We start from the raw sequence: 70,574 nt of genomic DNA, 5'->3' as shown, positions 1-70,574 counted from the left end.
ACTAGTTCCTTATATGCAGAGAATCCAATCATGTCATTTGAATATAATATAATAGAATACAATATTTTGTATTATATTCAGTATTACAAATTTGAATATAATATTTTCCCTACCTTTATATCCTTTAATTTCAAATACTATATTTTTCAATTTTATAATTGTCATTTAAAGGAGTGTGTGTGTGTTTCAACCCTGGTGAAATTCTCCCTTTTTTAATCTGTCTTCTCCATTTTTTCCTCTATCTGATTAAATATATTCATGATATATATTCTTGGGACACTGTTCTGGGCAGGTCCCAAACTCTAATCTTTATATAGTGAGTTTTATATTGCCTTTCACAGCCTTGACAGATATCATAAAATGTCCTGAGGACAAAATCAGCTATGTGCTTGAGATCAAACTTCCTGCCAAGTCTATTCCTAAAGTTTATTAGTCTTCCCAGAGTATAAGCTTTTAGTTTTGTTGTACATCTTTACTATATTTTTAAAAATTGTTTTACTAACCTCTACAATCTTTATTACTTTCTTAGCTTTCTAACTTTTTGAGTTGTACAACATGTTCACTAATTATTTTACATCTTCCTTTCTGAGATTAGTATCTGTGGAATAAATTTACTTGAACTGCTGCTTTAGTAGGGCTTCCTCGGTGGCTCAGCAGTAAAGAATCCACCTGCCAATGTGTGTTCAATCCCTGGGTCAGGAAGATCCCCTGAAGAGGGCGTGACAACCCACTCCAGTACTCTTGCCTGGGAAATCCCAAGGACAGAAGAGCCTAGCGGGCTATAGTCCATGGAGTCACAAAGAGTCAGACACAACTGAGCAACTAACACAACTGCTTTAGCTGTATCCTCCTGGTTTGTGATATGTAGTGCTTTCACTTTCAGTTTTGTGCATTGGATAATTTCCATTATGATTTCTTCCTTTTGGCCAGTGAGTCATTTAAAACTGTTTTTCATTTCCATTGTGTGTTTTAGAGTTGTTTTTATTATTCTTTCCCATGATGTCAGTAGGATATTGATACTTTGGTGTGTTCTGAGACTTGCAATTACCTATTGCAGCATCAATTTTTAAATAATTATTCCCTATGTACTTGATATAAATGTGCATTTTTAATTGTTATGTGCAACATTTGTAAATGTCTTTTAGAAAAGCTACACTTTTTGCTCCATTTCTGTATAATTACTAAATTATAAAATTCTAGTTTTGAAGTCTTCTTTAGATATATATATATATATATATATATATATATATGTATATATCATCATGTCACCTCTGTTGACCACAAAATATGTAATTTATTTAAGTTTCTAAATATTTTTCTTTCAATGCGTGCATGAGATTATTAAATACACTGGCCAAATTGTCTTTTAACTATCTATGCTTTTGTATTATTTCTTATAATAACACACTAAGGTAGGGAGAGCATAACATTTATCTTTCCATCATAACATTTTCTCTTGGACTCTCTGGTATTTCCATACCACATTTTGAATCTTCACAGCATTGCTAAAGCCTTTTGCTCTCTCCTCCCATTATAAGAATATTAAACAAAGCTAGAACATGAAGTGAAAATTTAGTGAAATAGAAACCTCCAGAGCATCTCCTGGGTCTTATTAAAATAAGATAGCAGGTGCTGTTGCTTTAGCGCTCAAAGGCCATGCTGCCTTAAATTGCAGCTCTGTTACATGAGGCTCAAGTGTCTATAGACCCCTGGTTTAACCGTTACTGCATTGTATGGAACATATATTATCAAATCAGGGTGTCCTAGAAATGTGAATATGAAGGAGTCTTGGCTGAATACCCTTATTTGGCTTACTTGAAAGGCCTTAAAAATGAGTTGGTGTTCTCGGACCCAATTTAATTTGTAATGAGTCAAAGAAACTAAAGAATCATTACCATGGGGCCCCAGAATGAAATCAATCTTTTTTTATTATTACATTTTGCCTCTGTCTTTGATGTGATGCTTTTAAAGTGAAACAGAGACTATTAACCGGATGCAAGCAAATGGAGACTATCACATTTCAAAATCTAAAAATTTCCCAGCTGCCACCAATTGACATTTAAGTCCTAAATAATTCCACATATTGCTTGGAAATTTAGAGCGTTTGCAGGGAGGGGTTGTTTCCCCTGGAGAGATGCTCAGTGTGTATAATAACAGTGCTGGCTTCTAGTTTTTAGAGAGTTGGTGAGTATTATGACTTGCTCTGTGGTAGTCAGAATTTGGGGCATTAGTTCCTGAAGCAAGAATCTTGGTCTTCCTTTTACATCACAGAAAGAGAATCATTATTTTCTGATATTTGAATATAGACAAAGAAGTGATGTTTTAAGTCATTTGAGGAGATGCTGAAGGGTAAGAATATGTAAGCCTTCCTTAGGAAAAGACCTCAGGAAGATAATTTCAGATTCCAGCTTGCATAAACCAGAATCTAAAATCTCATAATTGACCATTCAGGCAACCTTTACATTTATAAAAGGGATCCATTCCTACATTTTCTAAGTGGCATGTTTGGAATTTGGCATTTAGCTTCTCATACAAACGATGGTATAATATTTGATTAGACATCAAGGTAGGCCTACAAAACCCCAGTGCAACACAGAGTGTGACTGAAATATGGTTACATTTATGATTTTTTTCTTTTAAGCTTTACAAAGTATATTTAAACATACAAGATATCTTTAAAAGATACTGAACACTTAGGATGCTAACCAGCCTGGCCCATATTTAGGAACTCAGCTGGGGCTTCGTACATTGCTCAGTCCCCCAAATGCACCGCTAGGAAATAATGAGGTTCCGTGAACCTTAAAGTGCAATGAAACTCTTAATGCTTCAGTTTCTACTTTTCCCCATCTCAGGAGTCAAAATGCGTGTCCCATGAAGAGGAAGGAAAATACTGAGGTGGATACTGGCAGCACATCGATGAGCTCCAGATATCAGCTAACCACCTAAACAACCAGATGGAGCCTTAGCTGGGAGCAGCTGGAAGCAGGGGAGCTGGCTTTTCCATCAGTCATGCTGGAGTGTGGACTGAGGAAAGCTCCTACAGAGCTCCTGCAGCTGCATGCCGGCCCCAGCAAGAGGGGAGGAAAGTGAGAAAAGCAAAGGTCAGTTCATTAAGATACCGACTGATTGGCATACCACCAGCAAAATCCAGACTGGGAAATGCTATTAGTCAAAGTGCCTGTGTGTTTCAACAGATAAATGATAAGGAAAAGCGAGGGATGGAGGAGAAGCTGTAGATTAAAAGAGAGTTAAAAATAGATCTAATTTTTAAAATAGGCAAGATGAAAATATAGGGATGCACATTAAGATAGTAAAACTTTTTTTAAGACAAGGAACTATAAAAGTCATAGTTAAATATTATAGGAAAGGAGGAGGCTTGTGATCTGGACAGTGCACATGGAGTGGCTTCTTGGGTAGCCAATAAAAATCTACATAGTTCTTAATCTGATAATGGTTATAAAAATGTTGAATTCATTAAGCCACACATCTGTGTAGTTTCCTTATATGTTTTGCTTTATAATAAAAATCATTAAAAAAAATTAAAACAAGGGCATAAGGGCATACCCATGGAGTCAAAGTGCAACTGTCGGGGGTGTGGCATTGTTCTAACCACTGAATTGTATTTTTAAGCTACAATTATATTAAGGAAGAAATTTCCCACATCAACTCTATGGTTATCCTGAAGTACAGTTCTTATAGGAAAGCTTAGGACAAGTACCTGGCTCTTGCCTTTTACTTATCAATTTTCAGAATGATTTGGTGTCCTAGGAAGCTCCAATGGTGACTAATGTGTTTTTATTATCTCATTATGAATTCATGGACTTTTATATATTTGATATGCTTCAATAAATCACAGTGACTTTTCCCTTGAATACCCAAATTGTTCCATATTAGGCCAATGGGAGCCCCATTAAAGTTGACTTCTGAGGCCTTCTGACATGACCACAGTAGCTACTGATAACGTACTTGTTTTCTAGCACAAGCAGACAGACATGCCAAGTGCATCTAGTGCAGCTCCTGCCCGGGACCTGGAGGGAGTCACTTCTCTAAGGAGTCCTGGTTTTATTTAGTGGGAAATGATTTTCAGAGATTACAATTTGTGTTGTGTGTTGTTTAGTCACTAGGTCATATCTGACTCTTGCGACACCATGGACTGTGGCCCACCAAGCTCCTCTGTGCATGGGATTTCCCAGTCAAGAATACTGGAGTGGGTTGCCATTTCCTTCTCCAGAAATTTGTCAGGTTGCTTATTGCTATTTGATGAACATTGCTTCTAGGTCTTTTCAGTAGTCAGGCTAGAATAAAACTACGCTATGATCCGGCAATCCCACTACTGGGCAGGTACCCTGAGAAAACCATAATTCAAAAAGACACATAAGCCCCAATGTTCATAGCAGCACTACTTACAATAGCCAGGACATGGAAGCAACCTAGATGTCCGTCAACAGATGAATGGATAAAGAAGTTGTGGTACATGTATATGATGGAATATTACTCAGTCATAAAAAATGCATCTGAGTCAGTTCTAATGAGGTGGATGAACCTAGAGCCTGTTATACAGAGTGAAGTAAGTCAGAAAGAGAAAAACAAATATCATATACTGACGCATATGAAATCTAGAAGGATGGTACCTAACTACAGGGCAGGGATAGAGACACAGACATAGAGAGCAGACTCTGGACACAGCAGATAGGAGAGGGTGGGATGAATTGAGAGTAGCACTGAAACATATACATTACCATATGTAAAATGGATAGCCAGTGGGAATTTGCTGTATGACACCAGGAACTCAAATCTGCTGCTCTGTGACTACCTAGAGGGATGGGATAGGGTGGGAGGTGGGGGGCAATTTCAAGAGGGAGGGGATATATGTATACTTATGATTGATTCACACTGTTATATGGCAGAAGCAAAGAGAATATTATAAAGTAATTATCTTCCAATTAAAAATAAAATTTAAAAAATGAGTTATAGTGATATTTCCAATTCAAATTTAAGATAACAGGATTTTTACTTAACTTCTTTGAATTTATACTTCTATCTCCTTTCTCTTATTTTGAGCATTTTGGTCCTTAGAATTGACATCAGTTCAGATCAATTCAGTCGCTTAGTCATGTCCAACTCTTTGCAACCCCATGAATCGCGGCACGCCAGGCCTCCCTGTCCATCACCAACTCATGGAGTTCACTCAGACTCACATCCATCGAGTCGGTGATGCCATCCAGCCATCTCATCTTCTGTTGTCCCCTTCTCCTTCTGCCCCCAATCCCTCCCAGCATCAGGGTTTTTTCCAATGAGTCAGCTCTTCACATGAGGTAGCCAAAGGATTGGAGTTTCAGCTTCAGCATCAGTCCTTCCAATGAACACCCAGGACTGATCTCCTTTAGGATGGACTGGTTGGACCTCCTTGCAGTCCAAGGGACTCTCGACTATGGAATGAAGCAGGGCAAAAGCTAATAGAGTTTTGCCAAGAGAACACACTGGTCATAGCAAACAGCCTCTTCCAATAACACAAGAGAAGACTCTATACATGGACATCACCAGATGGTCAACACCAAAATCAGACTGATTATATTCTTTGCAGCCAAAGATGGAGAAGCTCTATACAGTCAGCAATAACAAGACTGGGAGCTGACTGTGGCTAAGATCATGAATGCCTTATTGTCAAATTCAGACTGAAATTGAAGAAAGTAGGGAAAACCACTAGACCATTCAGGTATGACCTAAATCAAATCCCTTATGACTATATAGTGGAAGTGAGAAATAGATTTAAGGGACTAGATCTGATAGAGTGCCTGATGAACTGTGGACAGAGGTTCGTGACATTGTACAGGAGACATGGATCAAGACCATCCCCATGGAAAAGAAATGCAAAAAAGCAAAATGGCTGTCTGAGGAGGCCTTACAAATAGCTGAGAAAACAACAGAAGTGAAAAGCAAAGAAGAAAAGGAAAGATATAAGCATCTGAATGCAGAGTTCCAAAGAATAGCAAGGAGAGATAAGAAAGCCTTCCTCAGCAATCAATGCAAAGAAATAGAGGAAAACAATAGAATGGGAAAGACTAGAGATCTCTTCAAGAAAATTAGAGATACCAAGGGAACATTTCATGCAAAGATGGGCTCAATAAAGGACAGAAATGGTATGGACCTAACAGAAGCAGAAGATATTAAGACGAGGTGGCAAGAATACACAGAAGAACTGTACAAAAAAGAGCTTCAGGACCCAGATAATCACGATGGTGTGATCACTCACCTAGAGCCAGATATCCTGGAATGTGAAGTCAAGTGGGCCTTAGAAAGCATCACTACGAACAAAGTTAGTAGAGGTGATGGAATTCCAGTTGAGCTATTTCAAATCCTGAACGATGATGCTGTGAAAGTGCTGCACTCAATATGCCAGAAAATTTGGAAAACTCAGCAGTGGCCACAGGACTGGAAGAGGTCAGTTTTCATTCCAACCCCAAAGAAAGGCAATGCCAAAGAATGCTCAAACTACCACACAATTGCACTCATCTCACACGCTAGTAAAGTAATGCTCAAAATTCTCCAAGCCAGGCTTCAGCGATACATGAACCATGAACTTCCTGATGTTCAAGCTGGTTTTAGAAAAGGCAGAGGAACCAGAGATCAAATTGCCAACATCCACTGGATCATGGAAAAAGCAAGAGAGTTCCAGAAAAACATCTATTTCTGCTTTATTGACTATGCCAAAGCCTTTGACTGTGTGGATCACAATCAACTGTGGAAAATTCTGAAAGAGATAGGAATACCAGACCACCTGAACTGCCCCTTGAGAAACCTATATGCAGGTCAGGAACCAACAGTTAGAACTGGACATGGAACAACAGACTGGTTCCAACTAGGAAAAGGAGTATGTCAAGGCTGTGTATTGTCACCATGCTTATTTAACTTCTATGCAGAGTACATCATGAGAAACGCTGGGCTGGAAGAAGCACAAGCTGGAATCAAGATTGCCGGGAGAAATATCAATAACCTCAGATATGCAGATGACACCACCGTTATGCCAGAAAGTGAAGAGGGACTACAGAGCCTCTTGATGAAAGTGAAAGAGGAGAGTGAAAAAGTTGGCTTAAAGCTCAACATTCAGAAAACGAAGATCATGGCATCTGGTCCCATCACTCATGGCAAATAGACGGGGAAACAGTGGAAACCGTTTTTGACTATTTTTTTGGGCTCCAAAATCACTGCATATGGTGATTGTAGCCATGAAATTAAAAGACGCTTACTCCTTGGAAGGAAAGTTATGACCAACCTAGACAGCATATTAAAAAGCAGAGATATTACTTTGTCCACAAAGGTCTGTCTAGTCAAGGCTATGGTTTTTCCAGTGGTCATGTGTGGATGTGAGAGTTGGACTGTGAAGAAAGCTGAGCACCAAAGAATTGATGTTTTTGAACTGTGGTGTTGGAGAAGACTCTTGTGAATTGTTCTAAAATAATATACTAGTATTACTTTTAACAATAAAACTACTAAATGCTGTTTCAGATCAGTTCAGTCACTCATTCGTGTCCGACTCTTTGCGACCCCATGAATCACAGCACGCCAGGCCTCCTGTCCATCACTAACTCCCGGAGTTCACTCAAACTCACGTCCATCGAGTTGGTGATGCCATCCCGCTATCTCATCCTCTGTTGTCCCGTTCTCCTCCTGCCCCCAATGCTGTTTGCCCCCAGAGGAAATGCTGTTTAGAATTTGCTTATATTTCTCTATGTCCTGAGAATATATCCAAGTAGGGGTGTGCAGTCAAAATTCTGTATTTCAAAGTCAAGTTGAAATAATTCTTTTCTCTGTATGGGTTTGTCACCAATGTAGTATAAAGTTAAGGTTGTTTCAGTTTGCTTTCTACTTTTAAGGTTTTCTCCTTTTTTGTTAATTTTATTTCAAAGTCAAATATATAACAAGGGTATATTAAGGAAGTCTCAAGACCACCCTTCTCTTCTAACCTGGCCCTCCCTCCCGCTATTGATAAACATCTTTATTAGTTATTGTTCTACTCCAACCTTTGTTTCTCTTTGAAAGTATAAGTGGCTGTATATATGTGTGTTTCCCATTAGTGTTGGCTACTCAAAACGTAGCATACAAGCATTGTTTACTCCTGCTTTTCTCAAAATAAGAGATGGTAGAGATCAATCCTATCATTATATAGAAGTCTCCCTCATTCTTGTATTTTCTTAAATAGCCATATGATGCCCATTGTGTGGTTGTACCATAGTTTATTCAAGCAGTCCCTAATTTGTGCACATTTGGTTTCTTTCCAGTCCTTTGCTAGTACAAATAACGCTGCATTGAATCCATATGCTGTTTTCTATTGTCAGTGTGTCTTGTCAGTGACAACATGGATATAATTTTTAATGTGAGTTCCAGTTGAACAAGACTAGTTCCATATGCTAGTGACTGGTCAATAGTAAAAGCTCCTTGCTTAATCTAGTGTTGATGTATGCTGTGAAAGGAGAAATCCTGAACAGAGCAGATATATTCACGAGTCATTTCTAATTCATTGCCCCTCAGCTTTCCCCAAACACATCATACCACTCCAGTCTCTGGACCTTTGCTCTTCCACAGACCACTAGCCCCAGAATACTAGCCCCAGAATACTTCATGAATTCTAATTTGAACATTTCCTATCTTTAGGCCTGTTTTCTCTCATCTCTGAAAGTATTTTAAAACTTTTAAGTTTTTAGTTTGAATATTCAAGAGGTCTTTGAAAGGATGCTTATCTTCTTCCTGCAGTTAAGGTGTACTAATTGCTAGATGTGGATCTTCCCTGGTGGCTCAGTGGTCAAGAATCCATCCGCCTGCCAATACAGGAGACTCAGGAGATGCGGGTTCGGTTCCTGGGTTGGGAAGATCCCCTGGAGGAGGAAATGGCTACCCACTCCAGTATTCTTGCCTGGGAAATTCCTTGGACAGAGGAGCCTGGCAGGCTGCAGTCCATGGGGTCACAAAGTGTCGGACACGACTGAGCATGCAAGCATGCACTGCTAGATGGCAGAAGTATCTTGGTTTTGTTCACATGCTCCCAAACCCCAAAGCCTGGGCAACTTGGGTGAGTTTCTCTGAGCCAGTTTCCTGATTTGCAAATTGAAAGGAATGGGTTCGGTAATTTCTAAAGTTTCTGTCTCTAACTAGGATGAGTTTAAATAATTTCCTAAATGTTTCAGTTTGCTCTGACCACCTCTTTTATTTCCTCTTGGCAAGAGAGAAAAATGAGATCCAGGCCTTTCCTAGACTAAGGGCATAATACTCAGGAATTACCACTAACTGAACAGGAAAATTAAAAAGAAAATTTTCCATGTTGTTTTCACCAAAGAGTGAAAATCCTCCTCTTATTTATCAATCTTCTCCCCCTCCCCACTAGCTGCTGGCTAGGCATTACTTGAATCTATGTTTATGCCATTTGATATTTTTTTTACTTATTCAACCAACATTTATGTAAAGTCTTCTATGTGCCAGGCACTACTTGGTCATTATTGGTTTTGCTATTTTGGTTGTTGTTTTGTTTTTAGCAGTAGCTTGAGCTCAAAATCTGTTTTCTTTATTTGGAGCTTCTAATTATAAATGCAAACAATTCCCAGAATAGCAACTTCTGAATAACCAATTGAAGCAATTTTCTTGACTAAACTATAAACCAGATTAATCATCTCTTTAAGTAGGTGGTAAGGGTGGTTCTCATAAGTTGTGAGTTAATGGGCCAGCAAAATTAAAAGAAAACAACTAAATGGCCTAGAGCTGCCACTTTTTTGTTTTGCTAAGTGAAGGTGTTACAGAGAGACAACTGCCACCATAAAATAAGGAGCTTTTTGGGTTCCGAGGGAAAAAAAAAGCTAGAACAGAAATATTCATGAAAAATTTGTAGTAAAGGAAATTCTTTTAAACTGCATATAAATTTAAAGTCACAAAACTTTCTTTGGGTTTTTTTTTTAAAACATCTTGCCTTATGGAAACATTGTCACAGACTAATCAAAGTCTGTGGACCAGTGTTTGCGAATCACCATTTTAGGATGGGAATTTTATTCTGTATTTTATTCTGACTTGTGTTCCCATTGTGCTGGACTCCAAGAAATAATCATCAGATTCAGCTGAAGTCTACCCTTAGAGTTAATACATTTTAACAAAAGCATTATTTTTGTGACTGAGGAAGTGGTGTGATGCTGTGAATGACACTGATGAAGTAAAAATGGCTTTGTACACGGTTAAATATTTGTAGCTCAGATTTTACTGATGATGAAAGAGACACAGAAAAGTTAAGTGAGCTAGCGCCCTCAACTCAGTGAGTCAGTAAATAGACAAGAATAGAACAAGACTCTGGACTTTTGGGACCATATAACCACTCTACTACAATAAAAAAGTAGAACAGATTAACTATGTGGTTTTCAATAGCTTTGGCTGACTCATTATCCTAATGATACAGCATGACTCTTCTAACAAATATGAATAAGTTTATACCTTACTCCCAGACTCAAATTAGCTTTATTCCTGTTACACTTGGCTGTGGAATAAATTCACCTTTTGCTCTAGCTAGTGAGAAGACCATGAACTTTAGTAGTGGTTGTCCAATGTCCCACTTAATAAAATTCTGTGAAGACGCCTAGACAAATAGGATCTTGACAATCGATGATTTTCCCCAGCATTCTCACAGTTCACTAATGCAAACAGGACTAATCTTCAGCTGAGAGATCCTAGAATTCTATGATTTTTCTACCTCTTCTGATATACAGGCCAATACTGAGTCAACTAGATCAGGGATTGTCCATTTTAGCAAGATTTTCTAAAGATTTTGTATATAGTGTGTGTCCAAAGCCATTTTTTCAACAGTGGAGTCATAGGGAAAAATTTTTTCTTTGTTTAAATTTAATTTTCTATTTTGATATAAAAATAATGAGAGTTTGCATGGAACCACATTAGACTCCATTACATATTATTATTAGTAATCTCATATTATTCTTTCTAATCCTAATCTACTCATCCTCTGGATTAAATTTTATCCCCCTTTTTGAAAGAAAAAAAGCTGAGGCATAGAAACAAAATCCAAGTGGTCCTGGACAACTGTAGGGCTGTCAACAGATGCAGTTGTTAAACAGTGACTAACACGGTGTGATCCCAGCCTAGTCATCACAGAAGACCGGCCCTTTAAGGCTAGGAGAGGCCACAAGGGAAGACCTGAGCCAAAAACCTGGCCAAGATCTACAGATTTTGTTAACACAGCCTAACTTCTGAGGAGAACTCCTCGAGGCTATTGTGTGTGACTAGGCTCCTGCCTTGCCATGGTTTCCACTTCCCTGTCTCCTCTCTGTGTCTGCTACAGCCCTGATTCCAAATTTCCTGCACCAGCCTGCTTTATTAAGGAATTTGGTTTACTAATCTGTCTCACCCTCCCCCCCCATCAAAGCACATTTACCTTAATTTACCTGACTGAAGTCTGAATCAGTTGCACCTAGCAGTCACCAGCCACAGCTGATATTTGCTTTTGTCAGCCTAAGAATCTTCTGTTACCATTCTTACCTTGAATCTACGTATTCACTCTCACCTCTTCAAGCTGTGTTCCCTTTATCCTAGTCCTGCTACTGCTGCTGCTGCTAAGTCACTTCAGTTGTGTCCGACTCTGTGCGACCCCATAGACGGCAGCCCACCAGGCTCCCCCATCCCTGGGATTCTCCAGGCAAGAATACTAGAGTGGGTTGCCATTTCCTTCTCCAATGCATGAAAGTGAAAAGTGAAAGTGAAGTCTATCAGTCGTGTCCGACTCTTAGCGACCCCACGGACTGCGCCTACCAGGCTCCTCCATCCATAGGATTTTCCAGGCAAGAGTACTGGAGTGGGGTGCCATTGCCTTCTCCTTATCCTAGTCCTAGGCCTTATCTAATTTCCAGTAGATTTGGGATTATAATTGATTATATGACTTGTCTATTCTTTGACATTTATTCACTCACATCCAATGCATTCAAAATATAATCATTGAGTGTCTACTACTAGTCACTGTGATAGATACTAAGGATAAAGCAGTGAACAAGACAGACATGGTCTCTGCTTCTGTGGAGTTTAAAATTTAGCAAGAGAGATAGTCATTAATAATCACAGTAATGAATGTGCTCAGTAGCTCAGTTGTGTACATCTCTTTCCAGCCCCATGGACTGTAGCCCACCAGGCTCCTCTGTCTATGGGATTCTCCAGGCAAGAATACTGGAGTGGATACCCATTCTTTTCTCCAGGGGATCTTCCCTACCCAGGGATTGAACCCGGGTTTCCTGCATTGGTGGGCAGGTTCTTTACCATCTGAGCCACCAGGGAAGCACCCATGACTGAGTACAGCAGGCGTACTAAGGCAGACATGTGGACTCCTTTGTTGGACAACTTTGGCTCAAGGTCTTGCAGAAGTTTCCTTAGACTGCCTGGTAGTCTCAACTGCTTCTATCCAACCTTTTCTCTTCTTTCCCTCCTTACCGGTCAGGCTTCACTCACAGCTCCTTCTCTATTTTCTTTCACACAATCATTTCTCCTAATAAAATCTTGCCGTGTTTAATCTTGTTTTGACAAGATCTTCTTGGAGGTGTAGAATAACATAAGCAGAGTGGGTATTTGAGATTCAGGGAACAGTGTTTACTTCCTAGGCCTAGATCTGAGTCACATGACTTGATAAGAAAACCCAAAGCTGTGAGGCTTCAAGAAAACTTAGTGGTTGGTAGCTGTATATGCATGACCAGGCTATCAGGAATAATAAAGTCAAGAGGGGTGAGGAGGAAGATGCTGGGGCACTGGCTGCAAGCCCTGCTGTTGCCTTGTGCCATCCAAAAGCTGGGGAAAGATCTCTGAGTGTCTTGGGGATGCTAGTATTTTCATTCGGCACCATCTTACATGGCTGGCTCTGGTTTGTCTGCCTGGCTTCAGATGTCACCCTTTTCCCCCACGATTACCAAGTGGTTGCTGCATCATCAAGTGAGGAAATACTGGGTAACACAGTAGATAATTTGGAATCCAGGCTTTACTTCTTTCCTAAAGATGATCTCATTTGGTCAAGGTCTGTCTTCCAACTTCCAAAAATCTCATTTTTCTTGGTTTGGGCTTTTCCACAAGTTCTTTGCTATGCCTTTTGTCTTTGTAAACATGAAATGTTTTATTTTCTTCACTCAATTAAAATGCCCTTGTGGGGACTTCCATGGTGATCCAGTGGTTAAGACTTCACCTTCCATTGCAGGGAATATAGGTTAGATCCCTGGTCAGGGAGCTAAGATCCCACATGCCTTGTAGCCAAAAAAACATAAAACAGAAGCAATATTTTAACAAATAAAGACTTTAAAAATGGTCCACATTTAAAAAAAAAAACTTAAAAAAATGATCATATGTTTTCAGCTCTCTTCCTTTTTTTTGAATTCTTTTTTTTTTTTTTTTTGGTGGAGGGAAGTACAGTTGCTTTATAATGTTGTGTTAGTTTCTGCTGTACAACAAAGTGAATCAGCTGTATAGCTCTCTTCTTTCCTTAATATTTATTTATTTTTTTGTTTGCCCTGAGTCTTAGCCATGGCACACAGGATCTTCAATTTTTGTTGTGACATGTGGGATCTAATTCCCTGAATGGGGATTGAACCCAGCCCCCTGCATTGGGAGCGATGTGTCTTAGCCACTGGACCACCCAGGAAGTCCCACAGCTCTCTTCTTGAAGAGGCAGGTGTGTGTTCTGAAAAGAATGGGAACAGAGATGGAATCTCGACTCTACCACTTCCTACGTGTGAGACTTCGTGGAAGTTAATTTTATGAGCTTTGATTTTCTTGTTTATAAAATGGAGATAACACCACCTACCTCCCAGGATAGTTGTGAGGATTAAATGAGTTATGGTATAGAAAAAGACCTGGTACATAGTAGGTACAGAAAATATTAGCTCCCTTTTAGCTCCCATACCAGTGAAAGTCTTGGGAGAGCTAGTTCCATTTTGGTGTTCCCACATTTCATTTATCTGAGGACAAATAAGTCCTTTTTCTTGTGCATTACCTTTTATTATTCAAATCTTCAATGCATTCGAAACTCATATGGCAAATAATTGGCCCATCATAAAGACAAGGAGCTTACAGGGCTATAGAATGAAAACCTGAAAACTGCTAATTAGACTCCATTCATTCATTCCCCTATTTATTCACCTAATATTTCTCCTATTATGTCTCCCCTGTGTGAGGCTAAGTGTCCCCAAGGCTTACATTTTCAGGATAGATCATAGCATGGAATTGGGAGCTATGTAAAATTTGTCAATCATATATCAGGATCCCAAGAGATTCTGGGCCACATCCCAATAGAGGAAATAGTTCAGTTCAGTTCAGTCACTCAGTCGTGTCCCACTCTTTGCGACCCCATAGACTGTAGCACGCCAGGCTTCCATGTCCATCACCAACTCCTAGAGTTTGCTCAAACTCATGTCCATCACCAACTTGATGGACATGAGAGGGAATATCATACTAGTAATTCAGTCTCTCTGGAGGCCCTGGTGACCCTCCATGCTGTGCGAGTCAGCTTTTCCTCTCCAGCTTTTCCACTAACTAGCTATAGAAGACTGGGCAAGTTACTTGGCCTCGAAGACTTTGTTTTTTCATTTGCAAAATGAAGTGAATATAAATATTTTCCCTCAAAAGTTGTTATGACAATTAAATGAACTATCCTGTATAAAGTGCTTACCACAATGCAAGGCCCATAATAAGTACCCACTATCTATCACCTTTCACCACCATTATCACCGTCATTATTATTCAGGTTGTGTTAAGTCACTTCAGTCGTGTCCGACTCTGCAGCCCTTTGGACTGTAGTCCGCCAGGCTCCTCTGTCCATGAGATTCTCCAGGCAAGAATACTGGAGTGGATTGCTATACCCTCCTCCAGGGGATTATTCAGGTTAAGTGACTCTAATAGTTTGTAGGCCCAGATTTTAAATATTCACATCATTTTCCCTTTTCATCTGGAGGAGGATGGGGATGACAAATGTGAATGCCAACGCTACCACTTAGTAGCTCTGAGACCTTCAGTAAGTCATTTAATATTGCTAAACCACAATTTTCAGATCTTTAAAACAAGAGACTAATGGTCCCTATTTCATAAGACTGTTGGGAATATTCCATGAGATAATGGGGAAAGGCACTTAGCCCAGTGCCTAGAAGAACACTTATTAGAAGTCAGCTATCAGAATCACAAAGTTAGTTTTCTATCATCTCTGACCTCTCTTCTTGTCCTCCTTTCCATCTCCTTTTTCTGGGGTGGGGCTCTGTTCAGAGGAGGGAAAACATAATTGTGCAAGGGAACAATCTCTTTATCTCTAGAAAGACCTACTTTTACTTTATAATATAGGCAGTGAGACCTCCTTTGGCTAAATCTCTCCATTTCAGCCTATGCCCTGGGCTTTATCTTTTATCCCCAAAGTGTCCATAATCGTGTTTTACTGAAGAGAAAAATAGCATCCCACCACACATATACACACACACTCCCCAGTTAAATTCTGCTATCTTCTCCCTCGTATGGCTCCTATCAGTTTTAAACATCAACTTTCCCTTCATGTAATACAATGGGTCACTAAATAAAAGATTTCAGGCATCAGCCTCAGACTAAGAAGTCTCATTGACTATACTGTGTGTGCTCACCACCTCCACCAATTTCAATCTAGAAACATCTCCCAGCCATTAATGTCAAATGCAATGTGCTCAGCCTCCTACAATCTCCACCAGTCTGTCTGAGGATGCTTTGGCACATAGGTGCATAAATGCCACTCTGATCTGCAGAAACCTTCAAATCAGCCCTGTGGGGAGAGAGGAGAAAACAATGTATGTAGTGGGGGATGGGGTGGAGTGGGGGAAGAGCAGAAATCCACTGAATTACAAAGCACTTACTTACCAGGTTATAAGAAACATTAAACTAAACAGCTTGAACAGTCCATTTGCTGAAAAGACATTTAATTATTTCAGTGAGAACTAGTTAGAGATGAGAGCCCATAAAATAAACAAAGAGATATAGCGTTTGATTTTAATGTCTTTCTATTTTGCTACAGGCCACAATTTAATTAAAATTCTGAATAGAAATTTTAAGACGACACATTCTCCTCCGTAGCAGCCAGACAATAGAGATAAAATATCCCCAATATCTTCCTGGAATTTGAGACATTTTAGCTAAATGCCCACAGCTAGATGATCTTTGCCAAGTGTCCCCCCACCAGCCCGCCCCTTCCGCTGATGAGAGATGCTTGCTATCGTTAAGCTCCATGTTTTAAATCTGGGCCAAGTGCCCATGGGTCATAGAAACTTTGCTATTTATTTTAGAGAAAAATGCACAACTGATTATTGGAAAAACTAATCAAACGAGGTAGAGATGAGTATGGCTGTTGTGGGAGAGACGTGGGGTAGTTTTATTGATTGATTTTCATTGGCCGAGCAAGCACTGAATCAGAATTATGATTGTGGATTCTAGTCCTGGCTCTAAAAAATGTATTTTAAACTTCTCAACACTTCAACTTTGCCATCTGTGAAATGGGAAAGGATAGATTGGTGATTCTTTAAGGTTCCTCTGGCTCTAATGTTCCATGTCTTTAATATAGTAAGCTAAATATGGCCTAGACTAGACATGGCAACAAATCCAAATAACATGGAAATGGCAGCGGTTCTTCTAACTGTGTTGATCAGGTTCCAGAAGGAATTACACAAATTGACACGTCTATTTCTTGTCCATGTCCAGTGTAAAGAATACACAGAAGAACTGTACAAAAGAGATCTTCACGACGCAGATAATCACGATGGTGTGATCACTCACACTTACCTAGAGCCAGACATCCTGGAACGTGAAGTCAAGTGGGCCTTAGGAAGCATCACTATGAACAAAGCTAGTGGAAGTGATGGAATTCCAGTTGAGCTATTTCAAATCCTGAAAGATGATGCTGTGAACATGCTGCACTCAATATGTTAGCAAATTTGGAGAACTCAGCAGTGGCCACAGGACTGGAAAAGGCCAATTTTCATTCCAGTGCAAAGAAAGGCAATGCCAAAGTATGATGAAACTACCACACAATTGTACTCATTTCACATGCTAGTAAAGTAATGCTCAAAATTCTCTAAGCCAGGCTTCAGCAATACGTGAACCATGAACTTCCAGATGTTCAAGCTGGTTTTAGAAAAGGCAGGGGAACCAGAGATCAAATTGCCAACATCCGCTGGATCATGGAAAAAGCAAGAGAGTTCCAGAAAAACATCTATTTCTGCTTTACTGACTATGCCAAAGCCTTTGACTGTGTGGATCACAATCAACTGTGGAAAATTCTGAAAGAGATGGGAATCCCAGACCACCTGACCTGCCTCTTGAGAAACCTGTATGCAGGTCAGGAAGCAACTGTTAGAACTGGACATGGAACAACAGACTGGTTCCAAATAGGAAAAGGAGTATGTCGAGGATGTATATTGTCACCGTGCTTATTTAACTTATATGCAGAGTACATCATGAGAAACTCTGGGCTGGAAGAAGCACAAGCTGGAATCAAGATTGCCAGGAGAAATATCAGTAATCTCAGATATGCAGATGATACCACCCTTATGGCAAAAAGTGAAGAGAAAGCCTCTTGATGAAAGTGAAAGAGGAGAGTGAAAAAGTTGGCTTAAAGCTCAACATTCAGAAAACGAAGATCATGGCATCCAGTCCCATCACTTCATGGGAAATAGACGGGGAAACAGTGGAAACAGTGTCAGACTTTATTTTTTGGAGCTCCAAAATCCCTGCAGATAGTGAGTACAGCCATGAAATTAAAAGACGCTTACTCCTTGGAAGGAAAGTTATGACCAACCTAGATAGCAGTGAGTACAGCCATGAAATTAAAAGACGCTTACTCCTTGGAAGGAAAGTTATGACCAACCTAGATAGCATATTAAAAAGCAGAGATATTACTTTTCCAACAAAGGTCCATCTAATCAAGGCTATGGTTTTTCCAGTGGTCATGTATGGATGTGAGAGTTGGACTGTGAACAAAGCTGAGCACCAAAGAATTGATGCTTTTGAACTGTGGTGTTGGAGAAGACTCTTGAGAGTCCCTTGGACTGCAAGGAGATCCAACCAGTCCATTCTGAAGGAGATCAGTCCTGGTTGTTCATTGGAAGGAATGATGCTGAAGCTGAAACTCCAGTACTTTGGCCACCTCATGCAAAGAGTTGACTCACTGGAAAAGACTCTGATGCTGGGAGGGATTGGGGGCAGGAGGAGAAGGGGATGGCAGAGACTGAGATGGCTGGATGGCATCACTGACTCGCTGGACATGAGTTTGAGTGAACTCCGGGAGTTGGTGATGGACAGGGAGGCCTGGTGTGCTGCGATTCATGGGGTGGCCAAGAGTCGAACTGAACTGAATCCTCTTGTGAGGATTAAATGATTTAATATATGCAAGGAGCTGAGAACAGTTCTTGGCATATAGGAAGTGCTACAGAAGCATTCAGTTCAGTCCCTCAGTCATGTCCGACTCTTTGTGACCCCATGGACTGCAGCCTGCCAGGCTTCCCTGTCCATCACCAACTCCCAGAGCTTGCTCAAACTCATGTCCATTGAGTCAGTGATGCCATCCAACCATCTCATCCTCTGTCGTCCCCTTCTCCTCCTGCTTTCAATCTTTCCTAGCATCAGGGTCTTTTCCAATGAGTCAGCCCTTGGCATCAGGTGTCCAAAGTATAGGAGCTTCAGCTTCAGTATCAGTCCTTCCAATGAATATTCAGGACTGATTTCCTTTAGGATTGACTGGTTTGTTCTCCTTGCTGTCTGAGGGACTCTCAAGAGTTTTCTCCAACACCACAGTTCAAAAGCATCAATTCTTCAGTGCTTATCTTTCTTTATGGTCCCAGTCTCACATCCATATGTGACTACTGGAAAAATCGTAGCTTTGATAGATGGACCTTTGTCGGCAAATAATGTCTCTGCTTTTTAATATGCTGTCTAGGTTGGTCATAACTTTTCTTCCAAGGAGCAAGCATCTTAATTTCATGGCTACAGTCACCATCTTCAGTGATTTTGGAGCCCAAGAAAATAAAAGTCTGTCACTGTTTCCATTGTTTCCCCATCTATTTGTCATGAAGTGATGGGACCAGATGCCATGATCTTTGTTTTTTGAATATTGAGTTTTAAGCCAGCTTTTTCACTCTCCTCTTTCATTTTCATCAAGAGGCTCTTTAGTTCCTCTTCACTTTTATTAATATTATTATTATGAGCATTATTGTAATATGATGTATCTTTTGGTGAGAACTGTGTTGGATACCTGTGCCAGTGGTCTCAGGGAGCATCTCAGGTAGGGTGAAAAATGATGCCTTTGGACAGATGCATAGATTGTGCAGAAAACCCAGCCAATGTCTCCATATTCACCTTAGGACTCTTGAATATCAGTTCTGCCAAGAGTAAGTGCATCTGAGCAATTACAGGTTCAGTTTACCTGGGCCACAGACAACAGTAGCTCCTTTTAGGAGCCATTGATTCCCTCCCCGTGAACAACATGTAATTATAATCTGCATAGACATGATAGAGCAGTGCTCCTCTGGACCCCAAATGGCCAAATATTTGCAACCTTCATGCGTAAAGATGTATATTTACTTTTCTGAAATTGTCATGACAACCGATGTTCATTCACTTCCTGGGGGAAGCGGGCCTCCCTTTTGTAACAGGCTCTGGTAGGGTAGGTGTGATCACTAACAGACGTGGAAAGTAAGTAAGAGAAGTTCAGCCTTCATTGTCAGAGAGCACCTGAAACTTGCAAAACTCCAGCCTCTTCCGTGGCTGTGTCAGGAAACCCAGCTCCCACTGATCTCTCTGCCTCTGATCTCCTGCTAGCACTGACTGCCACTCAGTTTGGCACTTAAGTAGATCCCACCTAAAGGGAAATCTCCCCTTGCCAATTATAGGCCCACTCCAAGAGTGCCCCTGTTCTCCAGTCAAAAGCAGCAGGAGACAGTTGATATTTGAGAGAGCCCCAGCTATTAAGTTAGCCATTTATTCCCCAGGATCCTCTAAGCCACATCCCTGTACCCAGATCACCAGATTAGCTACATAACTGGATAATTGCATGCGTGCATGTGTGCTAAGTTGCTTCACTCATGTCTGACTCTTTGCAACCCCATGGACTATAGCCCACCAGGCTCCTCTGTCCATGGGATTTCCTAGGCAAGAATACAGCAGTGGATTGCCGTTTCCTCCTCCAGGGGATCTTCCTAACCCAGGGATAGAACCTGTGTCTCTTGCATCTCCTGCACTGGCAGGTGGATTCTTTAACATTAGTGCCAGCTGGGAAGCCCGAATAACTGCATAAGGACATATATAGTAATAACTCCCATGTGGCGTTTGATCCCTGGGTCAGGAAGATCCCCTGGAGGAGGACATAGCAAGCCAGTAAAGTATTCTTACCTGGAGAATCCCGTGGACAGGGGAGCCTGGTGGGCTACAGTCCACAGGGTTGCAAAGAGTTGGACACGACTTAGCATGCATGTAACTGTAGATAGGCTCTATAAGGAGCCATATTGCTTTTGTCTCCTCCCCATCCCCTTAAAATTGCCATTATAAAATTGTGTTTCATCACAAATGTTAATTTGTGTTTTAATTTTCCTGTTGTTGTATCATGTTTTTAAGTGAATGTTCTCCCAAATCCATGATGGAAGGAGGAAACACATACATAAATCCTGTTTAGAGTGGACACAACCATCCCCATAATTTGAATTCCATAGTATGTGCTAATGAAGATGAAGACCTGGCAGTGTTTGTTTACTGGGTGGGCTGGGAGCAGGCAGGGAGAGAGTTGTAGGGAAATAAGGGACTTTTGGATACCTGTGGCTTCTGAAGTGTCAAAAAGTATAAAGGAGTTGTCAGCAGAGAAGCTGTGAATGTGGCAGGGTACTGGCTGCCTGAAAAAGGGGAGCCCTCCAGCTCAGCAACCCTAAATTAGCCTGCTGCGCTCTCTCTACTGGCTCCAGGACACCTCCTCCAGATACATTGGCTGCAGTTTCCTGGGGACTCTGGTGTATGTTTGCCTGCTTACACGTTGTCGACTACGCTGGCATGTGAGTGTCCGAAGCCATTTCGAATGCCACCTATGGCACAGGTGCCTGGCATCTTATCTCCTGGATTAGAATATCTACTTTTATCTGGTATGTGATCTGTAATCTGTCTATTGGAATTAGGCCTAAAAATATCTTTGTGGCCAGCTCTGGACCACAGGATGGAAGCCTATTTTGATACGTCATAGAGTGGGATTCTGATCTGCAAGGCCCTTCCAAACTCTCTGGCACTATGAGTCCATGACTAGAAACTGAGACAGATCTTTGAGCTGATTATAGCTACATTATGGCAACATTCTGGCATAATCTATCCGTCATGATCTTGTGCTTCTGGGAATCAGTAGAAAATATGTTACCATTTTTTTCTCCTAAAGTAAAAGCAAAATGTGGACAGCAGATTTCACAAATATTTTAATGGGTAGTTATTTGCTCTACAAAATGACTCAGAAATTCCTTTAAATAGCCAGTTCCTCTGGTGTGCTTAAAATATGGGTCAATTTCTTTTTTTTAAAAAAAGCCTTTTCACGTGCAGCACATTTAGAAATGAGTCTGTTATATAAAGAAAGATACATATGCATGATGGTTTGCGGTTTGGTTTTGAATTGAACAGACTTCACTTGTCCAAATGAATTCACTTCTATCTTTGTCCAGGAAAGTCTTATTTTGACTTTGGGAGCTGAAGGTAATTGGATTAGGATTGTTTTGAAAAAAAAAAAAAGTCAACAGAGAAGTACCATTCATCCTGTTTCCTGTGGTGGTCTCAGACAACCAGATTCTTGTTACAGAGGAGTCAATGGTCTCAATGGTCCTTTCTATGGACTTCTTCCCTGGGGGGGTGTTAGCAGAAAGTGTGGTATTTTTAATTTTTAGCTGGGATATGTAGACTTTCAAAAGAAGTCAGAAAATTCTGGTAGTATGTGAATCATATGGAAAAGATCTGTGATTTTTTAGACAAAAGCTGATCTTGAGCATCCCAGAAAGATTTGTATATAGCCTTAGATTCTTTTTGGAGTCAATGTCGAGACCTTTTGGAGTGTAAGTAGCTCTGAAAGTCAAGAGACGATCCTTACTTTACTGTCTTGTTCTGCCTTTCGAGTGAAACCTGTAAGTATTCAGCTGTGAGGCTTGCTGAGACTTGGCAGGAATGGGGAGAAGGCCAGCACTGAGCTGAACCAGGGTAAAGGCTCTCATCCGAGGGGGTGGCCAGCTATCCAAGTCCCAGCATCCGAGAACAAGGGGCCAGTTTCATCTTGCATTAGGCAGTTATGTCCAGAGGGTCTCATCTCATGGTTTGTGCCCAGTAGCACAGGTAGAGCTAAGAGCTAGGCACGTGGTGATAGAGAAGTGGGAAGGAGTGTCTGTCCAGCTTCAGGATGACTTCGGCTAGTTGCTAGGGAGAGAGGGACGGCTCTAATACAAGAGGAAAAGGAGTGACCAGGCTGGATTCCGGGTCCAACAGAAGACATCAGGGAAGATTCAGGAGCTATTGAAGAAGCACGGTCATGCAGTTATACTTAGAGCTGCTTTTTAGTAATCACTTACTGTATGTCACAGATTATTTAATCCTTGCAACAACTCTATGCGGTTTTCTCCTTTGACATCAAATATGTTGTATCTTTTCCAACACCAACCATTCCTCTAATCCTTTGACAGCAACTGGGTATCCCACAGTTGGATTCAGTTCTGATACTCACTACCCAGAGTCAGCCTGGATTTTCCTGGTTCTGGGCTCAGTCCCACAAGATTGCCCTCACTTCAGAAGCCAGTCGCAAATGGGGTCCATAGGTGATCGGCACTTCTGCACAGCTGACTATCTGATTCAGGTATTCCCCCAACTTCCCCCTTCAGGTTCGATAGTTCACTACTTCAGGTTTTGATAGGTCATAAAGAAAGCTGAACACCAAAGAATTGATACTTTTGAACTGTGGTGTTGGAGAAGACTCTTGAGAGTCCCTTGGACTGCAAGGAGATCCAACCTGTCAATCCTAAAGGAAATCAGTCCTGAATATTCATTGGAAGGACTAATGTTGAAGCTGAAGCTCCAATACTTTGGCCACCTGATGTGAAGAACTGGCTCATTGGAAAAGATTCTGATGCTGGGATAGATTGAAGGCAGGAGGAGAAGGGGCAACAGAGGATGAGATGGTTGGATGGCATCACCGACTCGATGGAGGTGAGTTTGAGCAAGCTCTGGCAGTTGGTGATGGACAGGGAGGCCTGGTGTGCTGAAGTCCATGTGGGCGCAAAGAGTCGGACACGACTGAGCAACTGAACTGAACTGAACAATGACTCACAGAACTCTTGCCTTACCTTAAGCGCTTTACTTTACATAAGCACTTTACTTATGGTTACTAATTTATTATAATGGATGGAACTCGGGAATAGCCAAATGGAAGAGATGCATAGGACAAGGGACCGAGCTGAGGAGCACAGAGCATCTGTGTCCTCTCTGGGTGTGCCATTTCCAAGCCCATCGATGTGTTCACCAATGTGTATGCTCTGTTTCCTTTTCCAAGAGATGTTTTTTTAATGGGAAAAAACCAACACTTTAAAAAAATGTATTGAAATATAGTTGATTTACAGTGTTAGTTTCAGATGTACAACAGTCATTCAGTTATATATATATATATATATACACACACACACACATATATATATATACACATATATATATATATTTTTTATATTCTCTTTCATTATAGGTTATTGTAAGATAATGAGTATAGTTCCCTGTGCTATACAGCAGGTCCTTGTTGGTTATTCCAAGAGTTTTTTTACAGAACTGGACCTTCAGTCCCTCCTTCCTTCCCCAGAATCCAGGCAGTAGGCCTGGAAGTTCCAACCCTCCAATCACTTTGGTTTTTCTGGTGACCAGTCTCCATTCTGCAATTATTCAGGGGCCCCTACCTGAAGTCAGTCATTTGCATAAACTCTGGTATTGAAAAGCACTCATTAGGAATAACAAAAGTCACTCCTGTTCCTCACAAAATTCCTAGGGTTTTAGGAGCTTTACAACAAGAATCAGGGACAAAATCCAAATTTGTTTTTATTATACTACTGCTAGGTATTTTTATTCTTATCTTCAGTTCAGTTCAATTCAGTTGCTCAGTCATGTCTGACTCTTTGCGACTCCATGGACTGCAGCACACCAGGCCTCCCTGTCCATCACCAACTCCGGGAGCTTACTCAAACTCATGTTCATCGAGTCAGTGATGCCATCCAACCATCTCATCCTCTGTTGCCCCTTCTCCTCCCGCCTACAATCTTTCCCAGCATCAGGGTCTTTTCTAGTGAGTCAGTTCTTTGCATCAGGTGGCCAAAGTATTGGAGTTTCAGCTTCAGCATTAGTCCTTCCAATGAATATTCAGGACTGATTTCCTTTAGGATGGACTGGTTGGATCTCCTTGCAGTCCCAGGGACTCTTAAGAGTCTTCTCCAACACCACAGTTCAAAAGCATCAATTCTTTGGCGCTCAGCTTTCTTTATAGTCCAAGTCTCACATCCATACATGACTACTGGAAAGACCATAGCCTTGACTAGATGGACCTTTGTTGGCAAAGTAACGTCTCTGCTTTTTAATATGCTGTCTAGGCTGGTCATAACTTTTCTCCCAAGGAGTAAGTGTCTTTTTATTTCATGGCTGCAGTCATCATCTGCAGTGATTTTGGAGTCCCAAAAAATAAAGTCCGCCACAGTTTCCACTGTTTCCCCATCTATTTCCCATGAAGTGAATGGGACTGGATGCCATGATCTTAGTTTTCTGAATGTTGAGCTTTAAGCCAACTTTTTCACTCTCCTCTTTTACTTTCATCAAGAGGGGCTTTAGTTCTTCTTCACTTTCTGCCATAAGGGTAGTGTCATCTGCATATCTGAGGTTATTGATACTTCTCCTGGCAATCTTGATTCCAGCTTGTGCTTCCTCTAGCCCCACATTTCTCATGATGTACTCTGCATATAAGTTAAATATTTTATAGATAAGGAATCTTAGGCGCAAAGAGGTGAAGTAACTTGCTTAAAGTCACAGAGCTGGGAATTAAGGGGTAGACCTAGAAATTGAACCATGTCTTAGCTGCTGTTGAAACCCTGTACTTAAGTAGCATCCTACTTATAAACCACATAGTGGAAGTCAGGGCACAGGCTAGAGACAAGGATTGCTGAAGCTCAAATGGCTCCCTGCATATACACTGCTGAGGACAGACAAGCCCTTAGGTATCAGACAATAGAGAAAATAAAATTCCCAAGCAAACAAAACAAAAATTAAAGCTCAGCTTTGCAAAAAAAACCACGACATAACAAAAAAGGTAGTAATGCTGAGGAACATTTTTACTATTATTTTTTGAAATTTAGGGATAACTCTAATCCGTATGACCCCAGTCACATGTCGGCAGGAAACTGGGTTTGGGGGAGGAGTTTCAAGAAGCAACGGGAAGCTGCATTCATCACACCTTTCTGAAGTGCATGTCTGCTATTTGCCAGACACTCTGTTAACAATCCCCTTCCGCCTTTGGTAGCTCAGTCGGTAAAAGAATCTGCCTGCAATGCAGGAGACCCAGGTTCAATCCCTGGCTCAGGAAGATCCCACTCCAGTATAAAAAGACATTAGTCCGGAGTTCATCAGGTCAAAATATGTCAACTCCTTAAGAGCAAAACAAGTCTCTTGGGAGCTCTGTCACCAGCCACCAGTCTTCAGCTTGTGGAATCAGCCTTGCCTGGTCTAATCTTATCTCCCCAGCTCCTACAGTTGTGTAAGTGATAGCAAGGTCCTGAGAATTGAGTCAGGTAGGATTGGGAGAAGGCAATGGCAACCCACTCCAGTACTCTTGCCTGGAAAATCCCATGGATGGAGGAGCCTGGTGGGCTACAGTCCATGGGGTCGCTAAGAGTCAGACACGACTCAGTGACTTCCCTTTCACTTTTCACTTTCATGCATTGGAGGAGTAAATGGCAACCCACTCCAGTGTTCTTGCCTGGAGAATCCCAGGGACGGCAGGGCCTGGTGGGCTGCCGTCTATGGGGCCGCACAGAGTCGGACACGACTGAAGCGACTTAGCAGATTGGTTGGGATTCCCTGGTGGCTCAGACAGTAAAGAATCTGCCTGCAATTCAGGAAGACAGGATTTGATTTGATTTGATTTGGGTCGGGAAGATACCCTGGAGAAGGGAATGACAACCCACTCCAGTATTCTTGCCTGGAGAATTCCATAGATAGAGGAGCCTGCCAGACACCAGTCTATGGGGTCACAAAGAGTCAGACACGACTGAGTGACTAACACATACAGATTGGTTGTTATCCAGGGAGGCATGCGGCTCCATTTCCACTGTGGAGACACAAACTTATAGCTCTTTCTTTGGTCCTTTGTTGTTGTGGTTGTTTAGTCACTAAGTTGTGTCCGACTCTTTGAGACGCCATGGACTGTAACCTGCACTTCTTACATCTTCTGTTTTGACAAGCAGGTTCTTTACATCTAGCGCCACCTGGGAAGCCCATTTGGTCCCTTACTCTGCAGTAATTCACTGAATACTGAATGAGGGCCAGATACTGTGCTTGGTACATTCAGAGAGAAAATATAGGTTATTATCAAGAAGAAAATAATATTGTGTAGACATAAAGGTGTTGGAGGGTACAGAATGGGAGAAAGAAGTCAATATAGTTCAGAGTTGAATAGGGTATGGTCCTGTTATAAATGAGTCAAGCAGTTAAAAATGTAGCCTTTTAAGGAGGGCATGGCTGCTTAAAAGAGCCAACTCAAATTGTCAGACCAGCCATAGTAAGCTTTTTTAACACTCGAGCTCAATAGAGTCTCTTCAAGTGTAATGATAGTACCCCCAAGGTGTGTGGGGAAGAGCACTGGAGCACAGGAGCCAGAAGATTGGGATGCTAATTCAAGCTCTACCACTAACTTTTTGTATGATTTGGAGCAAATCACATAACCTCTCTGTCTTAGAGTCCTTCTCTGTAATTGGAAAAAAAAAAAAAAAAACAGGCTTGATTTTTCTTTTCAAACATCCAGTCCAAACATGCAAGTAAAGCAGGACTTTAAACTGATTCTTGACTTCTGCTTTGCTCTTCCCCCACCTGCTCTCTGGACAAAGAATTTCAACACTCTTCTGGCCCACATGACAATCTTAAGTTGGAAAACCCTAAGGTCCCTTCCAGCTCTAAAATTTCATGATTTATTTTTGTGGCGGTGTAAATGTGGGCTTTGGATACGTTAATTTGATCCTGTAAAGATTGATTGGCAGTCAGCCAGAAGATATGTTCTGGTCAGATATGGGAGTTAGTGCTGGCCAAGTAAAAAACTCTGCAGAGAAAACTGGAATGACAGAGAGGGCTGATTGTATTGAAGTTGATGGAAACACAGCAAGTGTGAGGATCTCATTTGCCCCATAGGAGAAAGATAAATGGAGAAAACTCGTCATGATTATTACTATTGTTATCTTTAAAATTTTGTTTTATTTTAAAATTTTAGTTATTTTTTTTTTATTTTTGACTGAGCTGGGTCTTCATTGCTGTGCAGACTTTCTCTAGTTGCGGCGAGCGGGGGTACTCTCTAGTGGCTGTGCGTGTGCTTCTCAATGCAGTGGCTTTTGTTGTTACAGAGCGTGGGCTCTAGGGTGCGAGGGTTCAGTTTTCCCGTGGCATGTGGGGTCTTCCTGCACCAGGGATTGAACCTGTGTCCCTGCATTGCAAGGTGGATTCTTAACCGCTGGGCCACTGGGGAAGTTCTAAATTTTTTTTTATTGAAGTATAATTGATTTACAATGTTGTGTTCGTCTATGTGTATAGCAAAGTAATTGTTATACATATATGTATGTATATATGTACATATGGATTCTTTTTCAGATTATTTTCTATTATAGGTTATTACAAGATATTGCATATAGTTCCCTGTGCTATACAGTAGGTCCTTGTTGTTTATCTATTTTTCACCATTTTATAATCACCCGCTGTGTGGCAGGCACTGAACCAAATTCTCTGTGTAAGTTCCACCTTTCACTCTCACAATAAAACAATGAGATATTGTTGTTTTCTGGTCTCCATTTTTTTTTTCAGAGTAGGAAATTGAAGCTTAGAGAGCATGTAGACTTTTCCCACACAGCAGAGGAAAGGAGGCTTCTTAAGGTGCTGGCAGCTCCCAGAGCCATGTTAGATAGGGTTTGAGTAGTCAAGAAAGTATATCTTGGGTTTGAAAAAAAGGATAGAATCTAGAACCCTCAAAGGAGGGACTGAGTGTCTCCAGTGACTGGGTTAAGTGATAGTTGGTTAAGTTGGAGGAGAAACAATAAGAATTTGATGTTGAATCAGATATGTGAACGAAGGTATCACATTTGTTTGGTTTGGTCTTGTTTGGAGGCCCCGTCATTTTCTTCAAAGATTATTTTTTGTTTTCATTGTGAATTCTTCGTTAGTAATAGAATACATAAACTGGATGTCTAGGGCTTGCCTGTAGAGAGGAATGCTCTATTTCTGTACAGACACGTCTGCCCACGGAGATAAAGTGTCGAGTCTGATGATAATTCCCCTTTAGGGAGGCACTGTACTAAATTTATGGGCTGATTTGATGTTCACTTCAGTTGGCACCATTTAAATTCATTGATCTTTAAAGCTTGGTAGCCTATATCAGGGAAGCAATCAATAATTTTGTACTTGGTAAGAATTTAACTGTAACCAAAAGATGGAGTGCTTTTTTTGTCATGGCTCTTTATTGTAAACAGAATTTATGCTTTTTGGGTGGTAATCAGAATAAATGAAAAATGAGAGTTTTCTGTATTCCTACTATGCTCTCAGACAAGTCACAGTCACACTCATTCATAGTCAGGTTAAGAGGCATAGAATTCAAATTGTCATAAATATGAGATTCATGGTTTCTACTTAAGTATGATGGAAATGATTTATGAATATAGTACTCATCATGCTATTGTGTTTGAAAAGATCTTTTTAAAATCTTTTATTAAATATCAGTAAGAGAAAATTATATCTGTCTTGATAAGAATTTAATTCGAATCACTGTCCACGAGTATAAGTTAATACTGCTGTGTGTTTTGTTTTGCATACATTTCCTACAGAAACATATCTATTTTCTTAGATCTGTAATGGTTGCTAATTGGATGCTAACTATTAGTTTGATCACGTATTGATTGTAATGCAGCCTATATCCTACTTGTATAAAGCAATCCTCAGAATTTTCAACAAGATTATACAATCCTGTTGATCAGTTCAGCCTTGGTTACTCTGGAGTATTTTAAGAACTCCATTTGGGCCCACCTCTTCTTTTGGTCGCTCCTATTGACCCTCTCTTCTTGATCTGTTCTTAGGTTTCCACCATTAAAGTAACTCTGAAAGGCCATGCGAAAATATTCAGACCTGATCACCATGCTCTGTTTCAAGATGATTTATCAGATTAGTTAATTGTTACCTTGAAAGACAAATCTTAACCCTGAAAATATTGTTTGTGTAGTGAATAGTGGTTGGGAAGTCAAGAGATATAGGGGCCTAGGCTCTGCCCTGGGATAGGTCACTACCCCTTTCTGGGCCCCGAACTCCTCATCTGTTGCATTAGGCTGAATAATGCTACCCTCCCCAATATGTCCATGTTGCAAGCTTGGAATGTTACCTTATATGGCAAAGGGGACTTTGCAGATGTGACTAGGTTAAGGATCTTTTTTTAAATTGTGTGTGTGTGTGTGTGTGTGTGTGTGTGATCTCAGTTCCCCAACCAGGGACTGATAAGCAGCTCTAGTAGTTTTATGGTGGTGAATGGATAAGGAAGATGTCTTATATATATATATATATACACACACACATACATATGTATACACACAGACACAATGAAATACGACTCAGCTATAACAAAGAATGAAAATTAGTCATTTGCAGTAACATGGAAGGACTTGGAGGGTATTATGCTTAGTGAAATAAGTCAGAGAAAGACAAATATTGTATATCACTTATATGCGGAATATAAAAAATAAAACAAGCTAGTGAATATAGGGAAAAAAACAGACTCACAGATATAGAAAACAAACTAGTGGTTATCAATGGGGAGAGAGAAGGGATGAGGGGCAAAATAGGGGTTAGGAATTAAGAGGTACAAACTGCTATGTATACAATAGATAGCTTACAAGGATATATTGTACAGCACAAGGAATATAGCCAACATGTTATAACGTATGTATATATATTTATAATGTGTGTATTATGTCTTCTCTATCCATTCATCTCTTGTTGGACACTAAGGTCGCCTCTATATTTTGGCTCTTGTAAATAATGCTGCTATGGACACTACAGTATGTGTTGTTGTTTTGTTGCTCCAACTCTTTACGACCCATGGACTGTAGCCCTCCAGGCTCCTCTGTCCATGGGATTTCCCAGGCCAGAATACTGGAATGGGTTGGCATTTCCTTCTCCAGGGGATCTGTCTTTTCAAATTAGTGTTTTTATTTTGGGGGATTTATACCCAGGGGTGGAACTGCTGGGCCATATGGTAGTTCTATTTTCAGTTTTTGGAGAAACCTCCATACTGATTTCCACAGTGTCTGCTCCAATTTACATTCCTACCAACACTGTACAAGGGTTTCCTTTTCTTCATATTCTCACCAACATTAGTTTTTTGTGTTCTTTTTGATGATGGTCATTCTGACAAGTGTGAAGTAGTATCTCATTGTACTTTTAATTTGCATTTCTTGAGTAACCAGTGATGCTGAGCATCTTTTCTGTGCCTGTTAGCCATCTTTGGAAAATGTCTATTCAGGTCTTCTGCCCATTTTTTAATCAAGTTGTTTTTTTTTTTTTTGATGTTGAGTTGTATGAGCTGTTTATCTATTTTGGATATTAATTCCTTAACGGTCATATTATTTGCAACTATTTTCATTGAATACATTGCCTTTTCATTTTTGTCAGTGGTTTTCTTTGCTGTGCAAAAACTTTTAAGTTTAATTAGGTTCCATTTGTTTATTTTTGCTTTTATTTCCTTTGCTTTAAGAGACAGATCTAAAAAATACTGATTTATGTCAAATATTTTTGTAAATTACTGATTCAATTTCATTACTGGTAGTTGGTCTATTCACTTATTGTTGTTGCTGAATCGCTAACTCGTGTCCAACTCTTTGTGACCCCATGGACTGTAGCTTGCCAGGTTCCCCTGTCGTTCACTATCTCCTGCAGTTTGCTCAAATTCATGTCCATTGAGTTGGTGATGTTATCTCACCATCTTATCCTCTGTTACCCTCTTCTCCTTTTGCCTTCAATCTTTCCCAGCATCAGGGTCTTTTCATATTTTTTCTTCCTGGTTCAGTCTTGGGAGATCACACATTTCTAGGAATGTGTCCATGTCCTCGAGATTGTGCATCTTATTGGCACATGGTTGTTTGTGGTACTCTCGTATGATCTTTTGTATTTCTGTGGTGTAGGTTGTAACTTACCCTTTTTCATTTATGATTTTTTGATTTGGGCCCTCTCTTTTTTTATAGTCTAGCTAAAGGTTTATCCATTTTTGTTTATATTTTCAAATCATTAGCTCTTAGTTTCATTGATCTTTTCTACAATAGGAAAAATAGAAATATGGATTTTTAAAATTTTTATTTATTTTTAATTGAAGGAACCAATATTGTAAAGAACTATGAATTTTTAGGTAAAATCTCCCACATTTCAGTTGTGTCTGACTCTTTGTAACTCCATGGACTAACTAGTAGCCTGCCAGGCTCCTCTGTCCATGGGATTTCTCAGGCAAGAATACTGTAGTGGGTAGCTATTCCCTTCACCAGGGGATCTTCCTGACCCAGGGATTGAACCTGGGTCTACTACACTGCAGGCAGATTCTTTACCATCTGAGCCACTAGAGGGTTGGCCCTAAAATCTCCCACATTTCAAATGTTAACTTTTTAAAAGTGATGCAAGTCACTGTGTGGGCCACACAGAACATGGCTGAAGGCCTCCAGTTTTCATCTTTTGATTTACATAATGTTATCAACTTTATCTTCTCTACTCCAGCCTCCATCAATGCCAGGCATAGTTGCCAATGTCTTACTCTGAAATGAGAGTGAGAACATAAGCCAGCCCCTTGTTAGAGATAAATAATGAATGTGAAGAAAAGGAAATTAGAGAGGAAAAGAGAAAAAAAAGATACTATTGTCTGTCTCCTTGCCACATCAATATTGCCTGAGCTGTCTTTCTCATGTATAGATATATGTCTAAGGAGAGTAATTGCATTTTATGAACAACGAATTGGTACAGATGATCTGACAGTGGAACATAATGTTTGAATGTGGGCATTTCCAGGACAATTAAGGAAACATGACAAAAGTCCTGAGAAAAATGCAAATAGAAGTGCCTCTTAGGGATTCACTATCTGGCCTTCTTTCTAGGTATAGCCTCCTGCCCCAGGGTCTTCAGTGGGTTTTTTTTTGTTTTTAATATTTATGTATTTAGCTGCTCTGGGTCTTAGTTGCAGCATGTGGAATCTAATTCCTTGACTAGGGATTGAACCCAGGCCCCCTGGGTGGAGTCTTAGCCATTGAACCACCAGGGATATCCCCTGTGGTTTCATTTTCTTAATACCTCAGTAAGTAAAACCCCTGGTATGGACCCACCTTCTAGTAAATTGCAGATACACAGAGGCTCTGGTGCTCTGGCTCTTGTTCAGAGCACTGAAGAACCTAGCTGATTCCACCCTGGCCTGCAGTAGTCCCCTGTTGCTGTGCTTAGGGTGCAGGCTCACTTCAAACTGCTTCCTGTATTGGCTGGCGTGGAAGTGCACGGGGAGCGCTGTCAGGTCCAAGTCAAGTGCCTTCTCATTAAGTCCCTCCTCAGCAAAAGTTAGGACTGATTTGACATTGGGGTGGTTTAGTTTTGGAAAGCCACTAGAACTGAGCCGAGGCTGAGACTTGAGGGAGTGGCTATAAAGGGAGGGAGACTGAAAGGCCACCTTGGCGTCAGGAAACACTCTGGTCTCTGAGTCAGCAAGACATGAAGTGAATTAAGCCTACCTGCTACCCGTTGGAGCCCGGGCCTAGATCCTCTCTAGGAGCCCTCCAGCTCTGGCCCTGTATCATTTGCTAGTACCGTCCTTTAAAAAAAAGCCAAACTGAAAGGAGGTCAAGTGGCTGTGTGGCCAGACCACATCCAGAAATGCTGTTGTTCTCAGAGAAGATGGAATCGGAGCCAAAGACTGGGCAGTCATTCACATCTTTGCCATGCATGTTTTCTTGCCCTGCTGCCTAGACCCCGTGGTCTTCTTGACTTCTTGTTTAGATCCATACTAGCCACAGTAGCCTTAAATCCAAACATATCTAAATCAGTAAGTGTAACTGTTCATGTTCTGTTCAGTGCTTTCCGCTTCTCTGCCTGCCAGTCTTGGGCTATTGGCTTAGATTTGGATTTGTGGATGGTCCCTTATTTGACTTCTGAAGTGCTGAAGAGTAATATTACTTCCGAATGGGGTGTGAGAAGGGGTGAGGCAGAGCTCTTTCTTGGACTTTGAGTTCTGGCTCCTGTCTGTTGAAAGTAAGACCGACGAGCAAGGTCCATTTGTTTAATGGGTTTCTCCCTGCCTACTCATTCACTCACTTCTAGTCCTTACATGTTGCTGGTGTTTGTTGACTATTGTAGAATATGTACATGCACTGAGTGGTTTGGCTGTGAATGTGGGTTTTATAGACTCATGGAATGTCAAAGACTAAGGAGCATTGGAGGGAATCTCATCCACCAGAGCTCTCATTTATAGGTAAGGAAACTGAGGCCCAGAGATGTGAAGTGGCACAGTGATTTCATAGCAGAGCTAGTAGAAGAGCTCAGAGCTCCTGTTATATATTTTTTCAATCTAAAGCTCTCCATCTTTATTATTTCCTAACATGTGCTGGCCACCTAGATCAATTGTGAAGATCAACCATCTCCTCATTCATGACTCTGGTACTTTCCTTTCTAAGACTCTGATAAATATTATGAATTCAGCATGGGGACTTCCCTGGTGGTCCAGTGGTTAAGAATCAGCCTTCCAATGTAGGGGACACAGGTTCTGTCCGTGGTTGGGGAACTAAGATGCTGTGGAGCAACTAAGCCGGCAAGCCCCAGCTACTGAGCCCATGCTCTAGCACCCATGCTGTGCAACAAGAGAAGCCAGTGCACTGCAATGAGAAGCCCTTGTGCTGCAACTAGAAAAGCTCCCGAGCACCACAACTAGAGGAAAAAGCCTGTGCGTTGCAATGATTGAGCTTCCCTGGTGGCCCAGCTCATAAAGAATCTGCCTGCAACGCGGGAAACCTGGGTTCAATCCCTGGGTTGGGAAGATCCCCTGGAGAAGGGAGAGGCTACTCACTCTAGTATTCTAGCCTGGAGAATTCCATGGACTGTATAGTCCATGGGGTCGCAAAGAGTCGGACATGACTAAGCAACTTTCACTCACTCACTCACTGCAATGATGACCCAGTGCAACCAAAACCAATCAATCAATCAATCTAGCATGAATGATAGCTACTGTGGAAAATGTTGCGAGAGAAAATGATGCTTCTAAGTTACAAGATTATCATTATATCCAGGGGAGGCTCAGACTTACTAATAAGAGGAAACACTTAAAATGTACATATATTTTGCAACTATCACCATCTCTAATTACTATTAGTACAGTTTTAGTTGCTTAGATACCTATACTCATGGTAACTGTTTTTAAAAAAAAACCTCATGTTTAAAAAACTATGTTGTACTTTTTTCTTTTTAATCTCAGTATTGTGTATGGAGTAGATGCTTAATACATATGTATAGAATGAAATAAATGCTTCACCACAATTCTAGGTTTTGCTGTTCTATCCATTGGCCCAGGCCTCCCAGGGGAAGCTATTCTATCCATATGCTCTGAGCTGCAGGAAATCTGATGCTGTTTCCTAGTGCTGCAGGAAAAATAAAGGCTCTATGATGTATTTTCTAGTGGCAACTGTATATCATATAGAGAGGGCTTAGAATGTTCTTCCTCATCAGCACAAAGTTCCAGGCCAATGTTAAAGTAAAGTATTATTGTAAGGAGCCTACCTAGGTAAGTTTATGTTGTACTTTTTGGCCGTCTTGATGACACCTTTTATTTTCAGCTACTTCTTCCTGCCACCCGCATCTCTAGATATAGTGCTTCTCAAACAATTCTGTTTTTCTTAATGATGGAGAAAAGTAAATGTGGACCCTCTAGCAAGTCAACGAGTAGTTTAAAGTGGCTTCATGCAGATACCCAATTTTTGTTTAAGTTTGTGCTCAATTTTTTTAATTCATGAAAAGTTTTTATTCTGCTCCATCCATTGTTTCAATAGAATATCAGTATTTGCTCCCAAATTTGGGGGTAAAGTTTCTTCTCAGGAAAATGTGTCATGATTAGCTCATGTGTCATTCTTTGGGGACACTTGGGCCACATTGTCAGGGCCCAGATAGAAGATGATGGAACTAGAGAAGAACCTGATGTATCCATCCCCTGAAGCACCTCATCATTCTTAGCCTGAAGAGGTTATCTGCTTTCTTTAGATTTAGGGCAGTCATTTTCAGATAACTCTTAAAAACCCATTAAAGTAATGCTTTCTTCAAAAACAAGGCTGTTGAAAAACAAATATCATATATTGTTAATAACGCATGTATATGGAATCTAGAAAAATGGTACAGATGAACCCATTTAAAAAGCAGAAATAGACACACAGACATAGAGAACAAATTTATGGTCATTAAGAGGGGAAAGGAGAGGTGGGATGAACTGGAAGATTTAGATTGATATACATACCCTACTGTGTATAGAATAGGTAACTAACAAGAATCGACTGTATAGCTTAGGGAACTCTACTGAATGTTCTGTGGTGACCTAAATAGGAAATACAGAAAGAGGGGATATATGGACGCATTGAATACGTAAAGCTGATTCACTTTGCTGTACAGCAGGAACTAACACAACATTGTTAAACAATTATACTCCAATTTTTAAAAAAAGCAAAACAAAACAAAAACAAGGCTGTCACAAAAGCTAATATGTAAGATTTGGGTTTGCTCTGGTTAAAGCGTGGGACTGAGGGCTCAGAGTTTTACTCTCTTGGGTCCCTTCCCTTCTCCTTGTAATGGGTCACTGGGGGCTCTGTATGTAGCTTGAAAATCATTAAACTAGGGTGAATCCATTCTTCATCCAGATCAGCTATTGTTCATTCATTAAATATCCATTCACTCAACAAGCATTTGTTGAATGACTACTATGTGCAGGCAGTGTTCTGACACTACTGATACAGTGCTGAATAAAACAGATCAAATTTCCTGCCCGCATGGAGCTAACATTCTAATGGTCAAACAACTAGCATGATAAATAATGTAAAATGCATGATTTCCTAGCTAATGACAATCCTAAGAAGAGCGTAAAACAGGGAAGGGAGACTGGAGATGTCAGGATATTTGTCTTGCAATTTTATCAAGTGTGGCTGGGGAAGGTATTGAGAAAGAGATGAGAAAATGAATTTTGAGTAAAGACTTGAAGGAGATGGAGAAGGTAGTCCTGCAGAGATCTGGTGAAAAAACCTTCCAGGTGGAGGAAAGAGCAAGTGCAGAGCCCTGAGGTGAGTGTGTGCTTGGCAGCTTCAAGAAACAGTGAGGCTTTCACTGTGAGTGAAATAAGAAGTCCCTGGAGGGTTTTGCTGCTGCTAAGTCACTTCAGTCGTGTCCGACTCTGTGCGACCCCATAGACGGCAGCCCACCAGGCTCCCCCGTCCCTGGGATTCTCCAGGCAAGAACACTGGAGTGGGTTGCCAGTTACTTCTCCAATGCATGAAAGTGAAAAGTGAAAGTGAAGTCGCTCAGTCATGTCAGACTCTTCGCGACCCCATGGACTGCAGCCTAACAGGCTCCTTCATCCTTGGGATTTTCCAGGCAAGAGTACTGGAGTTTGGGAGGGTTTTGAGTTGATTCTAAGTTTCAACAATGTCACATAGCTGCTGGGTGGAGACTAGACTGAACGTGGGGGAGGAGACAGTGGAGAAACCTAATAGCAGGCCATGTGATAATCCAGAAGAGAAAAGGGGGTGACCTGGGAAAGAATGGTGGCAACGGGATGGTGAACTTCTGCCCATGGGGCCAACGGGATTTCCTCTGGGCCAGAGGTGGAATGTGAGAAAAAACAAAAGAGCTAAGAATGATCTGAGCAACTAGAAGATTGCGGTTCTGCAGGTTAGTGGGACTATTAGGACCTCATTTTGACTTGTGGAATTGAATACTTTTGTCATACACCTAGGTAAGAATGTCTGGTAGGCAGTTGGACGTGTGAATCTTGAATTTAGGACCAAGTTCAGGCTGGAGATTTCACATTTTCCCACACCGCTGTAGTAAGGATGTGGTGTATCAGAAATACATTGGCAAATCATCTTTCTACAAATGGCACGCATCCAGAGACTTCATGGTTTCCAGTCCCAGTCACTTGAGGCGACATTCCAGTTGGCATGTGTACAGACAATCTTTTGCTCTCACCCTTAACCAAGTGGGTTAGATAGACATATCCACACTTTCTCTCAAGGACCCCTAGGGATGACTTGTGAAGCTCGGAACCACAGTTCCATGGAACTAGGGCTCATAATCTGCGATCCAGAGAGTTGCTTTTCAATGCCAATGGCCTCCTTAGGGGGCCACAAAAACTTTGGAATAAAGCAAAGAAAACTTGTTTAGCTACCCAGGCTGCCTTCGTAGAACCTGGGGCAGATCACAAAGCTGGCTTTATCTCACATCATGAATGACTTTATCAAGAGGAAATCCTCTTCAAAGTAACGTCAAGGGCAGGGTTGAGGGGAAAATAAGTAAAACGTGCAACAGGCAGCCCTGAGAGGAGGGGTGGCAGGTTGGTTCTGCCTAGATCACAGAAGGAGTGATTTTGTGACTTGTGTGCACAGGAGCTTGCACTTCATTTAGTAACAAAGGGCCAGGCCTCCAGCCCAGTGTGGCTACATCCTGGAGGAACTGCTCAGTCCCGGGTCCAAAGCATGGGAACTGAAACAGGGCCATTGGTCACTCAGTACTGACAGAGTAAAGCCCTGCTGCCTGTGTTAGTGTGGAAGGCAGGGGAAGGCAAGGAGTTTGAGATGGGAGGAAAAGTAGATGGAGTACAGGAAAAAGTATCAGGAATTCTAGGAAGTGAGCTGAGGGTGGATCCAGGAAGCTTTGAGGAGTAGTTGGCATTTGAATGGTCAGCAGGATTTGGCCAAGTGGAAAGGGGAAAGGAACAACCTTAGCAAAGGAAATGACACACACCGAGGAAGATGTCTTCAAGGAACAGTAAATTACAGTGGGCAGAGGGACTTCCCGGTGGTCCAGTGGTTAGCTCCCAGTGCAGATTCAATCCCTGGTCAGGGAACTAGATCCCACATGCTGCAACTAAGACCCAGCACAGCTAAATAGAGAAATAAACAAAGTGGGTAGAACTAGAGTAAGAGAAAGAGGCCATGGGAAGAGAAGTGATGCTATTGTGGTTTAGTAAGTAGTCTATGGAATCAGGCAGAGAGTGAATTGAAAGTTAGCCCTGCACTTTACTGTGTGACTTATTTGATCCTCTGTTTCCTGTGTGTTCAATGTAATGAATAACATTAATTGCCTAAGAGGGTGTTTGCGAGTATTAAATGAGATCATCTATTTAAGTGCTTGGCACAGGCCTGTATAACTATCCGTCTTACTATGAAAGGTAAAAGAGCAAAAGAAATTATAATAAAACATTGTAGTAGTCAGCCTTGGATGGAGGGATGTGGGGTAATTTTTCTCCATTTTGTTCTTTCTGTATTTAGTGTGTTTTCTTCTACATGTATTCTAATACTAGTAATCTGGTGTACAGAGCATAACAAGTTTTCATTCTTCTTAAGACTGTGTGAAAAGCAGTAGGGGCCAAGTTCAGAAGAATAGAATGAAGCTAGATCACCAAGCATTTTTTTTACGGCAAGAGTTTCAACTTGTCTCATGAACTCAAAGATTCTATACACATGTTTCAAGAGTTCCATAGATATTTAATTTTCTACATTAAAATATTTGTTGAAATATATAATTTGAAACTATAATACATTACATGTTTAAATATATAATACACAAATATTAACATATCAGAAGCATTAAAATTACTTATATGTTACCACTTATTTTGGTGCAGACCTTAGAGGAAAGCTACTTTTGCATTCTTGTGCAAATAAGATCTGTTAGAAGATGAACTATTAAAGCTGTTAGCATTTGCCTCTACTTGACTGTGTATGGCTTCACTGGTGATTCAGATGGTAAAGAATCCGCCTGCAATGCAGAAGACCCAGGTTCAATCCCTGGGTCGGGAAGATCCCCTGAAGAAGGGAATGGCTACTCACTCCAGTATTCTTGCCAGGTGGTGTTAGTGGTAAAGAATCCGCCTGCCAATGCAGGAGGCTCAGGAGACCCAGGTTTGATCCCTGGGTCAGGAAGATCCCCTGGAGTAGGAAATGGCAACCCACTCCAGTATTCTTGCCTAGAAAATACCATGGACAGAGGAGCCTGGTGGGCTACAGTCCTTAGGGTTGCAAAGAGTCAGATACGACTGAAGTGACTTAGCATGCATGCATGCGTGACTGTGTATAAATTGTCTCAATACAGTAAAACCAAAATAAAAAATAAAATAAATGCAATGTTAGTATAAGAATGTAGTTACCTTACCCTTGATTTCAGACTTTTGTGTTTATCAGAAGAGCCTCATTTTTCCTCATTGGTTGATTTTGTGATACATAAATGTAATAATTTTTAACTTGGGAAATAAATTCATATTAATAAAATATCCTTTTTATTTGTTTTATGCATTGGAATCTGTATCAGATTTTTGTCTATGAAACCATTCATCTGACTTGAAAAATTGTAAAGGCTGGTTCTTAGAGAAAGATGCAGTCATTGCTGCCTCCAAGCCCTGGTTCACTAGACCAGGAAACCATGCTGCAGCCTTGGCTTTTAAAGACTCCCCTGGAACCAAAAGTGGAGACTCATCGAATTAGAATGATCTTAACCAGCCCCAACACAAAATCTTTGTAGAAGCTGTATGCTGACTTGATCAGAGGCATGAAGAAAAAGAACCTCAAAGTAAAAGGACCAGGTGGGATGCCTACTGAGACTCTAAGAACAACTACGAGGAAAAGTCTTTGTGGTGAGAGGTTCTAAGACTTGGGATCATTTTCAGATGAGGATCCACAAGTGACTTGTTGTCTTGCATAGCTTCCATCAGTATTGGGCCAGGAGTCAAGGTTGAAGTCACCATTGCAGATACTTAAATCAACCTTTTAAATACATCGATAATCAGTGTTTTTTTTAAAGCCTGAAAGCAAATATTCAATAGGAATAAGGGAGCCTCTGAAAGCTTTAGGGTAGAAGAGTATAAATCGTAAATCTTTGCAGTCTATCTGGCAGCTCTGTGAGCGATGGATTGAAAGGGAAAGGGTGCAGGCCGAAATCAGGGAGACCAGTTAGAAGATCACTTCAGGGGGACTTTCCTGGCGGTCCAGTGGTTAGGAGTCTGCCTGCCAACGCAGGGGACGTGGGTTCCATCTGTGGTTTGGGAAGATACCACATGCCTCAGAGCACCTAAGCCTGTCTGCCACAACTACTGAGTCCATGTGCCCCAATTAAACACGGAAGCCCAAGCACTCTAGAGCCTGTGCTTTGCAACAAGAGAACCCAGCGCAGTGAGACGCCTGCGCACTGTAACTAGAGAGTAGCCCCTACTCGCAACAACTAGAGAAAGCATGTGCGCAACAAAGACCCAGCACGGCCTAAAATACAATCAATCAATAAAATTTTTTTTTAAAAAGGTCACTTCAGAAGTATAGCTGAGAGTGAATAGGGTCTGAACTAGGGGATAAGACAGTAGACATGGGGTGGAGAAGATGGATGGGAGAAACGCTGAATGTGGGATTCACTTGACAGCTGATTAGGCCTGAGAGAGGAGAGTCAAAGATGAATGCTGAGGTTTCAAACAGAAGCCCCCAAGACAATGGCAGTCCTGTCCTCTAGATCTTAGACAAAGAGAGAGTGGCAGATTCGGGAGGTGATGAGTTCAGTTTGGGATACACTGATTTCAAGTGTGTGTGTGTACAAAAAGTGGGAGAGACATCCAATCAACAGCTGGATTATATGGGTCTAGAGCTCAGGAGATTGTTCTGGGCTGCACATGGAGCTAGAGATTTGGGATTGATCCACTGAGAATCCACAAAGCTCCAAAATTCCTACTGCAAACTGTAAATAGTAGTATAATTAGATTCTCTGCTGTCTGCTCAGTTGCTCAATCGTGTCTGATTCTGTGACTCCACAGACTATAGCCCGCCAGCTTTCTCTGTCCATGTAATTTTCCACGTAATAATACTGGAGTGGGTTGCCATTTCCTTCTCCAGGGGATCTTCCCTACCCAGGGATTGAACCAGCATCTCATGTCTCCTGCATCGGCAGGCAGATTCTTTACCGCTAGAGCCACCCGCGAAGCCCCATAATTAAATTATGTGTCACTATTTTGGTCAATACAAGTCAAAAGGTATCAGATCAGATCAGATCAGTCACTCAGTCATGTCCGACTCTTTGCGACGCCATGAATCGCAGCATGCCAGGCCTCCCTGTCCGTCACCAACTCCCGGAGTTCACTCAGACTCACGTCCATCAAGTCAGTGATGCCATCCAGCCATCTCATCCTCTGTTGTCCCCTTCTCTTCTTGCCCCCAATCCCTCCCAGCATCAGAGTATTTTCCAATGAGTCAACTCTTCGCATGAGGTGGCCAAAGTACTGGAGTTTCAGCTTTAGCATCGTTCCTTCCAAAGAAATCTCAGGGCTGATTTTTTTTGTTTCATTTTAAATGAAAGTTTCTTGCGGTCTATTCCAAATAGTGATTTATTACTTGAAGTAGTGGTTTTCCAGCTTAAATTATAGAGTGATTATGGCAGAACCTAGGTAAGACCTTGCAAGACCCATGTCAGAGCCTTGACCTTGGAGAGCTGGGAAGCCCTAAGAGGATCATAGCTGAAGATAATACAACTATATCCCAAATCTGCCACTGACTACAAGAGGCTTATGTTTCAGTAGTAGGAATATTTATCTAGTGCCAGAATGATGTGAATTACAAGCATCAGAAAAATCCCAGCGCTGCTAAAGAAAACTAATTATTTTCTGAACAGAGTTGTTACTGTGATATGCTCACAAGTTCAAATCTGATAAATAATGGAACTTTGGAACTCAAATGGCATGTTATTCCAGCTCAAGTTTCTAATTTAACAATTAGCCCAAAGTTATACTTGGTAGCAGAGCTCAGTATTCAGGTCAGTCCACTGTGCTTCCCAAGACATCGTGTTTGACCTAATTCCATTCCTTTATTTTGTAATGAAATGGCATCCCACTCCAATATTCTTGCCTGAAAAATTCCACGGACAGAGTAGCCTGGCGGGCTGCAGTCCATGGGGTCACCAAAGAGTCGGATGCGACTGAGTGAGCACCCACGCACACATGCACGGACAGTAGTCCTCTAAGTCAGTGATCCAGATAGCCGGCACTAGGGGCAATTAACCTTATCTGTAAAAGGGTGTATACATATCAAGCAGTACTTGACCTGATGGGAGATGCAATCGTTCTATAGCCTTTTACCTTTGTGGATCAGCTTCTTTATTATTTCTTCTTGTATGCATTTGTATATCGTACAGTTGGAGAGTGTAGATTATACAAGTGATAGCTAAATCTACAAGGAAATTATCTCTGTTAAAATGTCAAAGTACTAAAAATTAAGGGGTCTATGATGGAACGGTGGTGGCCACACGAAATGTGTGGAAACTAAGCAGAGTAGCTCATCTCCCTCTTTTTTCCCCCTGACATTTACTGCTGCTGCTGCTGCTGCTAAGTTGCTTCAGTCGTATCTGACTCTCTGCGACCCCATAGACAGCAGCCCACCAGGCTCCCCTGTCCCTGGGATTCTCCAGGCAAGAACACTGGAGTGGGTTGCCATTTCCTTCTCCAATGCTTGAAAGTGAAAAGTGAAAGTGAAGTCGCTCAGTCGTGTCTGACTCTTAGCGACCCCATGGACTGCAGCCTACCAGGCTCCTCTGTCCATGGGATTTTCCAGGCAAGAGTACTGGAGTGGGGTGCCATCGCCTTCTCTGTGACATTAACTAAACCCCATTTATAACATCCTAGAAATGGTACTTACCTTAGAGGGGTGAAGGCAACTTAAGACAAACTTAAGTCAAGAGATGATCGATCTTTTTATTAAAGCAATGAGAATGCAATTTTGTCCAACTGAAAGAGATTGGCTTTTAATAAGAGTGGCACTAAGTTAGAAGCCATCAAATAATATACTTTCACAATTAAAATATTTTGAAAGATCACAGTTACTTTTTCGAATAGTGTGTCTCAATTTTTATCATGAGCCTCAACTGTGTAATACTGAGTCTTCGTAATCCAGAAGAGGTTAAAGTAACTTAAAACAGGTACTAGATTATGTAATAATTGATATTTCAAACTTTTTTTCAGATTTTAGAAAACAATATGTAATCATTGTAGAACATTTAAAAAAGTATAGGAAAGGGACTTCCCTGGCAGTCCAATGGTTAAGACTCTGCACTTCCAATGCAGGGTGGGTGCGGGTTCCATCCCCGGTCTGGGAACCCAGATCCTACATGCTCGACCAAGGGAAAAGAAATGCAGGAAAGTGTGAGAAAGAAAGCAAAACTCATTCCCTATCCCAGCCCCTTTTCTGGTGCCTGTTTTTAGTGAAATGCACATATCATTAGTTTAAAAAACATTAAACATGGAAGTTCACGAAGTAAAACTGTGGGACAGATTGATATCACTTGGCTTTTAGGAGTTCAAGTGTCATCTCTCCCAGACAGATAGGAAGGGAGCAGTGTGGCTCAGTGCTCCGCAGGAGTTGCTTATCAGCAGGGTGACCTGGAGGGCCTGCCAGCTGGTAGGACACATTGTCATTGTTGAGGTCATCATGGTAGCAGAGCAGGCTGGTTCTGGACCAGATCTCATCCTGCCTCTGTCCTCCCAGCTCACCTTTAAATTAGTCAGTTGACATCTATTTATTAGGCTGAACTGAGGTAGGCATTCATAGAAAGGATAAGAGAAGCCATCAAAATAGGGCAGGTTCCATGGCTTAATGGAGATTAGAGACTACTGGGAGTGATAAGCATTACATAATTGTGCCAAGAAACAGAGCTGTGGCATTGGTGCACTTCCGTGGTTTCTGTTCTGAGCGTTCTCCTTTTTATGTAATTAAAATACTGAGAGATATATTTTGCCTACATAATGTCATATACAGGATATTCCTATGCACATAATACATTTATTCATATATATTGTTGTTTAGTTGCTAAGTTGTGTCTGACTCTTTGCGACCCTATGGACTGTAGCCCACCAGGCTCCTCTGTCCATGGGATTCCCCAGGCAAGAAAGAATACTGGAGTGGGTTGCCATTTCCTCCTTCAGGGGATCTTCCCAACCCAGGGACAGGGTAGTATATGCAAACAACCCATATGGCACTTTCTGGGAGATTTAAGTGGTTGATAATAGAAATTTTGATTCTACTCTTCACTTCATATGCTGATTTTAGACCTTCACCCCTGGGTGAGCTGATCTGTGCTAAGGATCAGGAGGGAGGCCCACAAGGTGCTAAGAGATAACCCAAGAACTATCTAGATTGGGAAAGCAACAGACACTCACAGCTTCCACCCTTTCCCAGAGACCCTGTTTGGGTCAATATGAAGATCAAGAACAATTATAAAAAGAAATATAGCTCCCAGGCAGCAGTTCAACTTTGCTGAAAAAGAAGGTAGGAATGGAAAACTGAGGGGCTGTCTCAGGCAGTGGTTCTAGTTTAGAAATGCTCAAGCCCATCCTTCTCACAGAGTGGCCCTTTGTTTCATGTTTGATTTCTTCTACATGAACAATTCCCATTCTTGTGCTCAGATGCAACAATCCAGCATTCATTGTCATGATAAAAATAGAAAATGACAGGCATTGATTTTTCACAGTAATTCACCCTACGTCTGCTTTCTGATTTCTTGAGCATATACAGGCCAAACAGGCAGGACAGTAATATGGAAGAGAATGCCTCATGCATTTGACGAGAGACAGTTTTTTTCACAGGAAGGTGTGATGAAGGACACTGTATTTGAGAGGGATTTTTTTTTTCTATTGCAAATTTAACCTTCCCTATTTAACAGGTAGTTCTTGTGTAGGAACTGCCTGCTAAGAGGATCCAATTTATATCATTAAAATAACAATGACTTTATCAGGTTTTCCTTAATATCTTCTGATACTTGCCAATGGAGGGACTGTTTCTCAACCCCATCTGTTTTGATTGTACTAAAAGGACCTGATAAGATCAATGAAGATAATGTATACAGCAGCATTTTGTGAACTGTAAACGTGTTTCAGGATGATAAGGTATTGTTAGTCTTCATTCAGTTCATAAATATTTATCGAGGGACTATCCTGTGACAGATTATACTGAAAGTGAAAGTGAAGTCGCTCAGTAATGTCTGACTCTTTGTGACTCCATGGACAGTAGCCCACCAGGCTCCTCCATCCATGGAATTTTCCAGGGAAGGATACTGGATCAGTCAGTCAGTTCAGTCACTCAGTCGTGTCCAACTCTTTGAGACCCCATGGACTGCAGGCTTCCCTGTCCATCACCAGCTCCGGGAGCTTATTCAGATTCATGTCCATCGAGTCAGTGATGCCATCCAACCATCTCATCCTCTGTGGTCCCCTTCTCCTCCCGCTTTCAATCTTTCCCAGCATTAGGGTCTTTTCTAGTGAGTCAGTTCTTTGCATCAGGTGGCCAGTTCTTCGCATCAGCTTCAGCATCAGTCCTTCCAATGAATATTCAGGACTGATTTCCTTCTCTCTTAGGAGAGACTGATTGGATCTCCTTGCAGTCCAAGGGACTCTCAAGAGTCTTCTCCAACACCACAGTCAAAAGCATCAATTCTTCAGCACTCAGCTTTCTTTATAGTCCAACTCTCACATCCATACCTGACCACTGGAAAACCTGGATAGCCTTGACTAGACGGACTTTTGTTGGCAAAGTAATGTCTCTGCTTTTTAATATGCTGTCTAGGTTGATCATAGTTTTCCTTCCAAGGAGGAAGCGTCTTTTAATTTCATGACTGTAATCACCATCTGCAGTGATTTTGGAGCCCCCAAAAATAAAAGTCTGCCACTGTTTCCACTGTTTCCCCATCTATTTGCCATAAAGTGATGGGACCAGATGCCATGATCTTAGTTTTCTGAATGTTGAGTTTTAAACCAACTTTTTTATTCTTTTACTTTCATCAAGAGGCTCTTTAGTCCTTCATCACTTTATGTCATAAGGGTGGTGTCACCTGCATATTGGAGGTTATTGATATTTCTCCCGGCAATCTTGATTCCAGCTTGTGCTTCCTCCAGCCCAGCATTTCTCATGATGTACTCTGCATAGAAGTTAAATAAGCACAGTGACAATATACAGCCTTGACGTACTCCTTTCCTGATTTGGAACCAGTCTGTTGTTCCATGTCCAGTTCTAACTGGTGCTTCTTGACCTGCATACAGATTTCTCAGGAGGCAGGTCAGGTAGTCTGGTATTCCCATCTCTTTCAGAATTTTCCACAGTTTATTGTGATCCACACAGTCAAAGGCTTTGGCATAGTCAATAAAGCAGAAATAGATGTTTTTCTGGAACTCTCTTGCTTTTACCATGATCCAGCAGATGTTGGCAATTTGATCTCTGGTTCCTCTGCCTTTTTTAAAACCAGCTTTAGCATCTAGAAGTTCACAGTTCACATACTGTTGAAGCCTGGCTTGGAGAATTTTGAGCATTGCTTTGCTAGCATGTGAGATGAGTGCAATTGTGTAGTAGTTTGAGGATTCTTTGTCATTGCCTTTCTTAGGGATTGGAATGAAAATTGACCTTTTCCAGTCCTGTGGCCACTGCTGAGTTTCCAAATTTGCTGGCATATTGAATGCAGCACTTTCACAGCATCATCTTTCAGGATTTAAATAGCTCAACTGAAATTTCATCACCTCCACTGACTTTGTTCATAGTGATGTTTCCTAAGGCCCACTTAACTTCACATTCCAGGATGTCTGGCTCTAGGTGAGTGATCACACCATTGTGATTATCTGGGTCATGAAGATCTTTTTTGTAGAATTCTTCTGTGTATTTTTGCCACCTCTTCTTAATATCTGCTGCTTCTGTTAGGTCCATACCATTTTTGTACTTTATTGTACCCATGTTTGCATGAAATGTTCCCTTAGTATCTCTGATTTTCTTGGAGAGATTGCTAGTCTTTCCAATTCTATTGTTTTCCTCTATTTCTTTGCCTTGATCACTGAGAAAGGCTTTCTTATCTCTCCTTTCTATTCTTTGGAACTCTGTATTCAAATGGGTATTTCTTTCCTTTTCTCCTTTGCCTTTAGCTTCTCTTCTTTTCTCAGCTATTTGTAAGGCTTCCTCAGACAACCATTTTGCCTTTTTGCATTTCTTTTCCATGGGGATGATCTTGATCACTGCCTCCTGCACAATGTCACGAACGTCCATCCATAGTTCATCAGGCACTTTCTCTGTCAGATCTAATCCCTTGAATGTATTTGTCACTTCCACTTATAATTGTAGGGGATTTGATTTAGGTCATACCTGAATGGTCTAGTGGTTTTACTACTTTCTTCAATTTAAGTCTGAATTTAGCAATAAAGAGTTCATAATCTGAGCCACAGTCCGCTCCTGGTCTTGTTTTTGCTGATTGTATAGAGCTTCTCCATCTTTGACTGTAAATAATATAATCAATCTGATTTTGCTATTGACCATCTGGTGATGTCCATGGGTAGAGTCTTCTCTTGTGTTGTTGGAAGATGGTGTTTGCCATGACCAGTGCATTCTTTTGGCAAAAGTCTGTTAGCCTTTGCCCTGCTTCATTCTGTACTCCAAGGCCAAAGTTGCCTGTTACTCCAGGTGTTTCTTGATTTCCTACTTTTGCATTCCAGTCCCGTATAATGAAAAGGACATCTTTTTTGAGTGTTAGTTCTAGAAGATCTTGTAGATCTTCATAGAACCGTTCAACTTCAGCTTCTTCGGCATTACTGGTCAGGGTATAGACTTCAGTATTCTTGCCTTGAGAACCCCATGAACAATATGAAAAGGCAAAAAGATAGGACACTAAAAGATGAATTCTCCAGGTCAGTAGGTGCCCAATATGCTACTGGAGATCAGTGGAGAAATAACTCCAGAAAGAATGAAGAGATGAAGCCAAAGCAAAAACAACACCCAGTTGTGGATGTGACTGGTGATGGAAGCAAATTCTGTTGCTGTAAAGAGCAATATTGCATAGGAATCTGGAATGTTACTTCCACGATTCAAGGCAAATTGGAAGTGGTCAAACAGGAGATGGCAAGAGTGAACATAGACGTTTTAGGAATCAGTGAACTAAAATGGACTCAAATGGGTGAATTTAAGTCAGGTGACCATTATATCTACTACTGTGGGCAAGAGTCCCTTAGAAGCAATGGAGTAGCCATCATGGTCAACAAGAGAGTCTGAAATGCAGTACTTTTGGATGCAATCTCAAAAATGACAGAATGATCTCTGTTCGTTTCTAAGGCAAACCATTCAATATCACAGTAAGGATACTGGAGTGGGTTGCCATTTCCTTCTGCAGGGGATCTTTCCAACCCAGGGATCAAACTCGGGTTTCCCACACTGCAGGCAGACTCTTTACCATCTGAGCCACCAAGTGCTAAGATATTAGGCAGGCACAAGTGCTGGCCCAGGCCCTCCTGCTGTGACGTGTGCACGTCTCTATCACCTCACTTGTCTCACCCTAGACTGATACATCCTGGTTTACCCATGTATCTCTTCTATTATCTTATGAGCTCCTCAAAAACAGAGGACATTTCCTCTGGACAGAGGACATCACTGGTATCTATGATGCCTGCCTTGCACATACTATGTTACTTCATTAATGTTTATAGTCTATTATATATCTATTGAGCTCCCCTGGTGGCTCAGCTGGTAAAGACTTTGCCTGCAATGTGGGAGACCTGGGTTTATTCCCTGGGTTGGGAAGATCCCCTGGAGTACCCACTCCAGTATTCTGGCCTGGAGAATTCCATGAACTGTATAGTTCATGGAGTCTCAAAGAGTTGGACACGACTGAGTGACTTTCACTAATGGATCTATTAATAAATGGTGGTTAATGTTGGCCCTGAAACCATGGACTCTCAGTCCAGACACATAAAATATGCTGTGATATGTAAGACTGGGATAGTCTATCCCCTTTTTCCACGTGAGGAACTTGAGCCCCAATGATGTGCTATATGAATTTAGGCAAAGCAGGTTATTGTTCTGTGTCTCAGTATTTCCAACTGCAAAATGTAGATAAAAGACTTTTAGAACTGAAAGAAATTTCTCCTTGTCCAAAACTTCATTTAAGAAGTGAATAAAATGACACCCAGGAAGGTTGCCTGCATGCATGCTCAGTTGTGTGACTCTTTGCGACCCTGTAGACTAGCCCGCCAGGCTCCTCTGTTCATGGGGTTTTCCAGGTACGAATACTGGAGTGAGTTGCCATGTCCTCCTCCAGGGGATCTTTCCAACCCAAGGATCAAACCTGGGCCTCCTAAGTCTCCTGCATTGGCAGGCAGACTCTTTACTATTGTGCCACCTGGGAAGCCCTCCAAAGGTTAAGCAAATCATCTAAAAGGAAATTAGTAGAAGATTTGCTGACGTTTGTAATAATTCTCTTTTCACAATCTCCTTGCTCTTTCTTTCTGTGAGCCTTAGTAGTATCACGAAATTGCTGTGAGGTCACAGGGAAAGAATAGAGACGGACGCTGTGGTTGAAGCCCAAGTGCTACCACTTTGGAAAAACATTGCCATTGTCTACTAAAGAGGCACGTCCTCTGGGGGTTCCCTGTGGGCCAGTGGTCAGGACTCTGCTTCCACTGCAGGGACCATGCTAGACCCCCAGTCAGGGAACTAAGACCCTGCAAGCCAGGAGGTGTGGTCAAAAAAAACCCACCACATTACTTATGACCTAGCAGTCCAACTCTTAGTCATATACTCTACAATTCTTGCACATGTACATAAAGAGGCATGCACTGGACTATTCAGAGAAGCTTTGCCAATATAGTAAAAAAAAGAGAGAGAGAGAGAAACAACCTCCATATCCATTGAAAAGATGGATCAAAAAAATATGGATCAATAAATTGAAACATTTGTATAAATTAGAGTATGCTACAGCAAAGAAAACAAATCCCATTAAGATAATGTTGAGCAAAAAAGCAAAAGGACTAATTAATATCATCTAGTGAAAGTTTGTTTCTAAGCAAAGCTAAGCAATATATGGTTTTGTTGTTTAGTCGCTATGTCATGTCCAACTCTTTGCGACCCCATGGACTATAGCTCACCAGGCTCCTCTGTCCATGGGATTCTCCAGGCAAGAATATGGAGTGGGTTGCCTTTTCCTTCTCCAAAGGATCTTCCCAACCCAGGGATCGACATGCATCTCCTACATTATATTGTATTACAGGAGGTTTCTTTACCATTGAGCCAATATGTAGTGAAGCAATGAATAAAAATGAGATTGACAATTACAAAATGCTTAAGGGCTTAGTGTAATATCAATATTCAGCCCAAACCAAATATCACCATTTTAGAATGAACTTGTGAGATATAAGAACAAACCTTTAATTTCATTTTAAAAATTAATTCTTGCTATATGTCCATTAGTTATCATTTTAGAATTAAAAATATATTTTTACATCCAGAACCAGAACAAATTTTTTTAAACACTGTCATCTTCTGTGAACACTGAGCTGCACATTTGTGAAACTAAATAGATATCACTGTCCACCGAGGTCAGTGCAAAGGCAAGATATTTTTAAGGTGACTCAACTTTGTTTGGTATTTTCTTCTTTACTGTACTCTTTTCTGGCTTCCCAGGTGGCACTAGTGGTAAAGAACCCACCTGCCAATGGAGGAGATGCAAGAGATGCGAGTTCAATCCCTGGGTCAGGAAGATCACCTGGAGAAGGGCATGGCAACCCACTCCAGTATTCTTGCCTAGAAAATTCCATAGACAGAGGAACCTGGTGGGCTATATAGTCCAAGTCACAAAGAGTCAGACATGACTGAGTGACTGAGCATATACTCTTCATATTCATTTTTACCTAGAGGATTGAAGATGCTTTGTCACAGATGATTTGGGAATTTTTTCTTATGAAATTTTGAGGTGATAATGTTGATATGCCATTGTTAATTCAAACTCAGAAAATGTAAAGCATTCTCAAACAGAACTTTTTCTTGAAAGGCTTATGGCCTGAATGGAGTTAGAGACCTGAAAATAAAATTTAGTCCTTGAAGATTATTTTGTTTCATGTTAGAAATACAATTACACCAAACAATTCAAAAATATTAGAATTATATGATCTAACCTATACTACTTGACCTTGAATTATTTTATTTTTATAACATTCATTAGTTCAAAAAGTATATAATTTACTTCATAGACTAATTTAGTCAACATACTTTTTTAATATTCATATTCTTTATCTATCCCCCTGTTTAATTATTTGATGTTCATAATCATTGTACATAAACTTAGCAGCTCATTTGTATAACTATCATTTATAGTGCAGCATTTTGTTCTTACAATAGTAAGGGAATTTTCAGTGCATGTAACATTTAGAATGCCTACCTATATTTGAAACAATGTTTTGATACTCATAATACTTCCAAATACTGAGCCTTGGTCATGTGCAAGTACAGAAAAACAAAAATGGTGTTGATGTGAGCATTATCTATTCAGCCTTCCAAGGATCTAGATCAAAACCAAAACCTAATAACAGATTTTCCCCAAATACAGACGCCAAAACCAGACTTCCAGCATCTCTGCTAGAGAGTAGGTTCCCCAGTGTTGTGAGGATGCTTTCTAATTTACATCAACATTAAAGAGAATACTTTAAAGGTATGGAAGCAACAGTTAGAACTGGACATGGAACAACAGACTGGTTCCAAATAGGAAAAGGAGTACATCAAGGCTGTATATTGTCACCCTGCTTATTTAACTTATATGCAGAGTACATCATGAGAAACGCTGGGCTGGAGGAAGCACAAGCTGGAATCAAGATGGCTGGGAGAAATATCAATAACCTCAGATATGCAGATGACACCACCCTTATGGCAGAAAGTGAAGAGGAACTAAAAAGCCTCTTGATGAAAGTGAAAGAGGAGAGTGAAAAAGTTGGCTTAAAGCTCAACATTCAGAAAACGAAGATCATGGCATCCAGTCCCATCACTTCATGGGAAATAGATGGGGAAACAGTGGAAACAGTGTCAGACTTTATTTTTCGGGCTCCAAAATCACTGCAGATGGTGACTGCAGCCATGAAATGAAAAGACGCTTACTCCTTGGAAGGAAAGTTATGACCAACCTAGATAGCATATTGAAAAGCAGAGACATTACTTTGCCAACAAAGGTCCGTCTAGTCAAGGCTATGGTTTTTCCAGTGGTTTTTATGGATGTGAGAGTTGGACTGTGAAGAAGGCTGAGTGCCGAAGAATTGATGCTTTTGAACTGTGTTGTTGGAGAAGACTCTTGAGAGTCCCTTGGACTGCAAGGAGATCCAACCAGTCCATTCTGAAGGAGATCAGCCCTGGGATTTCTTTGGAAGGAATGATGCTAAAGCTGAAACACCAGGACTTTGGCCACCTCATGCGAAGAGTTGACTCATTGGAAAAAACTCTGATGCTGGGAGGGATTGGGGGCAGGAGGAGAAGGGGTTGACAGAGGATGAGATGGCTGGATGGCATCACTGACTCGATGGACGTGAGTCTGAGTGCACTCTGGGAGTTGGTGATGGACAGGGAGGCCTGGCATGCTGCGATTCATGGGGTCACAAAGAGTCGGACATGACTGAGTGACTGAACTAAAGTGAACTGATCCAATATTTAATAATTAAAAATTATAATGGATCTGAAAGCATTTTGAAAAAAAGAGTATCATATAAGGATAATTCAAGTTGTAATCCTTGCCTCCTTCTCCCTTTTCTTCTTCATGTGTCTCAGCCAGTTTGTTTTTCAAGAGCCCCATCCACTATGACCTCTCGAATTCAGCACTTGAGTGCCCCATGACTGGATGTCTAGCCCTGGCAGCAGGTGCCCCACGTAGCAGCATTCACACTCAGGCTATGCTCCGGCAAAGGCTTCCCCAGTGTTTCTTTGGGTACCATATAAACCCCTGTCAGACATTCAAGTAGGCATGTGGATGTTAACAGACCCTCCCTCGGTACAAATTATTCCTGAGAAGATTTAATGAGCTAAGCGTGTTACCATTTAATAGCTTAAGCACCATTTACATTTACTGTGAACTCCCTGGAGGTAAAAGAATATTTATGCAGGAATTAGTTGATTGCCTTTAGGAAAAGTATTAATGTATACCTGCTCATGTTTATGGAGCCAGAGACAGTAAAAGTCAATTCTGTGAGGCAACCAGGGACATACCACATTATGATTCCCTCCTTCCTTTGTTTTTGTTTTGTAATTAGGGGGTTATGATAAGAGAAGCTCTCTTTTAGTGGGAGATCAATTATTTTGCAACTGATAAGTAGAAAGGGGACTTCGCTGTGGTCCAAAAATTTAGCTATAACCATTCAATAATAGGAAGGGGCTACCATGAATATTTTATTGGTATTATTAGAGGTGGTAGAAATAGAAATATTAATAGGTATTATTAGAACAATGGGGGAAAGGCAATTTGTTGGATTACAAAGATGGTAACATTTAGTGGCAGAAAAGCATGGGTGCTGAACTCAAGTGACACTGCTGTTCAGTCATGGTTCAGCCATGTAACCAACTGTGGGCACCAGGACAAGTTACATCATGTCTCTGAGCCTCCATTTTTACTTCTATAACGTGAGGGTGAGAGTACGGCCTATTTCATAGTGTTGTTAAGAGGACCAAATGAGCTAAGGCCCATAAAGTGCTTAGCACATTGCCTGGCACAAATGTGCTCAATAAACATTATAAATAGCATTTTATTATTATAGACACTAAGTTATTATCGTTACCTGTAAGCTTTATTTATGGCTGCCTTATGATATTTATTACTATCTGTCTTATATCAGAGTTATTTACATTAAGGCTAAACTACTGAACAAAACTTCCTGGGGGAAAACTGCTTGTCTGATTCATACACCAAACACTATAGAGTCTAGCATGCTGAAGCAGCACTAAATCACAGTAGCTATCAAACATTTTTAATACATACAGACATGATTGAATCTAGAAACTTTAACAAGACACACCTTACTATGTACAATGCACTCTGATATTTATTTTTCCATTCTATTTCATCCCACTAAAAACTAGTCTCATCTTGACCTACTAAATTCACTGCTGGGTCTGTCCTATGACTTGAAAATCCCTGGGCTAGACCACGAAGCAGCCTTGAACCTTCCCCCCAAGGCTGGTGGTGTGGTTAGTGACGAGTGAACAGAAAGGCTGGGCAAGGACCAAATGGCAGCTACTTTTAGAACACTAAATAGCAGAGATGAGGCAGATCAAGAGCACAAGGGATGGGGAGGAGAGGGCCTTGATTCAGAAATGCTGAGTTCTGAAGGTAATAGCATCAACTTCAGAGCTGGGTCATTGTAGCAGTCTTAATGAAAAACAAAGAAAGGGGAAAAATAGAAACAGGGATCAACTGCCTGGAAATGAGGCTGGCAGTACAGAAGGCCAGGTGGGCGTTGGTATCTCTCCTATTCCAGGAACTCTCCTTTTTTCCAGATTTTTCTTTTCCTATCAAAAATAACTTGGGTGTGTTTTTAAGTTTAAAGACTATGAAGTGTACACACATACACCCCCTAACTTTAAAAAATAATGTTTAATTGCCTTGTCTTGACTCAGTGGGTTCAAGAATTCTCCCCCTTCCTTCCTGCTTTTTCCATTAGCTTAAACTCCATATTTTTTTTTTTTTTTCTGTCTTATTTTCCTTTAAACATGATTTTGGTCTAAGAACTTTTGCTTCCACAGCCTCATAACTGTTTCAAGGCCCAGACCATTTTACAATGTTATCTGCAGTCTTATGGTTTCAATTTATTTTTCCTTCCATTTGATCCTCTGCACAGCAAGTGAGATTTAGTCATTCTTTCATTCATTGAGTCTAGCAATTTGTTGAACATTTATTACGTGCCAGACACATACTACCTGCTGCTCAGGTAGCCGTGATGAAAAACAAGCTCCTTACTGTTACAGATGTCATAGTCAGGTAGGGGATGTAGACACTAATCCTGTAATCACACAAAGAAATAAAAACAGCCACTGTGATATATTCACTACAGGATAGGTACGTGACAATTTGAGAGTGTTCAGAAATGACCAGTCAAGGAAAAGTTCTTTGGGAAAGTAAGGTTTGAGCTGAGAACTGCAGAATGGGGAGCAGTTAGGAAAAAGGATCGGGAGCATCCAGGCAGGTAGAATATGGTCTTGGGGTGAGAGGGAGCAAGTTGAGTGAAGGGGACTAAGAGAAGGCCAGTGGGGTAGCAGGAAGTTTCTAGAAAGGCATAGTGGGAAACGGTTCTGGTTTCATGCTGCGGAAATTCATGCACTACTTTCTCTAGTCTGTGTTAGGGAGTTTTTTTTTTTTTAAGAAGTTGAATATTTTATTATTAAATTGTTTATTCTTCTGCAAGTCTGTTGCTTCAGTATATAAAAATAGCACCAGCAAACACAGCAAAATTAAGCAAACACAGCAAAATTAAGATAGTAATATTCTTCATTGGACACTATACAACTAACAAACTTTCCTCCACTGGCAGTTATTTCTAGTGGGAAGATAATTTTGACCCAAATCCAAGGATAGCTGTAAGCAAGTTACAATGTCATATAAGGTTTAAGATAACCATGTTATCCTTGAATTACATAATTTTTATAATCAGTTTTACCAGAGATAATTCCAGGAATTCTGAATATTGTAACTGGAGCCTAGCCTAAAAATCACAGGATGCTGTGGAAAAGATGCACACTGTTTATCTGAAGTCAGTAGAAAGTTAAGGGGTATTTTCTTCAGGAAACATTGTTAGAAGTAGCTTCTTTTGCTAAAAGTTGCTTTTTAAATATCTATCCACCACTAATTTAAGACAACTATGATAGATTTAATTGTTTCAAAGTAGTTTATTTTGGGGTTCCATTTTCACTCCTCAATAGACCTTATGTATTTCTCATATGCTTCTTTACTCATTAGTTCATCTAGTTCTGAAGGGTTACTGAATGTCATCTTGATCAGCCAACCATCTTCATAACAAGACTTGTTGACAAGTCCTGGATTTTCTGCTAGAGCTTTATTAATTTTAGTTACTTCTCCTGATAGAGGAGAATAGAGTGCACTAGCAGCTTTCACACTTTCCAAAGCACGGAACTCCTCTTGTTTGTTCAACTTTGTCCCAACTTCAGGCAGACTACAGTAAACAACATCTCTCAAAGCTTCCTGTGCAAAACTGCTGATTCCCACTGTTCCAACAGCGTTTTCTGTTGTTACCCATTCGTGTTTTTTTGTGAATTTCCGCACCGACAGCAGAGTAGGGCCGGTGCGCAGCGCCCGGACGGCACCCACCCACAGTCCCCAGGGCGGCAGCGAGCAGGGCGCGCTAGGTGCCTAGATGGCGCGCAGGCTGCCAACCGCGCCGCGCACAGCGCCATGTTCGCACGGGTGCAGAGGGCCTCCGCGCAGCACCTAGAGCACCCCGGCCGGCCGGGGCTGTTAGGGAGTTTTGACGTTATCCTAAGGGCGATGGCAATCCATTAGACTGTTCTTTGGGTCCTTGTGTGTGGTGGTGGTGGGGAGGATGTGAGCATATTTATTTCAGAAAATGCCACTTTGGCTACAGCATGGAGAACGAATTGGTGTCTGGCTAAGTGTGACTATAGATAAAATTTAAAAGCTATCACTTTCTGTGTGTTAAGCACTGTTATAAAGGGTTTTTCTACACTTTGTCATTGAATCTTCACAACCCTATGTGAATGGAGTAGCTACAGTTATTATCCCCACTTAACCTGTGAAAAAAACTGAAGCTCAGAGAAGTGAAGAGACTTGCCCAAGATGGCATAGCTGGGATGTGGCAGAGCTGGGATTCTATCCCATAAGGCTATTAAGCTCACTCACCTGTTTCTTTCCTCCTCCCAGCCCCTCCCTTCTGGCAGCCACCACTTGTTCTCTGTATCTATGACTCTGTTTCTGTTTTGTTATGTTTGTTCACTTGTTTTTTGGATTCCACATTTAAGTGAAATCATATGGTATTTGTCTTTGTCTGACATTTCACTTAACACAATACCCTTTAGGTCCTTCCATGTTGTTGCAAATAGCAAGATTTCATTTCTATGGCTGAGTATGGCTTTTCCAGTGGTCATGTATGGATGAGACTTGGACTGTGAAGACACCTGAGCACTGAAGAATTGCTGCTTTTGAACTGTGGTGTTGGAGAAGACTCTTGAGAGTCCCTTGGACTGCAAGGAGATCCAACCAGTCCATTCTGAAGGAGATCAGCCCTGGGATTTCTTTGGAAGGAATGATGCTAAAGCTGAAACTCCAGTACTTTGGCCACCTCACGTGAAGAGTTGACTCATTGGAAAAGACTCTGATGCTGAGAGGGATTGGGGGCAGGAGGAGAAGGGGATGACAGAGGATGAGATGGCTGGATGGCATCACCGACTCGATAGACACGAGTTTCAGTGAACTCCGGGAGTTGGTAATGGACAGGGAGGCCTGGCGTGCTGTGATTCATGGGGTCGAAAAGAGTCGGACATGACTGAGCGACTGAACTGAACTGACTATTCCATTGCATATATACCACATATTCTTTATCCATCCATCTATTGATGGGCACTTCCATATCTTGGCAATTGAAATAATGCAGCTATGAACATAGGGGTGCATGTATCTTTTCTAATTAGTGTTTTTTTGTTTTGTTTTCTTCAGGTAGAGCCGCCTGATAGTTTTGAATGAAACTGCCATCAGAAGTTTCCTATTTCATAAGCTTGTTGTTTTTCTTCCTCCATGTCAGGGGTTACTTGGCCTTCTACCTGCAGATTCAGTCCCACCTGATTCCCTGGACCAATCCTGATTTTAGACAAGAATAACCCAGGCCACTCCAGTATTCGTGCCTGGAGAATCCCATGGACAGGGGAGCCTGGTGGGCTGCAGTTCATGGGATTGCAAAGAGTCAGACAGAACTGAGCGATTGAACAAGCAGCCAGGCAGTTCCAGCCTAGCCATCAGGTTTTCAGTATTAAAATATCAATGTTGCCTTAACTTGCTTCCTATTTCTGAAATCTGGGCTTTTTGGCTTTCTGCCATGTATCTGAGTCCTTGTCTTGGCCAAGTGAAACAATGGCTGTGAAAATGTTTTGGAAATGATAGTGCTTAATATACGTACCTAGCATAGGGTGTGAGTACACAGTAGATTTTCAGTAAATAGTAGCTACTGCTACCTGGATCATGGCTTGGTTATTGCAAGTCAACCAAGCAAAGTCACAAGGAACAGAGTTCAACTGCAGTATCTTTTCAAGAAGTGACAAACCCTCTCCTCTAGAGAGCCTTCTTGTCCTGCTCTTGACAGGGTATTGCTCTCTCTGATTTTCCACTGACTAGTCTGTGCGTCTTCCCAACCTGGTTCATAAGGTGGAGGGTAGAATATTCAAAAAGAGCCTGGATTCTGGAATCAGTTCTGCATTTGAATTCTGACTGCATGACCTTAGGAAAGATGCTTAACCATTCTCCAATTTCATCATCTGTGAAATCATAAATACTTCATACCCCTTGGCAATCGAATTAAGCAAATTACATAAGGGCATTGGTATTCATTAAGCATGAGCTTCTCTTTTTTTCTTTCCTTCCTTATTCCATGTACCTCTGCAAAACTGGTCCAATTTGGTCTTGGGCTGTCGGACTCTGAAGCAGCCCTTGTTTAACTGTTATTAATAAAAATGCCCCATAACCTTTGGTCTGGTTTATTCTTGTGCAAGCTAATATGACACATTCCGACCACCAAGGCTGTGTGTACCTAATTACTGCTTGACTAGCTCAGTTAATATTAACTGAGAATTTACTTTGTGAAAGGTACCATAGGAAATATTAATCCACCTCCTTCCTGACTCTTTACATTGGGTTGACTTACCTGCCCTTCTTTTCAGCACATCCCTGTGGGCCTCTCTGAAGCCACCCCCAGTAGTTAGCAGGCATTCTAATCAATTGATGTGCCTTCTCTTGACCCTAATTAGTCTTGATTTGATTTTACTTTATCTTGTTTTCCTGTTTCTTTCCTTGACTGTGTGCTTTGATTTTGATCATTCCCATCTTTGTTCCTTCCAGGACTTGATCTTTTCCCTGACTTTCTCTTTGGCATTTGGACTTTGGCAGACTGGCATCCTTTCTGGCTCAGCTCCTCATTTTGGGTCTGGGGTTTCCTGTTGCCTCTGGTGACAGAACTTCTTTCTTGATCCAGTTTTCCTGTCCAATGGGTTCCTAATGCTTGTTCAAATCTGAATTATGTCTAGATAAGTCAATCATGGTGGCCCAGGGTGAGGATAGGGTGAGAGCAGGGGAGTGCTAACCAATACAAATTACATGACTTGTCTTGCTGCCCACAGGGAACACACACACTGAGCAAGCAATGACTGGTAGGTATCTAGCATGTACTCATTATACACATAATACCAACCAACAAAGTCGATGCATCTGAAAACGAAAATCCCAACACCAGAGAATGGTGGATCTGGCAGTCCGGCCCATCGAGGCCAAGTTGGCCTGGGGCGGTAAAATTGTCTTCTGGTGTTTTTAAAAATATACATCAGTATATCTTTCAGAGGTGCCTGATTTACAGGCAAGGAAGACACTCTTAGAAGACCTGGTTTTGAAACAGGAGGAAAGGGAGCAGGGCACAACCTCTAAAAGAATGATATAGCCCTTGAGGATACAACATAGACATAAACTGTTTAGAACCAACTAGGACCAAAATGGCAGAAGATTCTACTTCCAGTTGTCCTTGAGCCTCATTAGAGCTCACTGTAATATATTAGCATTTAAATGATATACCTACAGGTGCCATGGTAGTCCTGAGGCTAACTATAGAAGGTCAAAAGTGGACAGTGGCCCAGTTCTTAGAAATTTCTGCCCCTTCCCCCAACTATTTAGAATAATCCTCCCACTCATTAGCCTATGAAATTAACCAGCCCATACAAACTAACCACCCCATATTTGGGCGCCTCTTACCTTCTGAGATGGCCCACATACTGTCTGTGGAGTGTTCCTCCCAAGGTCATTCTGTCTATGGAATGTGTATCTCTCTAAATAAATCCACTTCTTACTTGTGACTTTGTCTTTCACTGAATTCTTTCTGTAATGAGACATAAAAAACCCGAGCTTCATTAAGTCCTGAGACCAGATGTATGATCTCAATTAAAAGATAATGGGTTTGGACTTCCCTGGTGGTCCAGCGGTTAAGTCTCCATGCTCCCAATGCAAAGGGCACAGGTTTGATCCTTGGTCAGGGAACTAAGATCCCACATGCTGCATAGCACAGCCAAAAACAAACAAAAAAAAAAAGATAGTGGGTTCAAGTTCCAGTTCACAGATTCAAGTCCCAGTCTGAGCTGTGTTTTCAGTTTAATATGCTTTACAGATATTTTAAAAATAATTTCAAGATCAGTTTTTCTTATTTTAACCTCTTAAAATATATTTCATTGCTCATTTTGCTATTAAGATCATAATTTTAGAATATGTGATTCTCATAAAAAGAAACTCTGTTTGCAGTAGGGCCAAAATAACTGAGACTTATAGCAGAAATATTGTAATTGTATTGTTGTTATAGTGTATACTTTTCATACTTTTGTTCTACAAGATGCAGCTGAAGCCACACTCAAATCTGATACATACAGTTCTATGAAAATATGATCGGAGAAGGCAATGGCACCCCACTCCAGTACTCTTGCCTGGAAAATCCCATGGATGCAGGAGCCTGGTAGGCTGCAGTCCATGGTGTCGCTAAGAGTCGGACACGACTGAGCGACTTCACTTTCACGTTTCACTTTCATGCATTGGAGAAGGAAATGGCAACCCACTCCAGTGTTCTTGCCTTGAGAATCCCAGGGACGGGGGAGCCTGGTGGGCTGCCGTCTATGCGGTTGCACAGAGTCGGACACGACTGAAGCAACTTAGCAGCAGCAGCAGCAGCATGAAAATATGGTACTCAGGAATCTGATCTTGCAGAATGCATAGGAGGATCATTCACTTTTACTTTTCTTCCTTTTCATCTACTGCCATAAACTGTTCAAGCAGGCACAGGTTAGTGGGGAAGCAGTGGAACCTGAGAAGGACAAGACGAACTAGGAGAATTTAGCAGTCTGCATAATGGCTCCCAAGGATAAGGAAATTGAAACAGAATGAGTGCTAGTGGAGAAAGCATCCCAATAGTGTTGTGATACTGTGATTTCTGGGCTTCCCACATGGCTCAGTGGGTCAGGAATACACCTGCAATGCAGGAGACGCAGGCAGATGCGAGTGCAATCCCTGGGTCAGGAATATCCCCTGAAGGAGGGCACGGCAACCCACTCCAGTATTCTTGCCTGGAGAATCCCATGGATGGAGGAGCCTGGTGGGCTACAGTCCACGGGGTCGCAACGAGTCAGACACGACTGAAGGGATTGAACATGCATGCACTGTGATTTCTAAGGAGAAATATATGTTTGTTTTTCACTCTTAATTCTGGAACAGAGCTGCTAAAAACCTTGGAAGTTCCTGGGAGGAGAGCAATAAAGGTGTCTTGTTATGTCAATGAAGTGACTTTTGGACCCTGTTTGAGGATGGGGGTAGGTTGCCCGGAGAACCAACCAGGTGATTAAAGGGTTGTAACTTTCAGTCCCACCTCTTGGTGTCCAAGGAGAGGAGAGGACCTGGAGGTTGATTCAGGGGTCGTTGGCTAATGATTTGATCATTCATGCCCATGTAATGAGGAGAAGGCAATGGCACCCTACTCCAGTATTTTTGCCTGGAAAATCCCATGGACGGAGGAGCCTGATAGGCTGCACTCCATGGGGTCTCTAGAGTCGGACGACTGAGTGACATCACTTTCACTTTTCACTTTCCACTTTCATGCATTGGAGGAGGAAATGGCAACCCACTCCAGTATTCTTGCCTGGAGAATCCCAGAGGACGGGGGAGCCTGGTGGGCTGTCGTCTATGGGGTTGCACAGAGTCAGACATGACTGAAGCGACTTAGCAGCAGCAGCAGCAGCAGCCCATGTAATGAAGCTTCCAGAGAAACCTAAAAGGCCAGAATTTAGAAAGCTGCTGGGTTGGTAAATTTGGGAAATTTGGGGACAGTGGCACCCTGGAGAGAGCATAGGAAGCTCCTCATCCTTTCCCCATACCTTTCCATGTGCATCTCTTCCCTCTAGCTGTTTCTGAGTTCTATTCTTTTATCATAAGCTGCTAATCTAGTAAAATCTAGTAACAGTTTCCCTCAAATTCTGTGAGCCACTCTATTAAATTAACTGACCCCAAGGAGATGCTTGTTGGAACCTACACTCTATAACTGCTTGCTCAGAAGCACAGGTGATAACCTGAAGTTGGGGGATGGGACAGTTTTGTGGGACTGAGCCCTGACCTTGTAGAATCCGATGCTATCTCTGGGTGGATAGGGTCAACATTGAGCTGAATTGTAAGGCAGCCAGCTGGTGTGTGGAGAGTTATTTGCTGCTTTGAGGGATAAAGACCTGCCCCCTCCACCACACACACACACTGAAACACACATTGGAATTGGGTTCAGTACCTGATTAAGTGTTCAAAGGGACACAGCAAGCTCCAGCACTGAAGACCATCCATGTGCTGATGTTTGGAATCAGACAAATAATTGCTCTTGGTATGTGGAAGCAGCCCCAGTTCATGGTGCACAGAGAGTGTTTGGGCTCTGGTCAAGTAAGTTGAGGTCAGGGCAGGCATTGAGGCTCATTGAGGAACTGGAGGACAAAGCAAGAATCCAAGGCAGGAGGTCACTTTTCTAGACTGAGCAACCCCACTGCGGATTAGCAGAAGAACTCATGTGAGCATGTTCAGGCTTCCCTTCAGGTCTGCCAGTTTAAGAAGATCAAGAGTTCTTTCTTTTTTTATTTTTATTTTTTAAATTTTATTTTTAAACTTTACATAATTGTATTAGTTTTGCCAAATATCAAGATGAATCTGCCACAAGAGTTCTTTCAAATATGAATCCTCTAGGTCTCAAGCCTTCATAGGCTGAACCTGACTATCTATTGGGTTATTATTTGCCTCTCTTTGCAATGCCACAGGGACTAGCAGGGCCAAACTACAAGTTAAAAGTAGCATTAGTTTGAGAAGTCATGGGGCTTCTATATACAAAAATCCATTTTATGTACCATTTCCCAGGATCATCTGTATTGCTCAAGAAGTATTTGTTGAGGGTTCATTGGTGTGATAGTCAGTTTTATGTCCCATCTTGGCTAGGCCTAGGTATCCAGATATTTATTCAAGTGTTATTCTAGATATTGCTCACAAGGTATTTTGAGGTGAGATTAACATTTAAATCAGTAGACTTTGAATAAAGCATGTTACTCTCAGTAACAGGCCCAGTGGGTCGGCCTCATCCAATCAGTTGAAGGCCTTAAGAAGACAAATTTTGACCTCCTTCTAGGAAGAAGGACTTCTGCCAGGAGACTGGCCTGAACTTCAACATCAACTCTTCCTTGGCTCTCCAGCCTGTGGGTCTCCACAACTGTGAGAAACAATTCCTTAAATTAATCAACCAGTCTCTAGATATCTCTTATATATTAGGCTGGCAAAAAAGTTCCTTCAGGTTTTTCCATACTGGCTGATGGAAAAAGCTGAACAAACTTTTTAGCCAACCCAATATATATTAATATATAACCTTGTATATATGATACATATGGGTGCATGCTAAGTCACTTCAGCCATATCTGACTCTTTGCAACCCTGTGGAGTCTGCAGCCCAGCAGACTCCTCTGTCCATGGGATTCTCCAGGCAAGAATACAGGAGTGGGTTGCCATGCCCGCCTTCAGGGGATCTTCCTGACCCAGGGATTGAACCCAAGTTGCTTTGGCAGGCAGGTTCTTTACCACTAGTGCCACCTGGGAAGCCCATATAATATGTATATATAAACTTACATCTTGTATGTATGTGTGTGTGTGTGTATATATATATATATATATATATATGTATAAAATATTTATACCTTACTAGTTCTGTCTTACTAGTTGTCTTTCTGGACAACACTGACTAACATAGTTTTCATAATTTCCATTATGAAATTACATAAATTTCACTCCATTGAAGAGCATCATTTGCTTATGTCATGTTTTCTTCCGAACTATTCTATTAATAGCATCTCTAGCCTTTTCCCTCACCTGGTTCTATGATAAGGGTAATAGAAAAAAAATTGCAGAGCTGAGAAACTTTATATATTAACACATTTTGAAACAATCTGCTTTCAAGACCTGTTTGTTTTCAACATCAAAACTGACCATCATCATAACGATGTGTGGAAAAGTAGTCACTTGAGAATAAAATGTTAAACACTGAAGGCTATTCAAGGATGTTGTGGACAGACTCGTTTGAACTGATTTCAGTTGCGCAAGTTCTTTCAAATACTGGGAGGGGGATACATAAAAATGCAAGTGGTGATCTCATGGTTGACCAAGCCTGCCTTCTGGCTTTCTATGCAGCAGAATGCTGTGTTGTTGCTTAGAGCTGTGACTTCTCATGGGATATACATTATTCAGTTTTTAGTTAGTTTGTTATCTCAGTACAAGTTAATATTAAAGTTCGTGTGTGGTCTTTAAGATGCTTTTGAGTCCATCACATCACCAATATATTTATAAGCTTGAGAAAGATTAGTATGAGGTAACTTAAAATATGAGTGGTTCCCCTGTGAATTTAGGTCAGATACTTTGTTAGTAATGAAGTTGCTAAGTGTTGAAACTCCTTTTTCCCTGAAGGCATTTAAATTTTAGTTTTGGTTGGACATCTTCCTGGTGGTTGAAAGCTAGTAACTATGGACATTCCTAAAGCTGTTTTCTCAAGTTTCTTGTATTTTTCTTTTCTTTGGCTTCATGTTTGCTGTTTCCAGCTGTTTATGTTTTGATCAGTTGTTTTCTAAATATTCAATTTCCTTTAACACATTCAATTAAAAAAAAAAAACACTGGATTTCTTGGTTAGAGAATACTACATTTATAAAAACTATTGTTTTATTGTGAAATTAGAGTCATCCATTAAAAGCTACTTTTGGTTTCACTAGAGTGTATTGATGATTTCTTATCTAGGCTACATACAGAGCCAGAACCTAGAATTGTGTTTGAGAGGGGACTCAACAAATACTTCCTCAATTAATTTAGTTGATAAAACCTGAGCAAAAATTGATGATAAAGAGAATGGCAACCATCCTGTGCAGAAAGAGTTCTCTTTTAACAAATACCATTATATCCTCCCCTTTTCTCCCATTTGCTACTTTAAAATACATACAAATATAGTTTTGCTATTTTAGTTCTTGAATAAAAAAATCATAAACCCTGGAAGAATATATAAGAAATGAATAATAATGGTTGTGTGGCACGGGGGTAGCAGATGGATATGACAGAAATGGGAAGAACTTTTAACTGGATATCAGTTTATGACATTTTTGGTTTTGAACCTTGTGAAATTGTTATTCAAAACTTAAAGAAAGAAACTAAGAGGGAGGGGACATATGTATACCTATAGCTAATTCATGTTGATGTATGACAGAAATCAAACCAATATTGTAAAGCAATCATCAATTATTTAAAAATAAATAAATATAATTATAAAAAAGAAAAAAGATAAATTGCATGGATAAAGTGGATAAGTCCCTTCCCCAAAAATAAAAATGTATCCTTTTGGAATGATATTTATATATAATAAATGTATTTGAATATCTGTACAGGAGTAACTGTAATATTAATAGGTTTGGGTGGTTTTTAAAATATGTATCATTGATATTTTGTGAATGTATCATTTTAAACTGTTTTAAGTACCTTGAAACCAATTGAATCATTTTACAAAGTGTCACTTAAAAGTAGTTTAGATTGGGGACTTCCCTGGTGGTCCAGTGGTTAAGACTCCACACTTCCACTGCAGGAGGCCCAGGTTTGATCCCTGGTTGGGGAACTAAGATTCCACATGGAGTGCAGTGTGGCTGGGACAAAAAGAAGCACTAAAACAAAGTAGTTTAAATACAGTAATGCACAAATTTTTGGTTGCCTTGAAGCTTATGAAATGGGATTCTATTTATATAGCTGCCTCAATTACTCATTTCTGCACAACAGATTACCCCCAAATTTAGAGGCTTAAAATGTTTGATTTGCTCACTAGCCTGTGATCTGGCAGTCTTCCCCAGTGGTCTGTGGTAAAAAATTTGCCTCCAGTGCAGGAGACACAGAAGTTGAGGGTTAGATCCCTGGGTTGTGAAGATCCCTGGGAGGAGGACATGGCAACCCACTCCAGTACTCTTGCCTGAAGAATCCCATGGACAGAGGAGCCTGGTGGGCTACAGTTCATGGGACCACAAAGAGTTGGACACAAATGAGCATGCACGCATTGTGATCTGGGCTTGGTCTGGGTTGGGTTTATCTGGGTGGAGTGTTAGCAGGGTTTATGTCTGTGGTTGGGTTTATTCATTTGTCTGGTGGTGGTTGGCTGTCCGCTGGAGTGGTGGAAGAATCTAGGCCAAGTGTCACTCACACTCCAGCAGGCTACCCTGAACTTCTTCATATGGTTGATGGGTTCTACCAGTAGCAAAGGAGAGCAGGCTCCAATACGTACGTGCTTTGCAAGCCTCTGCTGCTGACATGCTTGCTTATGTCCCACTAGCCAAAGCAAGTCACAGAGACAATGTGAGAGGCCAAGCTCAGGGTTACTGTGTTAAAGGACTACAGGAAGACCATGTGTCCAGGGAGGTGTGGTTCAATGGGGGACATTACTATAACAGTAATTGCTACCATTTCTAAAAAATTTCCATTATTTTATCAAAGCATTGATATTAAACAAACTCAACTCATGGTCTAGCAATTCTGTATACAACTGAGAACTAATGATAAGTTACAGCTGTTGTACTCTGATTTGGGCTTCCCTAGTAGCTCCGATGGTAAAGCATCTATCTGCAATGCGAGAGACCCAGGTTCAGTCTCTGGGTCAGGAATATCCCCTGCAGAAGGAAATGGCAACATACTCCAGTATTCTTGCCTGGAGAATTCCATGGACAGAGGAGCCTGGTGGGCTATAGTCCATGGGGTCACCAAAGAGTCAGACATGACTCATCGGCTAACACACACACATTGTACTCTGATTTAAGGCTTTAACACCACTTAATATTATTATGTAAAAAACTAAGACATCTTATCACCGCTTCTTATTACAGTTAGAATCATATTAAAATTCCTTGACACAGACCACAGGCTGTTAGCAGTTTTATTTTTATCCTCATTTTCACAGTATCATGCTCTATACCACTCAGCCCGTAACTTACCGTTCTTCAGCTATAATGGCTATTCTTCTATTACTTTAATCCATCCAATTCATCCCCACCTCAGGGCTTTTCACTTGTCATTTCCTCCCTGGAATGGCTTTCTCTCAGATCTTTGCTTGGGTGGCTTCTTCTCTTCATTCAGAGCTCAGTGCAAATTTTGCTTCTTAAGAGCATTATTTCCTGACCATTTCTTTAGAAATAGCTCCTCCCGTCTCAAATCACTCGCTGTCGCATTTCTCTTGTTTTCAGGTTTTTTGTTTTGTTTTTAAAGAATTTTAAAATTTCATGTATTTATTTATTTATTTTTGGCTGCCCTGGCTTTTCACTGCTTTGCTCAGGCTTTCTCTAGTTGCAGTGAGTGGGGGCTACTCTTCGTTGTGGAGCACAAGCTCTAGGCACATGAGCTTCAGTAGTTGCAGCACGGTAGGCTCCGCTATTGTGGCTCACGGACTTAGTTGCTCTGTGGCAGGTGGAACCTTCCAAGGATCAAACTAGTGTCCCCTGCATTGGCAAGCAGATTCTTATCCAATGCGCCACCAGGGAAGTCCTCATTTCTTCAGTTTTTCTTCATGCACTTCTTATTGCCTGAAATTATCTTGCTTATTCAATTGTATTTGTTGTTGTTTAGTTGCTAAGTCTGAGCGACACCCGCGACCCCATGGATTGTATCCCACCCAGCTCCTCTGTCCATGAGATTTCTCAGGCAAGAATACTAGAGTGCGTTGCCATGCCCTCCTTCAGGGGGTCTTCACGACCCAGGGATCAAACTCGTGCCTCCTGTGTCTTCTGCATTGGCAGGCGGTTCTTTAACACTAGCGCCACCTGGGAAGCTGGTAGAACACATAGCAGATACTCAATACTCAATAAATGTTTGAAAAATTAATGAATAAATGAACTAAAGGACTAACATATTCAGTCTTGATGCAGGAATCCTTGCCTTTAAGATGAGGAGGTTGGGTCTTCTCTAAGATCCTTTCCAACTCAGAAATTTTAACTTCCCATTCATATAACTCAAGTTTTAGATGAATTTTGAGCAGAGGGGGAAAAGCTGTCTGTAACAAGGATCATGGTAATAAATATGTATTTATTAAATATATATACTATTTATTAACTGTTTCCTGTTGGAAAAAAATCTGTTGTAGTGATTTTCAAATATATAAAAAAAGGTAGGTAGAATTTAGGAAGAGGAATGATAGTGTAACTTAAGTTGAAAAAAACTAATAGACATTCTTTTTACTATATCATTGCCAAAAGTATCTTAAAACTTTTTTTAGTTTTATTGAGATTTAATTGACATATGACATTATGTAAGTTTAAGGTGTATAAATGTGATGATCTGATATACACTCAAGTATCTTGAGTAAAAATTATATATAATAGCTTTTTCATTTTCCACTGAGAAGGCCAGAGCAAGGCAGAGGCACTAGAATACAAACATTTTCATCAAAATGATGTAGCCTAAATTCTGGAGCTGCTCTGCTCAGGATCAGTGTTCAGCTCTGCCTCTTAATACCTGTGAATCCTTATGGAAGTTATTTAACCTTCGGTGCTTCACATTGCACCTCTGTGAAATGACACTCATGACACCTACCTCATAGGATTGCTGTGAGGATTAAATGAAATAATATTTCTAAAGGGCTTAGCACAGTACCTGGTCCACCATAGCACTCAACAAATATTAACTCTAGTCTTTGAGAGTAATAAGGGAAACAGTAGTGAGTGTCATATTGAAGAATGACAAGCAAAAATGTCCTAGAGTGAGATGGGAAACTTAGAAGAGTTTAGAACGTTTGTAACATTCCTGAGGCTGCACAGCTAATTACTAGCAAAGTGTTAGAGTTGGGCAAGATGGGTGTGGCTATTTAATGGGGTAGCTCCTGGCTGTACATATTTCATGCTGTGGGGAAATAGTTGTTAAAAACTTAGTTTTTCCAAGAATGTCAGGAAAGTTAAAATTCAGGTGAAATACAGTTTCCCGTATCATGAATGTTAAAGTAGAGTTTGGATATAAACACTACATATATATGGATATAAGGTGGGGTTTATATCCAAACTCTGTATTAGGTTGGAGAAGGAAAAGGCTACCCACTCCAGTATTCTGGTCTAGAGAATTCCATGGACTGTATAGTCCATGGGGTCACAAAGAGTGGGACACGACTAAGCGAGTTTCACTCACTTTGACCTGGCTTGAATTAAAGAGAGACAACCTTAAAATCATTTATGTCAGGTAGATAAATCACATTCTAAAACTTTAATCCCTGAGATGAAGTGGCTGGTGTGAAGTTCCAAGGATCATTTAATCATAATACAGGATAGCTTCATTAATATGCACTTCACTGATTGAGAATATGCAGACCAAAACTTAGATTTTGCCCTCTTCATGGCAATGCAGGAGACCCCAGTTTGATCGCTGGGTTGGGAAGATCCCCTGGAGAAGGCAATGACTATCCACTCCAATATTCTTACCAGGAGAATTCCATGGACAGAGGAGCCTGGCAGGCTATAGTCTATGGAGTCACAAAGAGTCAGACATGACTGAGCGACTTTCACTTTTCATGGAAAAATAAAAACATTGCCAAGAACATCAGTATTATAAATATGACTATATTAGAAGAGTATAAAGTACTTAAAGGAATAAATACTGTTGATGCCTTCTTCTACGTGCAATTGGTATGCTAATACATTGGGTTGTCCAAAAAGTTGTCCAGGAAAATCCCGAATGAACTTTTTCGCTAACCCAACAGTTGTCCATAACAAAACATAATTATTAGGGGCTTGAGTTAATGACTTAACAATATTTGTGTGCTCCCAATGTGCCAGGCTTCATTTGAGACACTGGGGTTCACCAACAAACAAGACACACCTAGTTCATTCTTCCATGAGGCTTACATTCTAGCATGAAGGCAAATAATGGTTTACAGTAATGGGGTGATACTATTTGAGTACAAGGTGCTTTGGGAATATTACAG

General features: G+C 41.0%; 1 pseudogene; it reads right to left on the bottom strand.

The window, feature by feature from the left end:
* Nucleotides 1–55,979: 55,979 nt before the first annotated feature.
* Nucleotides 55,980–63,033, bottom strand: LOC784157 (glycine cleavage system H protein, mitochondrial-like; annotated as a pseudogene).
* Between the last annotated feature and the right edge of the window lie 7,541 nt (nucleotides 63,034–70,574).

Source organism: Bos taurus, chromosome X (assembly GCF_002263795.3).
Source record: "Bos taurus isolate L1 Dominette 01449 registration number 42190680 breed Hereford chromosome X, ARS-UCD2.0, whole genome shotgun sequence".
NCBI lineage: Eukaryota > Metazoa > Chordata > Mammalia > Artiodactyla > Bovidae > Bos > Bos taurus.
This window is presented reverse-complemented; position numbering and strand designations above follow the sequence as displayed.